This window comes from Colossoma macropomum, unplaced genomic scaffold (genome assembly GCF_904425465.1).
Source record: "Colossoma macropomum unplaced genomic scaffold, Colossoma_macropomum, whole genome shotgun sequence".
Lineage (NCBI taxonomy): Eukaryota > Metazoa > Chordata > Actinopteri > Characiformes > Serrasalmidae > Colossoma > Colossoma macropomum.
This window is the reverse complement of record NW_023495965.1, coordinates 1,675,893-1,747,981: the sequence shown is the minus strand read 5'-3', so window position 1 is coordinate 1,747,981 and position 72,089 is coordinate 1,675,893. Positions and strand designations below refer to the sequence as shown.

General features: G+C 44.1%; 3 protein-coding genes across 3 annotated transcripts in view; 1 reads left to right on the top strand and 2 right to left on the bottom strand.

The window, feature by feature from the left end:
• The first annotated feature begins 29,689 nt into the window (after positions 1-29,689).
• LOC118803802 (UDP-glucuronosyltransferase 1-6-like) lies at positions 29,690-56,901 on the top strand. The gene is given in 6 exon segments (XM_036564306.1): positions 29,690-30,874; positions 49,995-50,126; positions 51,253-51,276; positions 51,278-51,341; positions 55,007-55,226; positions 55,969-56,901. Coding segments are annotated over 6 exon segments (1,767 nt in total). The 5' UTR covers positions 29,690-29,827; the 3' UTR covers positions 56,249-56,901.
• A 1,115-nt stretch (positions 56,902-58,016) lies between these two features.
• On the bottom strand, positions 58,017-68,888 carry cflara (CASP8 and FADD-like apoptosis regulator a). Its single transcript, XM_036564320.1, has 11 exons — positions 68,822-68,888; positions 68,180-68,323; positions 66,587-66,919; positions 65,457-65,562; positions 61,944-62,076; positions 61,809-61,867; positions 61,596-61,659; positions 61,448-61,500; positions 60,444-60,522; positions 59,604-60,114; positions 58,017-59,507 (listed from the first exon to the last, which is right to left on the bottom strand). The coding sequence occupies exons 3-11, from the start codon at positions 66,883-66,885 to the stop codon at positions 59,381-59,383; spliced, it is 1,431 nt and encodes a 476-aa protein (XP_036420213.1). The 5' UTR covers positions 66,886-66,919; positions 68,180-68,323; positions 68,822-68,888; the 3' UTR covers positions 58,017-59,380.
• Positions 68,889-70,134: 1,246 nt separating this feature from the next.
• Positions 70,135-72,089, bottom strand: part of tmem169a (transmembrane protein 169a) — a 3,389-nt gene continuing 1,434 nt past the window's right edge. The window contains exons 2-3 of the mRNA XM_036564309.1: positions 71,903-72,089; positions 70,135-71,142 (exon numbers count right to left, since the gene is read on the bottom strand). The exon at positions 71,903-72,089 is cut by the window's right edge and continues 43 nt beyond it. Of these exons, the coding sequence (XP_036420202.1) occupies positions 70,523-71,142; positions 71,903-72,089 (807 nt within the window). The 3' untranslated portion in view covers positions 70,135-70,522. The remainder of the gene's footprint in view (positions 71,143-71,902) is intronic.

Below are 72,089 nucleotides of genomic sequence, written 5' to 3'. Positions count from 1 at the left end.
TTAAAATCCACCTGCCGCTATCAGCCATATGCAAGTGCCTTCTTTGTAATTGATACGCATTCGAATGCTCTAGGAAGACGTTCCACATGAATCTCGGCCAAATTAAAAGACGTCACCACAAAAAAAATAAAATTAAGCAGATTTTTTGGTGACGTCTTTGAATTTGGCTGAAATTCAGTTAGAACGTCTTCCTTGAGCATTCGAATGTGTAACAATTACAAAGAAGGCACTTAAATATGGCTGATAGCGGCAGGTGGATTTTACTCCGGTTATTTTTCTTGTTTTGTTGAAGTTAAATCGGTTTGAATTTGGCTGAAATTCAGTTGGAACATCGTCGTAGAGCATTTGAGTGCATACAAATAACAAAGAAGGCACTTGCATATGGCGGACAGCCGTAGGTGGATTTTAATTTGCTGAATTATCTAGTTTGTTTGTGGTGACGTCTATGAATTTGGTTGAAATTCACTTGCAACGTCTTCCTAGAGCATTCGAATGCATAACAATAACAAAGAAGGCACCTGAATGTGGCAGATAGCGGCAGATGGATTTGAATACGCTTAATTTTCTTGTTTTTTTGTGGTGAGATCTTTGAATTGGGCTGAAATTCAGTTGGAATATCTTCCTAGAGCATTCGAATGCATAACAATTACAAGGAAGGCACTTGCATATCGCGGTTAGCGGCAGGGGGATTTGAATCCGCTTAATTTTCTTGTATTCTTGGGGTGACGTCTTTGAAATGGGCTGAAATTCACTTACAACGTCTTCCTAGAGCATTCGAATGCGTATATTAAGAAAGAAGGCACTTGCATATGGCTGATAGCGGCAGGTGGGTTTGAATTCGTATGATTATCTTTTTGTGGTGACGTCTTTGAATTTGGCTGAAATTCAATTAGAACGTCGTCCTAGAGCATTCGAATGACGAACAATAACAAAGAAGGCACTTGCTTATGGCTGATAGCGACAGGTGGATTTGAATCCGCTTAATTTTTTTGTTTTTATTTTGTGGTGACGTCTTTATTTTGGCTGAAATTCAGTTGGAACATCTTCCTAGAGCATTTGAATGCATAACAATTACAAAGAAGGCACTTGCATGTGGCTAATAGCGGCAGGGGGATTTTAATTTGCTTAATTATCTTGTTTTTTAGTGGTGACTTCTTTGAATTTGGCTGAAATTCAGTTGGAATGTCTTCCTACTGCATTCGAATGCGTAACAATAATAAAGAAGTCACTTGCATGTGGCGAATAGCGGCAGGGGGATTTGAATCCGCTTAATTTTCTTGTTTTTTTGTGGTGACGTCTTTTAATTTGGCTGAAATTCAGTTGGAAGGTCTTCCTAGAGCATTCGAATGCGTAACAGTAACCAAGATGGCACATACATATGGCGGATAGCGGCAGGTGGAATTTAATCCTTTTAAATTTCTTGTTTTTTGTAGTGATGTCTTTTAATTGCCCTGAAATTCAGTTGGAACGTCTTCCTAGAGCATTCGAATGCGTAACAATTACAAAGAAGGCACGTGTATGTGGCGGATAGAGGCAGTTGAATTTGAATCCGCTTAATTTTCTTGTTTTTTTTGTGGTGACGTCTTTGAATTGGTCTGAAATTCAGTTGGAACGTCTTGCTAGAGCATTCGAATGCTTATCAATAACAAAGAAGGCGCTTGCATTTGGCGGATAGTGGCAGGTGGATTTGAATTGGATTAATTTTCTTGTCTTTTGTGGTGACGTCTTTTAATCTGGCTGAAATTCAGTTGGAACCTCTTCTGAGAGCATTCGAATGCGTAACAATCACAAAAACGGCACTTGCTTGTAGCGGATAGCGGCAGGTGGATTTTAATCCGCTTAATTTTCTTGTTTGTGGTGACGTCTTTTATTTTGGCTGAAATTCAGTTGGAACATCTTCCTGGAGCATTTGAATGCGTATCAATTACAAAGAAGTAACGTGCATGTGGCCGATAGCGGCAGGTGGATTTTAATCCGCTTAATTTTGGGTGTGGTGACGTCTGTTATTTTGGCTGAAATTCAGTTGGAACGTCTTCCTAGAGCATTCGAATGCGTAACAATTACAAAGAAGGCACGTGCATGTGGCGGATAGCGGCATGTGGATTTTAGTCCGCTTATTTTTCTTGTTTTTTTGAGGTGAAATGTTTTTAATTTGGCTGAAATTCAGTTGGAAAATCTTCGTAGAGCATTTGAGTGCATACAAATAACAAAAAAGGCACTTGCATATGGCGGACAGCGGTACGTGGATTTTAATTTGCTTAATTATCTAGTTTGTTTGTGGCGACGTCTTTGAATTTGGCTGAAATTCAGTTGGAACGTCTTCCTAGAGCATTCGAATGAGTAACAATTACAAAAAAGGCATTTGCATATGGCGGTTAGCGGCAGGTGCATTTGAATCCGCTTAGTTTTCTTTTTTTTGTGCTGACTTCTTTGAATTGGGCTGAAATTCAGTTGGAACGTCTGCCTATTAAGAAAGAAGTCACTTTCATATGGCTGATAGCGGCAGGTGGGTTTGAAATCGCATGATTATCTTTTTGTGGTGACGTCTTTGAATTGGGCTGAAATTCAATTGGAACGTCGTTCTAGAGCATTCGAATGAACAAGTAATAAAGAACGCACTTGCATATGGCGGATAGCGGCAGGTGGAGACGCCTATATTTTGGCTGGAATTCAGTTGGAACGTCTTCCTAGAGCATTTGAATGCGTAACAATTACAAAGAAGGCACTTGCATATGGCGGATAGCGACAGGTGGATTTGAATCCGCTTAATTGTCTTGTTTTTTGTGGTGACGTCTTTGAATTTGGCTGAAATTCAGTTGGAACGTCTTCCAGCATGCAGGCACGTGCATGTGGCCGATAGCGGCAGGTGGATTTGAATCCGCTTCATTTTCTTTTTTTTTGTGGTGACATCTTTGAATTTGGCTGAAATTCAGTTGGAACGTCTTCCTAGAGCATTTGAATGCGTAACAATTACAAAGAAGGCACTTGCATATGGCGGATAGCGACAGGTGGATTTGAATCCGCTTAATTGTCTTGTTTTTTGTGGTGACGTCTTTTAATTTGGCTGAAATCTAGTTGGAACGTCTTTGTAGAGCATTCGAATGTGTAACAATAACAAAGAAGGGACTTGCATATGGCGGATAGCGACAGGTGGATTTTAATCCGCTTAATTTTCTTGTTTTTTGTGGTGACGTCTGTTATTTTGGCTGAAATTCAGTTGGAAGGTCGTCTTCCTAGAGCATTCGAATGTGTAACAATTACAAAGAAGGCACGTGCATGTGGCCGATAGCGGCAGGTGGATTTGAATCCGCTTAATTTTCTTTTTTTTTGTGGTGACGTCTTTGAATTTGGCTGAAATTCAGTTGGAACGTCTTCCAGCATGCAGGCACGTGCATGTGGCCGATAGCGGCAGGTGGATTTGAATCCGCTTCATTTTCTTTTTTTTTGTGGTGACATCTTTGAATTGGGCTGAAATTCAGTTGGAACGTCTTCCTAGAGCATTCGAATGCGTTACAATAACAATTATGGCACTTGCATATGGCGGATAGCGGCAGGTGGATTTTAATCCGCTTAATTTTCTTGTTTTCTGTGGTGACGTCTTTGAATTTGGCTGAAATTCAGTTGGAACGTCTTCCTAGAGCATTCGAATGCATAACAGTTACAAAGAAGGCACGTGCATGTGGTGCATAGCGGCATGTGGATTTTAGTCCGCTTATTTTTCTTGTTTTTTGAGGTGAAATCTTCTTAATTTGGCTGAAATTCAGTTGGAACGTCTTCCTAGAGCATTCGAATGCTTAACAATTACAAAGAAGGCACGTGCATGTGGCGGATAGCGGCAGGTGAATTTGAATCCGCTTAATTTTCTTTTTTTTTTGTGGTGACGTCTTTGAATTGGGCTTAAATTCAGTTGGAAGGTCTTCGTAGAGCATTCGAATGCGTCCCATTTACAATAAAGGCATTTGCATATGGCGGATAGCGGCAGTTCTATTTTAATCCGCATAATTTTCTTGTTTTTTTGTGGTGATGTATTTTAATTTGGCTGAAATTCATTTGGAAGGTCTGCCTAGAGCATTCGAATGCGTAACAATAACAAAGAAGGCACTTGCATATCGCGGTTAGTGGCAGGTGGATTTTGAATCCGCTTAATTGTCTTGTTTTTTGTGCTGACGTCTTTGAATTGGGCTGAAATCTAGTTGAAACGCCTTCGTAGAGCCTTCGAAGGTGTAAGAATAACAAAGAAGGGACTTGCACATGGCGGATAGTGGCAGGTGGATTTTAATCCGCTTAATTTTTTTTTTTTGTGGTGACGTCTTTGAATTGGGCTGAAATTCAGTTGGAACGTCTTCGTAGAGCATTCGAATGCATAACAATAACAAAGAAGGCACTTGCATATGGCCGGTTGCGGCAGGTGGATTTTTTTCCGCTTACTCTTTTGTGACTTCTTTTAATTTGGCTGAAATTCAGTTGGAACGTCTTCCCAGAGCATTCGAATGCATAACAATTACAAAGAAGGCATTTGCATATGGCGGATAGCGGCAGGTGGATTTTAATCCGATTCATTTTCTTGTTTTTTTTGTGATGACGTCTGTTAATTTGGCTGAAATTCAGTTGGAACGTCTTCCTAGAGCATTCGAATGCTTAACAATTACAAAGAAGCCACTTATATATGGCGCATTGCGGCAGGTGGATTTTATTCCGCTTAATTTTCTTGCTTTTTTGTCTGAATCTTTTTAATTTGGGCTGAAATTCAGTTCGAACGCATTACAATAAGAATAATGGCACTTGCATTTGGCGGATAGCGGCAGGTGGATTTGAATCCCCTTAATTTCCTTGTTTTTTTTCTGTGGTGACTTCTTTTAATTTGGCTGAAATTCAGTTGGAACATCTTCCTAGAGCATTCGAATGCGTAATAATCACAAAGAAGGCACTTGCATTTGATGGATAGCGACAGGTGGATTTTAATCCGCTTAATTTTTTTGTTTTTGTGGTGACGTCTGTTATTTTGGCTGAAATTCAGTTGGAACGTCTTCCTAGAGCATTCGAATGCGTAACAATTACAAAGAAGGCACGTGCATGTGGCGGATAGCGGCAGGTGGATTTGAATCCGCTTAATTGTCTTGTTTTTTGTGGTGACGTCTTTTAATTTGGCTGAAATCTAGTTGGAACGTCTTCGTAGAGCCTTCGAATGTGTAAGAATAACAAAGAAGGGATTTGCATATGGCGGATAGTGGCAGGTGTATTTGAATCCGCTTAATTTTCTTTTTTTTTTTGGTGATGTCTTTTATTTTGGTTGAAAGTCAGTTGGAACGTCTTCCTAGAGAGCATTCGAATGCGGAACAATTACAAAGAAGGCACTTGCATATGGCCGGTTGCGGCAGGTGGATTTTTTTCCGCTTAATTTTCTTTTTTTTTTGTGATGACGTCTTTGATTTGGCTGAAATTCAGTTGGAAAATCTTCGTAGAGCATTCCAGTGCATACAAATAACAAAGAAGGCACTTGCATATGGCGGACAGCGGTAGGTGGATTTTAATTTCCTCAATTATCTAGTTTGCTTGTGGTGACGTCTTTGAATTGGGCTGAAATTCAGTTGGAACGTCTTCCTGGAGCATTCGAATGCGTAACAATTACAAAAAAAGTCATTTGCATATGGCGGATAGCGGTAGGTGGATCTGAATCCGCTTAATTTTTTTTTTGTGCTGACATCTTTATTTTGGCTGGAATCTAGTTGGAACGTCTGACTAGAGCATTTGAATGCATAACAATTACCAAGACTTCACTTTCATGTGGCGGATAGCGGCAGGTGGATTTTAATTTGCTTAATTATCTTGTTTTTTAGTGGTGACGTCTGTTAATTTGGCTGAAATTCAGTTGGAACGTCTTCGTAGAGCATTTGAATGCATAACAATTACAAAGAAGGCATTTGCATATGGTGGATAGCGGCAGGTGGATTTGAATTAGCTTAATTTTTTTTTTTTGTGATGACGTCTGTTAATTTGGCTGAAATTCAGTTGGAACGTCTTCCTAGAGCATTCGAATGAGTAACAATAACAAAGAAGCCACTTATATATGGCGCATTGCGGCAGGTGGATTTTATTTCGCTTAATTTTCTTGCTTTTTAGTCTGAATCTTTTTTATTTGGGCTGAAATTCAGTTGGAACGTCTTCCTAGAGCATTCGAATGCGTTCCAATAACAATGATGGCACTTGCATATGGCGGATAGCGGCAGGTGGATTTGAATTAGCTTAATTTTCTTTTTTTTTGTGGTGACATCTTTGAATTTGGCTGAAATTCACTTAGAACCTCTGCCTAGAGCATTCGAATGCGTACCAATAACAAAGAATGCACTTGCACATGGCGGCTAGCGGTAGGTGGATTTTAATCCGCTTCTTTTTTCGTGTTTGTCATGGTGACGTTTTTAATTTGGCTTAAATTAAGTTGGAAGGTCTTTGTAGTGCAATCGAAGGCGTCACAATGACAAAAGGCGCTTCCATGTGGCGGATAGCGGCAGGAGCATTTAAATCCGCCTTTTTTCGTGTTCATCGTTGTGACATCTTTAATTTGTCTTAAATTCAGTTGGAAGTTCTTTCTCGTGCAATAGAAAATTATCCAGATGACAAAGAAGGCAGGTGGATTTATGTTTCCTTAATTCTCGTGGATTTCCTGGTAAAGTCATTAAATTAACGTTATTTAAGATCGAACTTCTTTTGATCGCAATCGAAGGCGTCACATTGGCAAAGCAGCCGCTTACATGTAGTGGGTTGCCCCAGCTGCCAGTTCGAACTTGTTTCCACTGCAATCAAAAGCGTCACAATGACAAAAAAGGTGCTTGCATGTGGCGGATAGTGGCAGGACTATTTAATTCCGCTTTTTTCGTTTTTGTCTTGCTGACATCTTTGTTTGGGCTTAAATTCAGTTGGACCTTGTTTCTAATGCAATGGAATGCGTCACAATTACAAAGATGGCCCTCCAATGTGGCGGATCGTGGCAGGTGGATACTTGTCCCCTTGTTTGTCGTGTTTTTCGTGGTAAAATCTTTAATTTAGCCTTATTTTATTTCGAATTTTTTTCTACCGTAATCGAAGGCGTCACAATAACAAAAAAGACGCTTGCATGTGGCGGATAGCGGCAGGTGGATTTTTTACACCGCAGAGTTTTGGTGTTTGTCGTAGTGACGTTTTTAATTGGCTTAAATTCAGTTGGAAGTTCTTTCTAGTTCTTTCAAGGCGCTTGCATGTGGCGGATAGCGGCAGGAGCATTTAAATCCGCTTTTTGTGTGTTTGTCGTGGTCACGTCTTTAATTTGGCAGAAATTCAATTGGAACTTCTTTATACTGCAACAGAATGCGTCACAATTACAAGGAAGGCCCTGCAATGTGGCGCATAGTGGCAGGTGGATATTTGTCCCCTTAATTTTCAACTTTGTCGAGGTGAAATCTTTAATTTAGCCTTATTTTAGTTCGAAATTCTTTCCACTGCAATCGAAGGCGTCACATTGACAAAAAAGACGCTTGCATGTGGCAGATAGTGGCAGGTGGATTTTTTAATCACACACACAAGATTCCCAGGATGTGTTTTGGGTAAAAAGATTCCCAGGATGTGTTTTGGAAAAAAAGATTCCCACGGTGTGTTTTGGGTAAAAAGATTCCCAGGATGTGTTTTGGAAAAAAAGATTCCCAGGATGTGTTTTGGGTAAAAAGATTCCCGGTTGCGGCAGGTGGATTTTTTTCCGCTTACTCTTTTGTGACTTCTTTTAATTTGGCTGAAATTCAGTTGGAACGTCTTCCCAGAGCATTCGAATGCGTAACAATTACAAAGAAGGCATTTGCATATGGCGGATAGCGGCAGGTGGATTTTAATCCGATTCATTTTCTTGTTTTTTTTGTGATGACGTCTGTTAATTTGGCTGAAATTCAGTTGGAACGTCTTCCTAGAGCATTCGAATGCTTAACAATTACAAAGAAGCCACTTATATATGGCGCATTGCGGCAGGTGGATTTTATTCCGCTTAATTTTCTTGCTTTTTTGTCTGAATCTTTTTAATTTGGGCTGAAATTCAGTTCGAACGCATTACAATAAGAATAATGGCACTTGCATTTGGCGGATAGCGGCAGGTGGATTTGAATCCCCTTAATTTCCTTGTTTTTTTTCTGTGGTGACTTCTTTTAATTTGGCTGAAATTCAGTTGGAACGTCTTCCTAGAGCATTCGAATGCGTAATAATCACAAAGAAGGCACTTGCATTTGATGGATAGCGGTTGGTGGATTTTAATCCGCTTAATTTTTTTGTTTTTGTGGTGACGTCTTTTATTTTGGCTGAAATTCAGTTGGAACGTCTTCCTAGAGCATTCGAATGCGTAACAATTACAAAGAAGGCACGTGCATGTGGCGGATAGCGGCAGGTGGATTTGAATCCGCTTAATTGTCTTGTTTTTTGTGGTGACGTCTTTTAATTTGGCTGAAATCTAGTTGGAACGTCTTCGTAATTTAGCCTTATTTTATTTCGAATTTTTTTCTACCGTAATCGAAGGCGTCACAATAACAAAAAATACGCTTGCATGTGGCGGATAGCGGCAGGTGGATTTTTTACACCGCAGAGTTTTGGTGTTTGTCGTAGTGACGTTTTTAATTGGCTTAAATTCAGTTGGAAGTTCTTTCTAGTTCTTTCAAGGCGCTTGCATGTGGCGGATAGCGGCAGGAGCATTTAAATCCGCTTTTTGTGTGTTTGTCGTGGTCACGTCTTTAATTTGGCAGAAATTCAATTGGAACTTCTTTATACTGCAACAGAATGCGTCACAATTACAAGGAAGGCCCTGCAATGTGGCGCATAGTGGCAGGTGGATATTTGTCCCCTTAATTTTCAACTTTGTCGAGGTGAAATCTTTAATTTAGCCTTATTTTAGTTCGAAATTCTTTCCACTGCAATCGAAGGCGTCACATTGACAAAAAAGACGCTTGCATGTGGCAGATAGTGGCAGGTGGATTTTTTAATCCGCAGAGTTTTGGAGGTTTTAGTTCAAATATATTTTCTACCGCAATCGAAGGCGTCACAATGAGAAAAAAAGGTGCTTGCATGTGGCGGATGGCGGCAGGAGCATTTAAATCCGCCTTTTTTCGTGTTTGTCGTGGTGACGTCAGTAGTTATTAACCCCGGTAAATTTCAATGATTTATGAGTTATGCGTGACGTCACGTGTGAAATATGTAGCAAAAATGTGTAAAAATTTAAAGGGTGGGGTGAACAATTAAAACGGGTGGGCGTTAAGCATAAGGATGAAAAAAAAAAGATGCGAGGACTTACCATCGGTGGGGTGGGGTGGTTGTGTCGGGGTATGGTCTGCGTGCGTGCGTGTGTGTGTGTGTGTGTGTGTGTGTGTGTGTGTGTGTGTGTGTGTGTGTGTGAATGCTTTTTGATAACTATCCAAGGTTTGCCTGGTATGATGCGTGGGAATAATATTCAAAAGATTCCCAGGATGTGTTTTGGGTAAAAAGATTCCCAGGATGTGTTTTGGAAAAAAAGATTCCCACGGTGTGTTTTGGGTAAAAAGATTCCCAGGATGTGTTTTGGAAAAAAAGATTCCCAGGATGTGTTTTGGGTAAAAAGATTCCCAGGATGTGTTTTGGGTAAAAAGATTCCCAGGATGTGTTTTGGAAAAACAGATTCCCAGGATGTGTTTTGGAAAAAGATTTCCATGATGTAACCGAATGTAGTTGTTGTTGTGTTTTTGAGTGACAGTAGCAAGTGGGGGGCCTCTGTTCTGCTAAGCGTGACTAATAATTGAACAGGTGTCGTGGTGTTTTTCTCCTCACAATACTATAGAAACTGGCCGAGAGCCATAATATTTGTAAAAAGTTGCTAATTATGGACCAGTTTGTGAGCAATTACAATACCCCTGCTGGGGGTGAAGCTGAGGTGATAAACTTATCGACAGACTCCGAGTACGAGTCTGACACTGAATCTGTGAGAACTTCGATGGTTCTCACAGATTCTGACGAATCATCCATAGCGGAGGATGGTGTTGTTCGCAACACCCCAGAAAAGGACGCGCCAAACTCAGCTGTCGTTCAGGAAAGACCCAGCGTGATCGTGCAGCGATCTTTCAGCGGCACAGGTTCAGACGAATCACTCAGAGCGGCGGTGGGGGCGGCAGCGGTGGGGGATGAAGTTATTTGCATCACCCCTGAAAAAGATATGACAAACTCGGGGTGGTTCAAGAAAGACCCAGTGTAATCGTGTGCAACGTCGCCAACTGTGTCAACTGTATCACCGCCACGGTCCGGTCGCCACCACGAACAGACAGTGTTGTCATTTCAGACGAGGAGGAGGAGGAGGAGGAGGAGGAAGAGATTCCAGGGGTTTGTCAGCCACGACCCAGCGACCGTGTTTGCAACACGCCGAAAGTCGGAACCAACACAGGTGACGGACCGTCGATCGCAGATTACAGCCCGGTCTCCGATTACGAGGAGCAAGTTGATGAGTCGAGAGTTTCTGCTAATTTGACGTCAACGATGAGATGTTTTATTTAACGACAACGCTGTATCTTTCTTTGAAGACAGGACACAGAGTGATGACTATGACCATGTTGCAACAAGTGGAGGTGTGAACTTTCTAAACGTCGAAGATCTGGTCGATTTGTTTGAACTTGAAACTTTAGTGGACAGAACTTTTCGCTGCGACTTCATTCAATAGAATGAGTGTCGCTCAGCGAAATGATACAGGAATATTGACCGAAGCTGAGGATGGATTACCCTCGCAGAACGAATGGGATTTATCGGATTTTACCTCACACGCTGACGATGGAGCGAATCAGGATGTTTTTATGCAGGATATCAACGCATTGACTTTGGGAGGGTTACCACCGCAGAGCGAAGGACACGCGTCACGCGTTAACGATGGAGCAAATGGGAGCGTTATCAACGCTTCGAAGGGGTGTGAACGGAGGTGTCAGGCGGCAGACCCTGAAATTCACGCAGAAGACCGTTCGATCAGCAGGCCCTCCACAAGCGGGGAGGGGGATGGGGTGAGGGAGAGACACAGACCCATGTTTAATCACAGTGAACACAATTATCAAATAAATTTATCGGATCTAGGTACAGGTTTGAATTTAATTCAGTTCACGCAGGCTCTACACAATCGAGTAGACCGTTTGTTACAAAAAGCCAGACAGGTTTCACAAGGGGATGACATTATACAAATAAGTTTGAAAGGTGAAAGCCTGTTCTCGCCCGTGATATTTCAAACTAACGCTGAGGAGCTGAACGCTGAACATTTTCTGAATTACGTAGAATCGGTTGTTCAATCCAATAAAAAACTGTTAAGCGACAAATCACTCACACTGAACGTTCAGATAGTGAGAAACTTTCGAGGCGGAATAGGTTATTCCAGAATGATGAACAGTATTTTGTCATCGGAAATACTTACAAAAAAAAGTAGGCATTTAGTTATATTTTTAAACGCTTACCAAAATTCCTGCTTCGCGTGTAGTTTGACGGGTGTGATGAAACCGGGTTTGACCCAAAGCGAATGTCAAAAGGAAGCTCTATTACTTTTAAATCGGTTAAATATTTCACCGGAACATTTAGTTTCATTTAACGACGTGACTTTAATCGAACAGTTTTTAAACGTCAAAATTGTGATTCTTTACAGAGTAAACAACGGTGGTTCGTTTCAGACTTTCCAAACGCATGAACAGCCGCACGAGAAGACCTATTACCTTCTTTTGCTAAACAATCATTATTATGGTATTTTGAATTTAAAAGGTTTTCTCGGTGTTAAACATGTGTGCAAAGCCTGTCACAAGCCGTATTCGCACAGTAAATACACGCACCGCTGCGATTTTATGTGTAACGTGTGTCAGAGGGTTTGTTTAAAAACCGAGAACGCTTTGAGGTGCGCGGAGTGTCTTAGATTCTGCAGGTCACAGGATTGTTTTTCACACCACAAACGAATGGGTTATCGTGAGAAGGTTAAATGGTGTGAAAACTGTAATCGCTCATACATAGTGACGACCAAACTCCACAAGTGTCCCCGGACCACGTGTAACATTTGCAAGTCGCCTTTAGCCGAGAAAGAGGATCCCTCTAAACACCAATGTTTTATCAGACCCACTTTGCCGAGGCCGCAAACGCAGAAATATATATTTTTTGACATAGAGTCCCGTTTACGGAACAAAACGAGCACGCGGCGATACATATACATGCCGTCACGTACGAAGGTCGACATTGGTGCGCCACGGGTCACGACTGCATAGCAAAGTTTTTTAAACGTTTTAGAAAAAACAGATACAAAAAGTGTACATTTATCGCTCACAACAGCAGCGGTTATGATTCGTATTTTATGCTAAATTACCTAACAAAGAACAAAATAGTACAGCATCTCATTACTCAAGCAAATAAAATCTTACGCATGACCGATATTTTTTCAAACAACGTTACATAGACAGCCTGAGCTTCTTCCAAACGAAACTGGCTGATTTAACCAGAAGTTTTGGTTTTGAAAATGAGAAAAAGGGTTATTTTCCTCATTATTTTCACACAAAAGATAATTTGTGTTATGTTGGACGTTACGGATATTCACAAATGGCTCCTACGGACTGAATTTATAAACTGGTACGATTCTGTAAAAAACGGTGTGTTTAATTTAAAAAAGGAGCTGTACCAATATTGTAAGAATGATGTGGTTATTTTAAGAAAAGCCTGCATGATATTCAGAGAACGAGTGCTGTCCATGGCCAACGTGGACCCGTTTCAACACGTCACCATAGCCAGCACCGCTAAGCCTGTACAGAACAAACTTTTTGCCGAATAGGTGTCTGGCGTTAACGGGGCCGCGTTATTTTATGGAAAAAAATAAAAAACAAAAGTTTTTCAAATTGCAGTATACAGTGGTTAGAGTTTGTCAAGTTCAAGGAGAACGTTTTTATCCAACACGCGCTGAACATGGGCGAAAAGAAAGTCGGATCTATTTTTGTGGACGGGTTTTGCGAACGGACCAACACCGTGTATGAACTTCTGGGCTGCGTGTTTCACGGGTGTCCGAAATGTTCGGACCCTAACGCCGAAAACCCTCTGACCGGTGAGTTACAAGGTGAACTTTATCAACGCACGACGGAACGGTTGGAATATGTGAAATCCTTGGGTTATAACGTTGGGATCATGTGGGAACATACGTGGATTAAGCTGAAAGCGGATAACGGGGAGCTAAAGACTTGTTTGAAAAGCTGTGATTTTCCGGAGAAAATGAACCCGAGAGACGCTCTGTACCGCGGCCGGACCAACGCCACCCGTTTGCTGCACAAAACCGCCCCGGACGAAAAAATCCATTACTTGGACTTTACGAGTTTATATCCTTACTGCAACAAGCATATGGAATACCCCACTGGACATCCGACAGTGATCGTGACTGATTTTAAAGACATCAGAGAGTACTTTGGCATCGCCAGAGTCAAAATCTACCCCCCAAGAAATCTTTTCCACCCCGTGTTGCCTTTTAGATGTGATAAACTAAACAAATTAGTTTTCACCCTTTGTAGAACCTGCGCGGAGGAGGAGGCCGGGACGCGTGTCGACATTCGGAAGAAGAGAGAGCCATAACGGGCGTTTATTGCACGGAGGAGATCAAAAGGAGTTTAAACCACGGCTACACGATCGGGAAAGTGTACGAGGTTTGGCACTTTGAACACAAGTCCCGTGATCTATTCGCAGGATACATCAATTTGCATTTGAAAAACAAAGTGGAAGCCAGCGGCTTCCCTCCGGGCGTGAAAACCGACGCTGAGAAAAATGACTATTTGTTTAAGTTTAAGCGACACGAAGGTGTCGAACTGGATGTCAAAAATCGGATTTAACCCCGCTCAGAGGAGTATTAGCAAACTGTTTCTGAACGCTCTCTGGGGGAAATTTGGACAGAGAACGAATCGGATGAACACGGAATTAATAACGGAGCCTCGTGACTTTTTAGAACTGATGTTTTGCAAACATAAACGCATTTCTTATTTTACTTTTATTAACGACGACGTTGCTTTGGTCCAGTGGCAGTACGAAAAGGATTATTTGCAAAAACCCGTGGTCTCTAACGTATTTGTAGCCGTTTTTACGGCGGCCTACGGACGATTAAAACTGTACGATGTACTAGAAAAATTACAAAAGCGGGTGTTATATTTTGATACGGATTCTGTCATGTTCACGGCGAAACCGGGGGAATACACTCCTCCCACGGGGTTTTATCTCGGTGATCTGTCGAATCAGCTAACGGATTGAGATTATATCAAGGAATTTGTGTCTACAGGACCCAAAAGCTATTGTTTCGTCACAGCCGGCGGGCAAGTTTCTCTGAAGGTCAAAGGGTTTACAGTTAATCCGGAGACTTCTAAAATTCTTCATTTTGATTCCTTTAAACGGCTGGTGGAGCAGCACGTTAGCACGGGGCGATCCGACACTCTGCTGACTGAGACCCGTTTAATTCAAAGAAACAAAAAGCGCTTGGCTCTGCGGAACGTCAGAGCTCTGAAAAAAATTTCATTAATTTATAACAAGAGAATACTGAAATCCGACTTTACCACGGTGCCTTATGGATTTTGACGTCAGATTAAAGTTGCCGTTTACATGTATTTTGGCCGGACCGAGCCGTTCGGGGAAGGCGTGCTTTGTGCAAAGACTTTTGGAATGTTCTTTTAAAACTCTCAACGGAAAACCTGGCAAAATCATGTGGTTTTATGAAAACTGGCAAAAAAGTTACGACGAACTACTGGAGCTTATGCCTGATGTGGTTTTCGTTCAAGGAGCACCGAGCAGCCTGCACGACGCTGAACTAGAATAGTTCGGACGACGACGAGGAGAAGGAGGAGGAGGAGGGGGAGGGGGTCCTCTGATCGTTCTGGACGATATGATGGACGTTATGAGTCAGTCGGTAGAATTAGAAAGGGCTTTCACGAGATATTCTCACCACAATAATCTTAGCGTGATATATTTGACGCAGAATCTATTTTATAAAGGAAAGAATTCTCGCACCCTTAGTTTAAACGCCTCGTACCTGGTATTTTTTAAAAATCCTAGAGACAAGTTACACATTTTAATTTTGGCTAAACAAATGTATCCCGGACAATCGAAATATTTCCTGGAATCGTTCCAGGACGCTACGAGTAAACCTTTCGGTTATTTAATTGTGGATCTTAAAGCCGAAACGCCAGAAAGATTTAGGTTGCGGAGCGGGCTGTTACCCGGACAAGAATCTGTGGTGTACGTACGTAAAACATAGATTTTTTTTTTTTAAAAATGACGTCAGCCCGTTTAAGAAAAGCTCTCCCTTTTCTAAGCGCTTGAATAAACACCAAGAGAAAAAAAAAGCCGACAAAAAAAATTACCCAAATACGTGATTTTGGCCATATGCGAAATCGTTTTAAATGTTTTAAAAGGCAACGTCCCGCTGACTGACTCTCAGTATAAACAGTTTAAGAAAAGGCGACGCTGTTTAAGACATCTGGCTGACAAAAGTTATCCGTTTGGGCGCAAGCGTAAACTCATTCAGAAGGGGGGTTTTATCGCTCCGTTAATCGCCGCGGCCCTGCCTTTTGTGTTGCAAATGCTGACCCCCGGGACAGCAATGAACCACGCGCGAAAACTGTACCTAGTCTCTGCCGACCAATTGCAAAAACTCACACCCTCCTCTAAAGGAGACATTCGGGAAAACAGCGAGAATGAACTGCACAGGGAAATAAAATCCCTGTTGGGGAGAGGGGATTTATCCGCGGACACCAAACTGGATTTGTATTCTCAACTTTTGCGGAAATATCTGACTCTGGTCAAACAAAAATCTTTGGAAAAAAAAGAACTGACTTTAAGTTTACCTCCTCCTAAAGAAGAAGAAGAAAAACGAGAAGGTAAAACACCTGACGGTTTCTCCATAAAGGTTTTGGAACACTTGCCCGGTCGTTCGAGAAACAAAGCCCGAATGATTATGGACGCGCTGGAAAACGCGTGGACGGCTCGCGGCGAATTCGTGTACAGAGGGGATGTCGTGGAAGGGAGTCATATATTTGATTTGTTAAAAACGGCAACCTCTTATCAGAAGCTGAATTACAAACCCGTCGGGTGGAGCAGTTTCCTTCGCAGCTTGGCGGACGCCAACGTTCCTTCGTGGGCCTTGGGTAATTTCTTCTGTAAGGCGAGAGTTGGAAAAGTACAAACACACGTCCGTTGATGATGCTTTAACGTTTAGCACGCCTGCGAGTAGCCCTCGCGGGTTAAAAAAAAGAAATAGAAAAACACACTTTGAACCTCCAGGGTGGATGACGTATTAAAAAATGTTTTCATTCGTATGCTTAAATAACCACATCATTTATATTTGAACCAAAGTACATTTTCACATGTTTTTTATAATCGTGTCATTTTTTTTAAACCAATGGGTAATGTGGATGTTTGAATCTTTTTTACATTTTTATTAAAACCAAAATGTTTTCATTTATATTTGAATCAAAGTACATTTTATGCTTTTTATAATCGTGTCATTTTTTTTAAACCAATGGGTAATGTGGATGTTTGAATCTTTTTTTACATTTTTATTAAAACCAAAATGTTTTCATTCGTATGCTTAAATAACCACATAATTTATATCTGAATCAAAGTACATTTTATGCTTTTTATAATCGTGTCATGTTTTTTAAACCAACGGATAATTTGAATGTGTCACGCATCGGGAAGATTCGGACTTCATTTCCCAGCATGCATGTGGAGATCACATGTCAAAATAACTTCCCTCGGACTCGGAAACCGAAACAGACTCCATTGCCCACAATCCTTCAGGAGATCACATGACATCAGACAATCGCACACGCACCTATCAGCGTTCCCGATCGCCTGAATACTAATGTTGTGCACCTGTGTATCTTGTCATATGACTGTATTAGTTCAGTATATAAGCCCGGGCTTTAGATGTAGACATTGCGAGGTATTGTTTATTCCAAGAACTTACCAAGCGTTATATTTCTGATTGTCTTTGCCTGTTATGACCTGTGCTTTGTTTCCCTGACCTTGTTTTTTGCCTAACCCCTTGGTGTTTGTGTTGCCTGCTGTTTGTGGATCTGTGTTTTTGACGTTTTGGCTTGTTCTTTGACCACGATTTTTGCTTTATCCCTTTGATCTTGACTGCCTGGTATTATTATCACAATTGTGATCTGGCTGGCTTTTTTGGATTTGACCCACGCCTGTTTTCTGACTACGGCTTTGCCTGACGATAATAAAACAACTGTTGCTCCTTTTATCCGTGAGCGTCTGAATTCTGTTGAATCGTCACAGAATACCTCGCCTGACATGCAGACAGCGGACCCGGAAGCCTTTCAAAAGGCTCTTACTGAACAAGGGCAACTTCTTGGACGACACCAGCAGGTCCTGTCAGGAGTGACTCAGTCCCTGGAGTCCATCGCTCACCAACAGGCAGAACAGCAGGCACAGTTGGCCCAACTGGTCGCCAGTGTGCGAGGATTAACGGGCCAACTACAGAGTATGAGTCTCACTGAAGCTGCAGCCAGTCCAGGGCATCATACCACGACAGCGGAACCACCCCTCGCAGTCTTTCCGGTCAGTAAACCCGAGAAATTTGACGGAGACCCAGTGAAATGTCATGGATTCCTGCTTCAGTGCTCAGTGTATTTTGACAATTCACCTGCTAGCTCAGACCAGGCTAAGATTGCTTTCATAGTCTCTAGATTAGCTGGGAAAGCTTTAGAATGGGCTACCGCTAGCTGGACTCAGATACACCGTCTCACTTATGAACTTTTTATCAAGGACTTTAAGATGGTGTTTGATCATTCATACGAGGGTAAGGTTAGCGGGGAATTATTAATGAAGCTCCATCAGGGGAATCGCTCTGTGGTGGACTATTCATTAGAATTTCGAACCCCGTGAATGCTGCGCCTGACCACAAAAAAGCACAGCGCCGACCCCTGGACAGCACGTGGAGTTCACTCCACGTGCTAATGTGGTGAGTGTGCCCACAAAGGGATTGGTGTCTAAATCTGTAATGTTGCCAGTGATTATCTACTGTCATCCAAACTCTCTTATCGTTTCAGCCTTGATCGATTCCGGTGCGGAGGGGAACTTCATCCATGCCAGACTGGTGGAAGAACTACAAGTTCCCGTGAAGACCCTCCAAACCAAGCTTAAAGTGGCTGCTTTGGATGGAGGACCAGTAGGAGTTGGCACCATCTCCCAAGTCACGAGTCCATTAGAACTAGAAACAAGTGCCCTACACAAAGAAAAACATAATCCCATTATCTCCTGGTCCGAACACACTATCACTAGATGGTCTGAATATTGCCTTTAGTCATGCCTGATTACTCCTTCCTTATCCCTATGTTCTACCTTGGTGGAAAGTCCAAACGCTGAGTCCGTTTTTGAAATCCTCCCTGAATACCTTGATTTGAAAGAAGTGTTCAACAAACAGAACGCCACCAAACTGCCACCTCACAGACCCTATGATTGCGCTATAGAGCTCATAGAAAACCCTGTTTTCCCCAAAGCCAGGATTTATCCTCTGACCCAAGATGAGCAGAAGGCTCTCGACGTCTACATCCAAGAAGCCCTCAGTCAAGGATTCATTAGACCATCCACATCCCCCATAGCCTCCGGTTTTTTTTTTTATAAAGAAAAAAGATAGCGGCCTCCGTCCTTGCATTGATTATAGAGCCCTCAATCAAATTTCCAAGGTCTACCCATATCCTCTTCCATTGGTGCCGGTCGCCTTGGAACAACTTCAGGGGGCCAAGTATTTCACCAAGTTAGACTTACGTAGCGCATATAATCTTATTAGGGTGAAGGAGGGTGATGAGTGGAAGACTGCCTTTTTGACCACCAGGGGGCACTACGAATATCAGGTAATGCCATTTGGGCTCTCTATCACCCCCTCTGTATTTCAAGCATTTATTAATGATGTTCTCAGAGACATGTTAGGACACTATGTCATCGCATACCTGGACGATATCCTTGTCTATTCACCCAACTTAGAGGTACATTTACAACACGTTTGATCGGTTCTACGTAGACTCTTGCAGAATAATCTGTTTTTAAAAGGGGAAAAATGTGAGTTCCATTTACAGTCCGTGTCGTTCCTAGGGTACATCATTAGTCAGCAACACGTCACTATGGACGATCACAAAGTGGATGCCGTGGTTCAGTGGCCAACCCCCAAGTCTGTCAAAGATGTGCAGCGATTTCTGGGTTTTGCTAACTTTTATCGTAGGTTTATTTGTAATTTTAGTAGTATCGCTGCCCCTCTCACATCTTTGTTAAAGGGAAACCTCAAGAGAATCACATGGAATGCACAAACAGAGAAAGCCTTCCAGCGACTCAAAGAGGCGTTCACCTCCACTCCTATTCTTAAACACCCTGACCCTGCCCAACCATTTGTGGTAGAGGTGGATGCCTCGGAAACCGGCGTGGGCGCAGTTTTATCCCAACGGACTGGCTCTCCTCAGAAACTACACCCCATCGCTTTTTACTCACATAAGTTATCCCCCGCTGAGAAAAATTACGGGATAGGGGATTGAGAGTTGCTGGCGGTCAAGCTGGCCCTGGAGGAATGGAAACATTGGCTGGAGGGAGCCCATCACCCTTTTTCAGTAATCACGGACCATAAGAACTTGGAATATCTCCGTAATGCGAAAAGGCTAAATCCTTGTCAAGCCAGGTGGTCTCTGTTCTTTGCTAGGTTTCAGTTTAGCATCACATATAGACCTGGCTCTCACAACATTAAGGCAGATGCCTTGTCCCGCCTTCATCAGGGGGAAAAGACCACACCAGGCCCGGAGAACCCAGAACGCATTCTGCCCCCTGAAGTCACCATATCTTCTATTCGATGGGAGATAGATGAGGCAATAGAAAGAACCAATCGTGGTCTAGACTTACCCAGCCAATGCCCCCCAGATAAGTTCTATGTACCAGAAGCTTTCCGCACACAGCTTGTTACATGGGCTCATTCATCTTTGACGTCAGGACATCCAGGGGAAACCCGCACACACAAACTCCTAGCACAACGCTATTGGTGGGAATCCATGACCAGAGACATACATTCATTGGTCTCTTCCTGCTCCATTTGTTCTCAGTGCAAGACACCCAAGACGTTACCTGCAGGAAAGCTAATGCCACTACCCGTACCTCACAGACCGTGGTCCCACCTCGCTGTAGACTTTGTAACTGACCTGCCAGAATCACAAGGGTTTACCACCATTCTTACTGTGGTGGACCGATTCTCCAGAGGGGTATGGTTCGTACCTTTCCCAGCTATTCCCAGTGCCTTTCAGACAGCTTTAACCTTGTTTCAACAGGTTTTTCATAATTTTGGAATTCCTGAAGACATAGTTTCTGACAGGGGGCCTCAGTTCACCTCTCAGGTATGGGCAGCATTCTTCGAACAGATTGGGGTGTCAATTAGTCTCACTTCAGGGTATCACCCACAAGCTAACGGACAGTGTGAGAGGGTGAATCAAGAACTGGGAAAGTTTTTATGATTGTTCTGTCATGACAATCCCTCTGACTGGGCTAGATATTTGGTATGGGCAGAAATGGGCCAAAACTCTTTAACCAGTTCTGTCACGCGGATGACCCCTTTTTAGTGCTTCCTAGGCTACCAGCCACCCTTAGCTCCATGGACTGGCGTGCAGACGGACGTTCCGGCAGTAGACGAATGGATGAAACGAAGTGAGCAGGTATGGGAGGACACCCATCAACGCACTTCAGAGAAACAAGGAACAAGCCGACCATCATCGAGGACCGACGCCGCTATACCAGCCAGGGGATCGAGTGTGGCTGTCCACGAAGGATTTCCGTAACCCAGAGGGAAGTAGTAAAAAACTGCAGCCCAAGTACATTGGGCCTTTCAAGATAGTTAAACGCATTAATGAGGTGACATATAGATTAGACATACCCCCTCGCTTTCGAGTCTCCAGATCCTTTCATGTATCTCTTCTTAAACCTGTTGTTACAGGGCCCTTGGACGAGGCCATGCCAGACATCGCACCACCCCTGCCAGAGGTGATAAATGGGGCTCCGGTATACACAGTCCGTAGGTTGCTGGACTCCAGGAGATGTAGCGGGCAGCTGCAGTATCTGGTGGATTGGGAGGGGTATGGCCCAGAGGAACAATGCTGGGTGTCTGCTAAAGACATACTGGATCCGGCTCTGGTTGCTGACTTTCACAGCCGACACCCACAGAGGCCGGCTCCTCGCCCCAGAGGTCGCCCGCGTAAGCAGCTGCCCTGCTCTCGTCCTACCCGTCTACGAACCTCTCAGGGAGAGGATCCGTTGGTCCAGCACCTCGGCGGTGCGATTCACGCCCCTGTTCGGAGATCTGGTGGTGCACGTGGTGGTCGTCCTGGTCGGCCTCGCTCCGAGGCCCACCCGGACTCTTTGGGGGAGGGTACTGTCACGCATCGGGAAGATTCGGACTTCATTTCCCAGCATGCATGTGGAGATCACATGTCAAAACAACTTCCCTCGGACTCGGAAACCGAAACAGACTCCATTGCCCACAATCCTTCAGGAGATCACATGACATCAGACAATAGCACACGCACCTATCAGCGTTCCCGATCGCCTGAATACTAATGTTGTGCACCTGTGTATCTTGTCATATGACTGTATTAGTTCAGTATATAAGCCCGGGCTTTAGATGTAGACATTGCGAGGTATTGTTTATTCCAAGAACTTACCAAGCGTTATATTTCTGATTGTCTTTGCCTGTTATGACCTGTGCTTTGTTTCCCTGACCTTGTTTTTTGCCTAACCCCTTGGTACTTCTGCCTGCTGTTTGTGGATCTGTGTTTTTGGCTTGTTCTTTGACCATGATTTTTGCTTTATCCCTTTGATCTTGACTGCCTGGTATTATTATCACAATTGTGATCTGGCTGGCTTTTTTGGATTTGACCCACGCCTGTTTTCTGACTACGGCTTTGCCTGACGATAATAAAACAACTGTTGCTCCTTTTATCCGCGAGCGTCTGAATTCTGTTGAATCGTCACAGAATGTTTGAATCTTTTTTTCACATTTTTATTAAAACCAAAATGTTTTCATTTATATTTGAATCCAAGTACATTTTCATGTTTTTTTTTCATTAAAACATAGTCTCATATTTTTCAACTCTTTTAATATGTTTTTTCTTGTGTGTGTGTTTGAATAAAGTAAACATTTTTTAAAGCGTAGCGATTTTATTGAAATATATAATCACACAGACGTTAAAAGATCATTTTGTAATCATTTATTGATAAAATCACAACGGTAAACACAACTTTGCACGCCGTGTACAATATGACAGTAAGAATCTGTCCGCAGCAAACTTTTTACATATTTTTTAACAGAGCGATCATTTTCTCGTAAATCGGTGGAATAAGAATTTAGAACCTGAGAAAACGTAAGACCCTTCATATGCTGTTTTAGAAAATACACGCAGTGATGACCGCAGCCGTCGGACGTATAGTCTTGTACTTGCCTAGCGTTGCACAAAACTCGTCGTGAATTATTTTTTAGAAAAAGCATGATGTAACTGGGGAAAAATTCAGAGTCCGGCGGAAACCTGTAGGAATCAAAAAATTCTGCATTTCCATCTGACAGTATTAAAACAGCCAACCAATGTTCTCCAGGCCGGGTGTGAGGATGTGTATTGACAACAAAACAGGACGGAGGTGTGTGGTTTAACACCCGAGGCAGTTGATCGCAGGGGAATACGCCTCTGAAACCGAGGGTGCATCGCATGGCTTTAGCGATCTGTCTGGTGTCCATTTTTTTTTTTTTTCAAAAATAGTCCATCAGCACTTCATGTTTGTGATTAATTTCTAACACGTTGTCAAAAACCGCAAACACGATGATGTTTATGGTGTTGGGCAAAGGCACTCGAAACCGGAGGTCTAGTCTGACGTGCCCCGACTGTATTAAGGAAACGTGTTCGCCCAAGCTTTCGTCGGGGGTCAAGTTGAACGCGAATAAACAGTAGCCCTGAGAAAAATCTTCACGAGAGATGGCCAAAGGCTGGTCCCTCAACCCTCTGTCCGTAGCTTCGACCAGGCTGAAGTATTCTCGCAGGCAGCGCTGCCTGGGAAAAAGGGGTCGAAAAGGCATGGATGGGTAGGACACACCGTCCACGCTGAGATTTAAAGATTCCACGTCGTAATGATGAAAATTGAAAGGATTTCGCGCGTAAGATCCGCTAAAAGCTTCATTATGAACAAAACCTATAGCGATGAATTTTGGCACTTGGCCCAAAAATAGATTATCCTGGTTTGACACGCGACCCCCCCGCCGGCACGCTTAACACTTTCACGTTAACTCTCTCTAACGGGTACTTAGCGTTAGACTGGAGCAAAGCTGACGCGTGCCCCAGTTTCACACTGGGTGACACGTGTATTCTTTTCACGTACAAAAGGGCCGATAAAATGTGAAGTTTATAGCCCGGGTTCGGATCCGATGACATTAAAACAAACTTGTTTTTATTACGAACTAACTTGATTCTCACGTCGACGGAATTTAAAAGAAGCTTTTCCTGAAATCCAAAGTCGTTATGCAAATGTCCCATTAATTCGAACGTTCGGCTCCTTTCGCAATAAGCGCTTCGCCACGTTAACCCCTCATTGTCTCTGTTCGGGTCAGCTTCGTCCATGCGCCCCGCCGTGTCCTTGCGAAACAGCCCCGCTGCGAATTGCGAATTCAGAGTAGGTTCGGAATAGTTAAGCAAACACTCCAGAACGGCCCTGTAGGCGTACGTGGAACCGCTTTGAGAAATGAGCTTATCGCCGAGGGACAGGTCGACTTGGCTAAAAAGAGTGGCCGCGGGGTAATTGATCAAACCTACGGCCGCGCCGGCCGCCAGATCGGTTCCGTCCGCGTTGGTAACTTTGCACGTGAGGTACAAAAGCGAACGGTTCAGATCGACGTAGGTGTCCCCCGACCCCGCTATAAAAAATTCGAGGGGGCCATATCGGTGATGGCCGTGATCGGTGGCGTTTCTACATATTTGTAGGATTCTATACTGTGTTGCGTTATAGGGATCGTAAATAGGTCCAGCTCAGACTTCATGCATTCCGCCGAGGCGCTGTGTATGAGAGACATTTTTTTTTTTAATATGTCGGGCCGCACCGGTTTTCCGCTCGCTCGATCTTCTTATTCCTTAAACGAGAGGCGCGGACGAGCGCACCCGCCAGCTTCCTGTTCAGACTGAGACCTTTTGAAAAAACGCTTTTATTTTTAAAAGGTATGGCACCGCGACGCCCCGGCGGGCGCATGTGCCAATTCGCGCAGCTCAAAACCACCAGGCCTTCACCCTCCTGCCGCCTTTCCGACGCGTTTCCCAGTAATTTCCCCGCCGCTGCGGAAACCACGTCTTTTGCGATAATTTTAGCAGCGGTCTTGAGGTCAAGTCAAGTCAAGTCAAATTTATTTGTATAGCGCTTTTTACAACTGATGTTGTCACAAAGCAGCTTCACAGAAATCCATTAAAGACAAAGTTTTAACAAGAAATGTAAATCCTCCAGGTGAGCAAGCCAGGAAAAACTCCCTCAGAGCTGGGGAAGAAACCTTGGGAGGAACCAAGGCTCACATGGGGGGACCCATCCTCCTCTGGTCAAACTACCAACAAAATTATTATAATACTAATATTAATAGTAATAGTAGTAATAATAGTTAGGAGTCCATGAAAACTTCAGTGTAGAGTGGGCAGCTAGTCCAAGTCAAGTGGCGGCGACTGGGGCGTGGGCAACTGGTCTGAAGCGGATAGCAGGAGAGCTCCGCAGACAATCATCCATCAGTGTCCGTCCGGCAGGTGGGCAGTCGTTTACTCGGAAAAAGGTAGGGAGATGGAATTAGTTTTGTTCTGTTTGAGTGTATTTAAAACAGAGAATGTGAACATTTCCAGAGTGTGGCTAACGACTCCGGCAGATCTGACTATAACAGCTTAACTAAAAGGAGAGAACCAAAAGGGCACACAGACACGGGAGCACCCTGAAACAATTTGGCATCCCTCCGCTCCACCGTCCACAAACCTGAGTGATGGCGTGCGAGCGGCGGGACGACAGCACCAGTGTCTCAGTTTACTATAATTCCCTGTGTCCATGGACCCCTGGATCTGCTGCCTTTATCTAAGGGGGAACATTAACTACCAAAAGCTAAACTAAACAAGTGAGTTTTCAGCCTAGATTTGAAGATTGCGACTGAGTCTGAGTCCCGAACATTTTCTGGAAGATCATTCCAGAGTTTGGGGGCTTTATAAGAAAAGGCTCTTCCCCCAGATGAAGCCTTCTGAATTCTGGGAACTATTAAAAAGCCAGCACTCTGTGATCTGAGTAATCGTGGTGGCTCATAATGGGAAATAAGGTCTTGCAGGTACTCAGGAGCCCATGTAGGGCTTTATACGTCAATAAAAGAATTTTGTAATCGATACGGAATTTAACAGGCAGCCAATGGAGTGATGATAGAACTGGACTGATATGATCAAATGTTCTGGTTTTAGTGAGAACCCTGGCTGCAGCATTTTGAACTAGTTGAAGTTTACTTAAATTCCTGCTGGTGCATCCTGACAGTAATGCGTTACAGTAATCTAGCCTTGAGGTAATAAAGGCATGTACTAATGTTTCTGCATCGTGCAGTGATAAGGCATTTCTTATTTTGGCGATGTTGCGAAGATGTAAAAAGCTGTCCTAGTGATGCTGCCTATGTGTTGATCAAATGATAAATCTGGATCAATTATGATGCCAAGATTTTTTGCTGCTGAACCAGGTATAACTGGAAAGTCAGCAAGATTTTAAATTAAATCTGGTAATTTATTTCTTGCCACTTTTGGACCCAGAAGGAGAACCTCTGTTTTGTTACTGTTTAGAAGGAGGAAGTTACGTAACATCCAGCCTTTCACATCTTTTACACAGATCTCTATTTTCTTTAGCCTGTATTTGTCATCAGGCTTGGCTGATATGTATAATTGCGTATCGTCTGCGTAACAGTGAAAGTTAATGCCATGGCTACTTATAACTGTGCCTAACGGTAACATGCATAATGTAAATAATAATGGTCCTAAAATAGAGCCTTGCGGAATTCCAAATCTTACTTGTGAATAATTGGAAGATGAATCATTTACCTTTACAAACTGATAACGTTCCGTTAAGTAAGGTTTGAACCACGATAGGGCGGTCCCTGTGATTCCAACCATGTTTTCTAACCTTTCTAGGAGAATATTGTGGTCTATCGTATCGAAAGCTGTGCTGAGGTCAAGTGATCAGAGGCAAGAAGAAGATCATTTGTTATCTTAACTAGAGCTGTCTCAGTGCTGTGATGTGGCCTGAATCCAGATTGGAATTTTTCATATATGTGGTTCTTATGTAGATATGAACTAAGTTGTGAGGCTACAGCTTTTTCTAAGATCTTAGATATGAATAGTAGGTTAGAAATAGGCCTGTAATTAGACAATACGCAGCATCAAGGTTTGGTTTCTTGATCAGAGGCTTAATAACTGCTAGTTTAAAAGCTCTGGGTACATGGCCCAGGCTAAGGGACGAGTTAACTATGGTTAAAAGAGGATTAATGATAACTGGTAGTACTTCTTTGAGTAATTTTGAGGGGATTGCATCAAGTGTGCAGGTTGTACAATTTGCAGAGTAGATAATCTTCTCTAGTTCTAACTGTGGTAGTGGGTAGAAAGTTTCCAGCCTTTCCTCTGCAACTACGTTATGTTTTATATCAGCCACATCAGATGACAGCCAAGTTGGATTTAATACTGTGGGTTGAATTTGTTGTCTAATATTTTCAATTTTATTATTAAAAAAGTCCATAAAAACATCACTGGTGAGGGTCCCGGAATCTGTGGTTCAGTGCCTGCCTGATTTTTTTGTAATTCTGGAAATCACACTAAACAGTACTCTAGGATTATATTCATTATTCTCGATCAGCGAGGCCAGATATGCTGAGCGAGCCATATTGAGAGCATTTCTATACTCTATAAGGCTGTCCTTCCAGGCCAAGTGGAACACTTCCAGCTTGGTTGATCGCCATTTCCACTCTAGTTTCCGTACTGTTTGTTTTAAGGTATGGGTTTTATCATCGTACCACAGGGCGAGCTTTTTCTGTCTTATCCTTTTGATTTTAAGTGACGCCACATTTTCTAAAGTAGATCGAAATGTGTTTTCTAAATAGTCGGTTAGTACATCTAGCTCCACTGGGTCTGATGGAGTGGAGACTAGGGTTGTTAGTTCTGGGAGGTTTTCTATGAATTGCAGAGCGGTAAATGGTTTTATTGAGCGCTTTGTAGAATAGCGAGGGGACGTACATGTATTATGGCTAAGACGTAGCTCATAAGAAATTAAGTAATGGTCAGAGATTACTGAGGTTTGCGGTAGGATACTAAGCCTGTCTATGTCAAGTCCAAGTGTCAGAACTAGATCTAAAGTGTGACTACAGTAGTGCGTAGGCCCTGTTACATTTTGGGTAATACCAACAGAGTCTAGGATTGAAGTAAACGCCTTTTTTAGTGGGTCATCTGCCTTCTCAAAATGGATATTAAAATCTCCTACAATTATTACTTTATCATTGCACACAGCTAGGTTTGCAGCGAAATCACTAAATTCTTTCAAAAATTCTGTGTAGGGTCCTGGTGGTCTGTAAATGTTAAATAATGAAAATGCCTTCTTTTTTTGTGGCCGGATTTGTAATATTGATGGAAAGAACCTCAAAAGAAGTGAAAGTGTCACATTGTTTCTGACTGATATCTAGGCTATTCTGGTAGATTACACATAATCCACCTCCTTTGCCTGATAATCGTGGGCTGTGTACATAATAATAGCCCATAGGGGTGGCTTCATTTAGTGCTGAATATTCATCCTGTCTAACCCATGTTTCAGTGAGACAGAAAACGTCAAATTTATGATCACTTATTATTTCATTTACGATGACTGCTTTTGAGTTTAGTGATCTTATATTGAATAACCCAAATTTTAGAACTGAGGTGTTGCTGCTATCATCTAAATATGATTTAATATTGATTAGGTTATTGAAACGGGCTGATTGAGTTTTTCTATATTTAGATTTTGATTTAATTCGGGGCAAAGACACAGTCTCAATATAGTGGATCCTAGGTGACGCCTCAAGGCGGTTCGCAGACGGTTGGTTTAGCCTGTCTGTCTGCGGCCTGGTCCCGGCTCTGGATTGTCAGCAGGTGTTTACACTACTCTGCTGACTAACTAAAAGGCTATGTGCTATGCTGCAAGAAAGTAAGGCAGCACCCTCCCGCGTGGGGTGGACACCATCCCTACCTATAAGACCAGGCTTGCCCTCGAAATGTAACCAATTATCTATAAAGCCCACTTTATTTTCCGAACACCACTTGGACATCCAGCAGTTTAACGCTGAGAGTCTGCTGTAGGCTTCAGCGCCGTGCCGCATTGGGATGGGACCAGAGCAGATTACGGCATCGGACATCGTCTGGGCCAGTTTAATCACCTCTCTAATGTTACCCTTAGTTACCTCAGACTGCCGCAGACGAATATCATTGGCCCCTACACGGATGACTATTCTCGAATATCTCTTATTAGCTAACAGTCTAAGGTTGCCGCTAATGTCCGGCGCTCTGGCTCCCGGTAAACAGCTAACTGTTACTGCTGGTGCCCCTAAAGGAGTAGCTAATTTCACGTGTCGAACGATCAAGTCTCCTATAACCAGAGCACTTTTAACAGGCTCCTCAGCGGGTGTTTCGCCGAGTGGGCAAACCTGTTTGACATGTGAATTGGAGGAACGTGGTGTTCTGGTGGGCTAGCTTTGGCCTCAGCGTTAGCATTAGCCTTAGCTTTCCGGCTATGTCGCCGAGACGTCACCCATTCACCCCGCTGTGAGGGCTCTAACACCGGAGTCGAGGGGGTGCTGACTCTCCCTAAGGCACCCAGGGCTGCTAGCGGTGAATCTCACTGTCTGTCCCTTAATAAATCCCGGATGCGCACCTCTAGCTGGTCCACCTTTTCCACCAGGGAGCTAACTAGCTGGCACTTAGCACAAACACAGCCACTATCATTATCGCTAGAGGTGGAAAAGGGGATTAAACTAAACATGCCACACAAGAAACCAGCAGTAGCCATGGTATTGCAGGAACTTACCGTTTCTGGTTGATTTAGGAACTTAGCAGAAAGATAGCGCTGGAGCAGTGGGTCAGCAGTCTGTGCGTCTGTGCGTCACACAGAAGCACATGAAAGCCAAGACATTTACATTGCACTCTCATGCCTAAATTAATCTGTAAATATTATTTTTTTAGATGCGAAGCAATCGATGGCTGTTGAAAATAGCTGGAACTAAAGCATAAAAACATGAAAGTAAAGACATGTACATCGCACTATCACGCCTAAATTAATCTGTGCCAACTGGAGCCATTCTGGCCAACAATCTATCTCTGCCTGCAGTCTACATGCTCCGGGGTCTACCCTGCAGAATGGACACCACAGCCACGGCCTGCCCTGACCCTCCCTCCTACGTCTGTCTCTCTCTCTCTGTCTGTGTGTGTCTCTCTCTTGCTCTCTCTCTCTCTGTCTGTGTGTCTCTCTCTTGCTCTGTCTCTCTCTCTCTCTCTCTGCTCTCTCTCTCTCTCTCTCTCTCTCTCTCTCTCTCACACACACACACACTCTTTCTCCTCCCCCTGTTCCCCCTCCTCCCCCGACTAGGTCAGTCTGTGCACTTTGGTCACTCACGTTTCCACTGCCGGAAAAAAATCATCAGCCCTAACAACTTCCTGACCCTTGACTGAAGTCCGGACACTCAGTGAGAAACAGAGAGACATAATTTGAACAGAGAGACATAATTTGTGTAGTGAGCAACAATCTTGGAAAAATGACCTGGAAGTATGCAGTATTTTTGGGACTTGGGATGTTCCTGTGGTCTGCTCTGGGGGACCAGATTGGAGCTAGTTGGACTGAGGGAACTAGTCAAACAGAGGGGCCTATGGAACCTTGGGGAGCTGGGGGCACTAAAGGAACTAGAACTGACGGGACTGAAGACACTGGGGGCGCTGGAAGAACTGGAGGAGCTGGACAAATTGGCGGAGCTGAGGGAGCTGGAGAAGCTGGGGGAACTGGAGGAACTGGTTTGACTGGCAGGCTGTTGGTGGTGCCGATGGATGGTAGTCACTGGACTGGGCTGAAGGCCGTGGCAGAGGACCTGGGCCGCAGGGGCCACACGGTGGTGGTAGTGATGCCAGAGATCAGTATTCGTTTGGACTCTGGTAAACACTACATTACCAAAACGTTCCCTGTACCGTATGGACGAAAAGCACTTGAGGAGCTGCAGACCCGTAATGTTGAGGTCATGCAGAGCACACCACTGCCCCTACTGGAGAGAATCAGCACTCGAATCAGCAACCTAAAAAAGTTTGTAGCCTACCAGCGGGACACCAGTGAGGCACTGCTGTTCAACCAGGACCTGATGGACTTTCTGAGGGAGCAGAAATTCGATGCTGTGCTAACCAGTCCAGCCGTGCCAACTGGAGCCATTCTGGCCTACAATCTGTCTCTGCCTGCAGTCTACATGCTCCGGGGTTTACCCTGCGGAATGGACGCCACAGCCACGGCCTGCCCTGACCCTCCCTCCTACGTCCCGCGCTTCTTCACCAAGAACTCTGACCACATGTGCTGGAGCGAGCGGGTGCTGAACGTGTTGGTGAACATGGTGGAGCCAGTGCTGTGTAAGGTGTTGTACTGGTTATTTGAGGATCTGGCGTCACGCCTGATGCACAGGTCCGTCAGCTTGGTGGAGATCCTGAATTCCGGAGCGCTGTGGCTGCTGAGGTACGACTTCACTTTGGAGTTCCCCAAACCGCTCATGCCCAACATGGTGCTGATTGGTGGACTGAACTGTGCCATCATGAGACCCCTCAGCCCGGTGAGTCCTGCAGACAAACACCCAGTCAGTCGGAACCTTTACTTCAAATTAATAAAGCTCGTTTATGTCTCGTATATTTAATCTCTGCACTCAAAGTCCATATTTTATTTGGAGATTCTGTGAAGATTTTAACACCAGGCTGTTTTAGAACACGTCGTAATCTCTGCAGATATAATGTTCTCAATAGTTACTAAAGAATTTGGACACTGCAAATCATTGCAATTCATCTGATCATGTTTAATAAACATGTTTATACAATATAACATTAAATAAAGAAACCAGTGGACTGCCTCGAATTTGATCCTTATATTTTAATTTTCTTTACTGATTTTCACCAAAAAACGTTTTTCACAAACTACCCAGCTACCCCCCCACCGTCCACCCACAATGTACTAACCCTACAAACATGTGGCAGTGACTATAAATAAATAAATACATACATACATACATACATACAATCAGTGTAAACTATGTCACTAAACCAGATAGCCCATCAGGTTTCACTGTCCTATTCAAGCAAAACACTGTAGTCATTAATGAATTCCAGAACAGGCTCCCAGGATCTGATCTCGTATCAGCTTTTCAAACTTAATACTAGCTAAAATTTCCCAGATCCACCTATCCTGTTTTGGAGAGGAGGCACACTTAAGGACAATAGCCCATTTTGCTAGCAAGGCAGTAAAGGCAATAACCTTTTGCATCAAGTTTGATTTTTAATTAACCAAATAGTGTTTTACTCACACAGAAAGCAAACTATCAGTTTGTTTAAAGTCATAAAGTCTTACAATAGCAGAGTCCATCTTTCAAAACAAGTCCATAAAGAGTTCAAGGGTGTTCTCACACTAGGCGATCTGTACTGTGCTGTGTGTACGTTACTAATCACCTTCACAGCTTTCGAAACAAACGCGTTCAAACACAGTTAAATAAAGGGGATGTATTTATAGCTGCTGTTCACCCTTTTGTCCACAAGGTGTCATTGATGTAAAAGGGTTTTAAAAGATTAAAGCTTCGCTGCTTCAGAAAGATTCATTTACCCATCACTGCTAAAAACGGCCAAACAAAGCAGTTTAAGAAAAACGCTGATCTCGCCCAGCTGCTTCTCTTCATCCAAGAAAAAGTGAGATCTTCTTCTGAAGCTCCAAGATAATCCATGTATTCCAAAAACATGATGAAAAAATGAGAGAGAAAAAGGAGAAATTCCATTCTTTTTGGGCTGATATCAAGCTTCCAGACAAACCTTCCTCCAGTCTTTCTTCTCCACCTCCACTTCCTTTTCCAGGTAGAATCTGTATTCAATGTCCTGTTTAAACAGGAACTGGCAGAATAAATAGATCAAAACAAACGAGAGGACGTTGAATAAAGTGGGACAGCTGCGCTTTATGAAGCTGCAGCCGTCTAATAACTCGTGTCCATGTGTAAAGCTCAGATATTAATGTATCAGTGACGCAGAATCTCATAAAATACCCTCACAGCTGTCCACTTTACCCCAAACGCCCGAGAGTCGGTCAGTGTTGAGCAGATTCTGACTGTGATTACAGTGTTGCTCTAAATGAATGTTTACGCTGTTTATTATTGTGCAGTTTCTGTAAAATCAGAGAAACAGAACTGAATTTAAACTCTGCACCTCTGAGTTATTAAAGGAGGAGTACACCGGTTAGAGCTCACTGGTCAGCACTACGGCTACTCTGAGCGCTGATTGGTCGGCACTACTGCTATTGAGTGCTGATTGGTCAGCACTACTGCTACTGAGCGCTGATTGGTCAGAATTACTGCTACTGAGAGCTGATTGGTCAGCACTACTGCTATTGAGCGCTGATTGGTCAGCACTACTGCTACTGAGAGCTGATTGGTCAGCACTACTGCTATTGAGCACTGATTGGTCAGCACTACTGCTACTGAGAGCTGACTGGTCGGCATTACTGCTACAGAGCGCTGATTGGCCGGCATTACTGCTACTGAGCGCTGATTGGTCGGCATTACTGCTACTGAGAGCTGATTGGTTGGCATTACTGCTATTGAGTGCTGATTGGTCAGCACTACTGCTACTGAGCGCTGATTGGTCAGAATTACTGCTACTGAGAGCTGATTGGTCAGCACTACTGCTATTGAGCGCTGATTGGTCAGCACTACTGCTACTGAGAGCTGATTGGTCAGCACTACTGCTATTGAGCACTGATTGGTCAGCACTACTGCTACTGAGAGCTGACTGGTCAGCACTACTGCTACTGAGAGCTGATTGGTCGGCATTACTGCTACAGAGCGCTGATTGGCCGGCATTACTGCTACTGAGCGCTGATTGGTCGGCATTACTGCTACTGAGAGCTGATTGGTCGGCATTACTGCTGCTGAGCACTGATTGGTCGGCATTACTGCTGCTGAGCGCTGATTGGTCGGCATTACTGCTACTGAGCGCTGATTGGTCGGCATTACTGCTACTGAGCACTGATTGGTTGGCGAGCACAGAGGCTTATTGGCGGTTTGCGCTCAATGACGTCATGAACATACATGAGGCACCATTTTAACCTTCTATAACTCGAGTTTAAAAGCTCTTAAAAATAAAGCAGCAGTGTTAAAGTGTTTTATGCTGCTCTGTGTTCAGGAAATGAATGAATTCTTTTACATTAAAAGTTTAAATATTTATGAACTATGATTTTGCTCAATTGCTCCATATAACCAGTGTAATTCCAGAGAACTTGTAGAGAGGAGAATTATCACTGTAATGTCTTGGGGTTTCTCTAACTCTAGAGGGCGCTCCCGAGTGAGTCGAAATGAATGGGTTAAGATGGAGCATTTGAGTAAAATCATAGTTTATAAATATTAACTCTGTTTAGAGATGCTCCATTATGAATGTCATTCATGCACATTAAATGCCTGCTTTAATAATGTTCAATTACAGTTATTATTCTAAGACTTTACAGTCAGTGTTTAATAAACGCCTGATCCAAATCTATAAGTTACATCATAACTTATTATAACTATATTTCATCCTTATGTACAGTGTCCATTACTGAGTGTCTCTCAGAATGTGTTTCACAACATCTGCAGAGCACATTTAATCTGAGGGGGATATTTACCCTAAAAACTGGATCAATAACAACAGATCCAGTAATAATGTGTCTGAGTTGATCAATAAAGCAATCATTTTATGATTTTAAACGTAATCGTTTTAATTACAGTAATAAAGCTATTGTGTTACTTTTTTATTTATTTATTTTGTTTTGTTTTTATATTATTTTTAATTCGAGTAAACGTAAACAATCCTACTGATAAATACTGCATGCTCTGCTCGTCGCTGATTGGGTGAAAACCCGCGGCCGTTCCGCCTTTTTTGAACCCTTTCTTTCCGTAGTTCCAGCGCTGTTTGGCGTTGTTTTCGGTCAGCGGACCGCGAGTTTGAGGAAGAACTGAGCTGAACAGCTGAACGTGGTCGAGGCTCTTTCACACCTGCTGTTTTGGTTCAGACCAAACAAGGTAGGCGTGACGGCCCCTCAGCTCTTTAGACCACTTTAGTAGAAGTTCTATGTTGCGGCATTTGTGTATATATATATGTAGTTGGGTTTTACAGTGTGTGTGTATATATATATATATATATATATATTATATATATATATATATATATATACACTGTAAAACTGCACATCTTAAAGAAAGAATTAAGTTAACACAACTTAAATACTACAGAAAGTTGGAGTAACTTAATCTGAAAAATTCAAACTAACTCAAAAGTGAATTGTTGAGATGGTAACTCAGTCATTTTAAGTAAGATCGTTTTTTTTAGCATATTTGTGAGTTAAGATAACTTAATTTAAATGTGTTATGTTCACTATTTTTATTTAAGTTGACAATAAATGCAAACAGTCTAATAATATGTTGTTTTTAAAGACTTAATAATTTAGTGTTGTTTTCCCTTTTCTGACTATATATGCACATTTATGATGATTGACTGTTTACTCCATGTACTAGTCCTGGGTATAGTCTATTCAGAATTAGCTAAAAGTGAAAAAAAGTGTTAAAAGTGTTAAAAGTGATGGACGCCAGGCACATGAAATAGTCCTGATGTCGCACAAGCGCAATGTGTTCTAAAATTTTGTAGCTAAAACATCAGTTGATTCAGTGTTTGAGTGTTGAACGGCAGTCAATTCAGTTTACAATTACTTAGTTGTATTGAGTTAGTACAACTATAAAAGTCCAAAATACTCATTTTAAAATCAACTAAATGAATGGAGTTCAATTAACTCAATTTACATATGTTTATATAACAAGAGACAAGAGATGTTTTGTTCATACTCAGTTTAGAGAGTTATTTAACTTTAAACGTTATTTAACCATTTAAGGCAATCGGTTGCCTCAAACCATTTGAGGTTGACTTAACTCATCAACTCATCAGGTTTTACAGTATGTATATATATATATATATATATATATATATATATATATATATACATACATACACACACACATTATGTTGTAGTTAATCTCTCTGACTTTTCATCAAATACTCTACACCCAGCATATTTAACATGTCTTGAAACACATGAAGTGCACTTCACCCTAATTAACCTTCCTCCTGTAAAGCAGCCAACAACCATCAGAGGTGAAGTCTTGACTGAACAAACACTTCAGCAGTGACTGAAATCCTTGCACCACTGCGCCCAGAGAGAGAGAGACAGCTGAGGAGCTGAGGAACAATGAGGAGATCCGTGGTGTGTTTGGGGCTCAGTGTGCTGCTGTGTTCCGCTCTGGGGGAAATAAAGACCTCAGGTGGAACTGAAAGAGCCGTAGAACCTGATGGAACTGGAGGGACTGAAGGAAGTGGTGGAAATGGGAGGATTGGAGAAACTAGGGAAACTGGTTGGACTGGCAGGCTGTTGGTGGTGCCAGTGGATGGCAGCCACTGGACTGGGCTGAAGGCTGTGGCTGAGGATTTGGGCCGCAGGGGCCACACGGTGGTGGTAGTGATGCCAGAGGTCAGTATGCGTTTGGACTCCGGTAAACACTACATTACCAAAACGTTCCCTGTACCGTATGGACGAAAAGCACTTGAGGAGCTGCAGACCCGTAATGTTGAGGTCATGCAGAGCACACCACTGCCCCTACTGGAGAGAATCAGCACTCGAATCAGCAACCTAAAAAAGTTTGTAGCCTACCAGCGGGACACCAGTGAGGCACTGCTGTTCAACCAGGACCTGATGGACTTTCTGAGGGAGCAGAAATTCGATGCTGTGCTAACCAGTCCAGCCGTGCCAACTGGAGCCATTCTGGCCTACAATCTGTCTCTGCCTGCAGTCTACATGCTCCGGGGTCTACCCTGCGGAATGGACGCCACAGCCACGGCCTGCCCTGACCCTCCCTCCTACGTCCCGCGCTTCTTCACCAAGAACTCTGACCACATGTGCTGGAGCGAGCGGGTGCTGAACGTGTTGGTGAACATGGTGGAGCCAGTGCTGTGTAAGGTGTTGTACTGGTTATTTGAGGATCTGGCGTCACGCCTGATGCACAGGTCCGTCAGCTTGGTGGAGATCCTGAATTCCGGAGCGCTGTGGCTGCTGAGGTACGACTTCACTTTGGAGTTCCCCAAACCGCTCATGCCCAACATGGTGCTGATTGGTGGACTGAACTGTGCCATCACGAGACCCCTCAGCCCGGTGAGTCCTGCAGACAAACACCCAGTCAGTCGGAACCTTTACTTCAAATTAATAAAGCTCGTTTATGTCTCGTATATTTAATCTCTGCGCTCAAAGTCCGTATTTTATTTGGAGATTCTGTGAAGATTTTAACACCATTTTAATCTCTGCATACAGTTTTGGAATGGAGGCGTTGGTCTGTCATCACACTAAAATTGCATCAGCATGAAATGTTCTCAATAGTTACTGACAAATCTGGACACTGCAAATTAGTGCAATTCGTTCAATCATGTTTATTTAATAAACATGTTAATATAATATTTAGTAAGGAAAACAGTGAACTGCCTCAAATTTGATTCCTCATTAACAAAATAGCACCTGCTGTATTTCACTGTCCGACTGCGGTGGAGATCTTTAGGTCAGATTAGCCAGATTATCTGTGTCTCATAGCATTTCATAATATTCTTATTATTCATTCGTCTCTGTAGGATGTGTTCAGTGTCTTTGTAGGATGTCCTACCATCTCAGTCTCAGCAGCGTTCCGCAGTTTTCTGATCTGTAGTGTGGTTTTGGTTCTATGTAAAGGTGTGAGAACACTGAAGCAGGACAGCATCAAGAGTCTGCGCGGTTCTACTTTTCATTACAGTTCAGGATATTAATCAGTGCAGTTAATGAGACTGACCTCCACGCTGGTTTTAGGCCTCACAGACGAGTTTATTAACAGAACATGATCAACTCAAATCTCATAACTGAGTGAATATTATGATGAGGCGTTACAGATGAAGTAAACAAGCTGAATTCCACACTGAGAGCATTACCTAAGATCACCGGGGAGATATACAGACACGGGGAGAGAGAGAGAGAGGGAGAGAGAGAGGTGTTAGGAGGAGAGAGACAGAGAGAGAGAGAGATGGGGTAGAGAGAGAGAGAGAGGTAGGAGTAGAGAGAGAGAGACTGGACTGGTAGGAAAGACAGAGAGAGAGAGGTGTGGGGGTAGAGACAGAGAGAGACTGGTGAGAGAGAGAGAGAGGTGTGGGGGTAGAGAGAGAGAGAGGGAGAGAGAGACTGGACTGGTAGGAAAGACAGAGAGAGAGGTGTGGGGGTAGAGAGAGAGAGGTGTGAGGGTAGAGAGAGAGAGAGGTGTGAGGGTAGAGAGAGAGAGGTGTGAGGGTAGAGAGAGAGAGAGGTGTGAGGGTAGAGAGAGAGAGGTGTTAGGGTAGAGAGAGAGAGAGGTGTTAGGGGAGAGAGAGAGAGGTGTGAGGGTAGAGAGAGAGAGAGGTGTGAGGATAGAGAGAGAGAGGTGTGAGGGTAGAGAGAGAGAAGTGTTAGGGGAGAGAGAGAGAAAGGTGTTAGGCGAGAGAGAGAGAAAGGTGTTAGGGGAGAGAGAGAGAAAGGTGTTAGGGGAGAGAGAGAGGTGTGAGGGTAGAGAGAGAGAGAGGTGTGAGGGTAGAGAGAGAGGTGTGAGGGTAGAGAGAGAGAGAGGTGTGAGGATAGAGAGAGAGAGAGGTGTAAGAGTAGAGAGAGAGAGAGAGGTGTTAGGGGAGAGAGAGAGAAAGGTGTTAGGGGAGAGAGAGAGAGGTGTGTGAGGGTAGAGAGAGAGAGGTGTGAGGGTAGAGAGAGAAAGAGAGGTGTGAGGGTAGAGAGAGAGAGAGGTGTGAGGATAGAGAGAGAGAGGTGTGAGGGTAGAGAGAGAGAGAGAGAGGTGTGAGGATAGAGAGAGAGAGGTGTAAGGGGAGAGAGAGAAAGGTGTTAGAGGAGAGAGAGAAAGGTGTGAGGGTAGAGAGAGAGGTGTGAGGGTAGAGAGAGAGAGAGAGAGGTGTAAGGGTAGAGAGAGAGAGGTGTTAGGGGAGAGAGAGAAAGGTGTTAGGGGAGAGAGAGAGAGAGGTGTGAGGGTAGAGAGAGAGAGAGGTGTGATGGTAGAGAGAGAGAGGTGTTAGGGTAGAGAGAGAGAGAGAGGTGTAAGGGTAGAGAGAGAGAGAGGTGTGATGGTAGAGAGAGAGAGGTGTAAGGGTAGAGAGAGAGAGGTGTGAGGGTAGAGAGAGATAGAGGTGTGAGGGTAGAGAGAGAGATGTGAGGGTAGAGAGAGAGAGAGAGGTGTTAGGGTAGAGAGAGAGAAGTGTGAGGGTAGAGAGAGAGAGGTGTAAGGGTAGAGAGAGAGAGAGGTGTTAGGGTAGAGAGAGAGGTGTAAGGGTAGAGAGAGAGAGAGGTGTTAGGGTAGAGAGAGAGGTGTAAGGGTAGAGAGAGAGAGAGAGATGTGAGGGTAGAAAGAGAGAGAGGTGTGAGGGTAGAGAGAGAGAGAGATGTGAGGGTAGAGAGAGAGAGAGAGGTGTTAGGGTAGAGAGAGAGAGAGAGATGTGAGGGTAGAAAGAGAGAGAGGTGTGAGGGTAGAGAGAGAGAGAGATGTGAGGGTAGAGAGAGAGAGAGAGGTGTTAGGGTAGAGAGAGAGAGAGGTGTAAGGGTAGAGAGAGAGAGGTGTGAGGGTAGAGAGAGAGAGGTGTAAGGGTAGAGAGAGAGAGAGGTGTAAGGGTAGAGAGAGAGAGAGGTGTGAGGGTAGAGAGAGAGGTGTAAGGGTAGAGAGAGAGAGAGGTGTGATGGTAGAGAGAGAGAGGTGTGAGGGTAGAGAGAGAGAGAGAGAGAGAGAGAGAGGTGTGATGGTAGAGAGAGAGAGGTGTGAGGGTAGAGAGAGAGAGAGAGAGAGAGAGAGAGAGAGAGGTGTGATGGTAGAGAGAGAGAGGTGTGAGGGTAGAGAGAGAGAGAGAGAGAGAGAGAGAGAGAGAGAGAGAGGTGTGATGGTAGAGAGAGAGAGGTGTGAGGGTATAGAGAGAGAGAGAGAGAGAGAGAGAGAGATGTGAGGGTAGGAAGAGATAGAGGTGTGAGGGTAGAGAGAGAGATGTGAGGGTAGAGAGAGAGAGGTGTTAGGGTAGAGAGAGAGAGTGAGGTGTAAGGGTAGAGAGAGAGAGAGGTGTTAGGGTAGAGAGAGAGAGAGAGGTGTAAGGGTAGAGAGAGAGAGAGGTGTGAGGGTAGAGAGAGAGAGGTGTAAGGGTAGAGAGAGAGAGAGGTGTTAGGGTAGAGAGAGAGAGGTGTAAGGGTAGAGAGAGAGAGAGGTGTTAGGGTAGAGAGAGAGAGAGAGAGGTGTTAGGGTAGAGAGAGAAAGGTGTTAGGGGAGAGAGAGAGGTATTAGGGGGGAGAGAGAGAGGTGTTAGAGGACAGAGAGAAAGAGGTGTGAGGGTAGAGAGAGAGAGAGAGGTGTGAGGGGAGAGAGAGAGGTGGGGGTAGAGAGAGAGAGAGGTGGGGGTAGAGAGAGAGAGACTTCCTGTCTGTTATAAAACTACACACAACATTCAATGTGTTTTGTTTTATTCATTCATATACGTTTATATTATTAATTGATATTAACATTTTCTTCTTTAATTATCCAATATTTAATCTTGATTTAATTTTTTGATTTATTATTCTTTTATTTATATATATATTATATATATATATATCATAATATATATAATATATATACAATATATATTTATAATTAATTTTGATATAAGATCATTTTTGTTATGCTTTGACAATACAAATGTACATTTGAACTTGACTGGACTGGTAGGAAAGACAGAGAGAGAGGTGTGGGGGTAGAGAGAGAGAGAGAGAGAGAGAGAGAGAGAGAGACTTTTGACTTTTAAACCCTTTTAATCAACCATTGTCCACATACTAAGAGGGGTCACAAACAGCTCAGAATAAAATCACAAACAGAACAAAGAAAGAAAAGCAAATAAAGCAAAACCCAGCTCAGCTGAGCTGCAGAGATCAGTTCACACATTCAACACAAACATCGGGTCATCGGGTCCACAAAGCAACCCCCCTCCCCCCGTTCAGCAAAGAAATAATTCACATTGTCAATAAGAGTGTAGTAGGTAAATTCAACAAGGAGTCGCTTCATGATCAATCCCCTGACCATCAGAACCGGGTCAGTACCCCCACGGTTCTCTATTCTGTTCCTCCTAGTACACCAGATAGCTAACTTAGCAGCACCATACAAAAAATTCAAAAGAACTACCGTGTGTCTTTTTGAAACGGTGTACTTTGGACCATAAATAAATGAAACCTGATCAAAAGAGCCTAAAAACTTCAAACCCCATTCCTTAATTAAACCCATAATGGGGCCCAAGCGTGCACAGTGAGGAGAGCTTCTCCTGACCCTCCTGCCAGTTTTGCATCTCCGGATCTCTCAATCCTGTCACCAGTTCAGGAAACACAGGCTCTTCACTCTGGCACTGGTCTACAGGGGTCATGTCCAGGTAGTCCCGCACAGGAGAAGACAGGTCGGACTTCAGCCTATTCAGCATCTGTAGCGCCAGTCGCACTGACCTGAAGCCACCCATCTCCGCCAGCTGTGCTCCTGACACCCAGTCCACACCTCTCCGTAAGTGGCGGACTTTGGAGATGCCACTTTCCAGCAGGGCCACTCTCAGAGCCCCTGAAACCTGGCTCAGCGCTAGAAACACCGGGTTAAAAAACAGAGGCTCTTCAAAAATCCACATAGACGGTGTAGCACCACTGTCCCTAGAAAATGAGAAGAGCTGCCATGCCTCCACAGCAGCTGAGTAAAAGGCAGTCAGTCCACCTAAATCCACTGCTCTCAAAGAAAGGGAGAACAGGTGTCTGTCCAGGCCCCGTCTTCCAGCAGCCCTCAGGAGAGCACAGGCAACATCCATCCAGCTGTGACGGCCATGATACAGCAACCGCTGCACCGCCTGCAGACGCAGAACAGCCACTCTGGACCGAATGTCTATTAGTCCCTGTCCTCCCTCCTGCACAGGAAGATACAGGACTGCAGCTCTCAGCCAGTGCTGTCCATTCCAGAAAAAGCTCACCAGTGCCTTCTGGACATCGTGGGTCAGTTGTCCTGGTGGATTAAGGACAGTGAACTTGTGCCACAAAGCAGATGCAATGAGGTTGTTTGCGACCAGGACTCGACCCCTATAGGATAGCCGGGGTAGCATCCAAGACCATTTTGACAACCTGGTACGGACTTTCTCCACTAGCCCTTCCCAGTTCCTAGCCTTTGCTTCATCAGTGCCCAACCATACCCCTAAAAACTTTGCCCTGTCCTACTCCACTGAACCCCACCTGGAAGTGAAGGTAATGTAAAATTCCTACTACTAGCACCACATCAAAGAGTCATGTCGTATTATCACAGTAATGTCATCTGCATATGCAGAGACCTTAATTAGACTGTTGTTATCAGTCTGTAGACCTGCCAGTCTTTTCCGAAATAAACTGAGTAAGGGCTCAACTGCGACTGAGTACAGCTGTCCAGACAATGGGCAGCCCTGCCTAATCCCCCTGCGCACTAGAACAGGGACACTCAAACCCCCTCTCACCTTAATTAGACAAGAGGCGCCTGTGTACAACAACCTGACCCAAGACATAAAAACATTCCCAAACTCGAAAGCCGTCAGAGTATCAAACAGATAGTTATGATCTACATGATCAAAAGCCTTCTCTAGATCAAGGGAGACTAAACCAACTCCAATTCAAACATTTTACCATAATCAAATAAATCTCTGATTAAAAACAGATTATCATAAATAGATCTTTCTGGTCTGATCTTCATTTACCAGCATTCCCAGAACTCTTTTCAGTCTATTTGCAATACAGCGTGACAGAATCTTATGATCTGAGCATAGAAGTGACACTGGTCTCCAATTCTTCAGGAGACAGAGGTCTCCCTCCTTTGGTATGAGAGATAAAACGGCACGCTGACAGCTTTTCGGAAGCATTAAAACTAGCCAGCAGAACTTCAAACAAGTCCCTCCCGATGATCCCCCAGAACGCCTTATAAAAGTCGACTGGCAAACCATCCACACCAGGCGCTCGCCCGGAATTGAGCTGAGAAACAGCCTTGGTGACTTCATCAAAGGTCAATGGACTGTCCATTTCCTGCTTGTGTTGTTCATTCAGCTGAGGCAGGTCTTCAAGCAGGACCCGGGAACACCGCTGATCCAGGGCACTGGCCGCAAGCAGTTCAGAGTAAAACCTTACAGCCAGCCTCCTCACCTCAACTGGGTCTGTTGTGACTGTACCGTCATCTCTACGAACTGACAGCAATGTCTTAATGTGGGTGGAAGACTTTTCCAAGTTAAAAAAGAAAGCCGTGGGAGCGTCCATATCCTTCACAGACAGGAACCTGGATCTGACCAAAGCTCCCTTTGCCTTCTCATACAAAATGTCACTCAGCTCCTGTAACTTCATTGTGAGCTCTGTCCGCAAATCAGAAACATTTTGATTTATCATTTCATTGTGTATCCGTGTAATGTCTCAGTCCAAAGCACCAACTGCATTTCTCAGTTTGGAAGTGGAATAAGATGTAAAATCTTGACAGAATAACTTAATCTGAGCCTTCCCCACTTCCCACCATTGCATTAGACTCTCAAACTCTTGTTTTTTTTCAACCCACTCCCCCAAAAAGTTTAAAATTTTCACAAAACCCTTTATCTTGTAAAAGTCTCAGGAGTGAGAAATGTAAAAGAAAATTCCACGGTACACAAGTGGTGATCCGAGAAAGAAGTGGGCTGAATACTGGACTGATTTACCATTTTCCGCGCACCCTTCGAGACATAAAATCTATCCAAGCGTGCTGCATAAACTCCCCCTTCAACAATTTTAACCCAAGAATACTGTTTCACAGAAGGGTATTTTTCCCGCCATACATCTATTAAATCAAAATGGGACACAGTGTTGGCCAGAGTAAGAGCAGATTGAGGGTGTGGCTCTTCTCCATTTCTGTCTTTAACAAAGTCTAACTTGCAGTTCCAATCCCCTCCCAACACCACAGTGTCCTCTGGGGGGAGTGACTGCAACAACTGGTTCAGTCTAATAAACAGCTCATTTCTATCTGGTCCCCTGTTTGGGGCATACACATTTATAAAAACAAAGACATGGTCATAGACCTTTGCCTTCAGCATTAGTAAGCGTCCCGCTACAACCTCCTTAACAGACAGTACATTAACCATAGCTGATTGTGAGAACAGGATGGCAACACCAGCACTGACATTTGACCCGTGACTCAGAAAAAACTCCCCCTCCCACCATAAACCCCATTCAGAAGCTGTATTATCATCACTGTGAGTTTCTTGTAAGAAACACACATTTAACTTTTTTAGACTACAAAGTTCAGAAAAGAGGGCCTGTTTACGTCTGTCCCTGAACCCATTAACATTTAAGGAGCCTACCCTTAAAACCCCCATATAGACAGGGAAAAGTGAGCGAAAGCGGTAAAGCAGAAAACAGGCTGAGAAAGCAGGAAAAACCTTCCCCCTACGTGCACTGTGCTCATACATTGTCCTGGTCCAAAACGGGTTGCACGCCCATCTTTACACATTTTGCCTTTCTGATTGCGGTTATATGCTTTTTTAAACGGAACCGCTTCTGCTTTGGGAGAATGTCATAACCAACACTCTTCTGCACCTTCAATGCCGAACACACAAATCTATCCAAGTCGGGGAAAAAGTCTCTTACATCTACAGACTTACCTTTGGTTTCATCTAAGAAAGAGTTAATCTGATCAACAGAGTATAATATCTCACTGCTGTACTGACTTCCTCCCACATCAGACACCTCAGACATCCTGTCCTCCTCCATACCCTCCTCCTGAGACACAGGTAAACCTGACTGAGCATCACTCACTAGCTCAGATTCCTGCTCTTCAGCACTGCTCCCCCCTATCTTCAGTCCAGCCTGCACCTGATCACCAGCCTCACCAGTTACCAGAGCACCCACCTGACCCCTCACCCCATCATCAACCACTCTTTCACCATGGTCAGCCTGCTGCTGAACACCCACATCATCTGAAAACTTGTTCATCAAGCGCTCACTCACCTCCTGTCCACGCTCTGTTCCTGACGCTGCAGTAGTGGATGAACCCTCACCTGGCTCCTCAGGAGCGTTACTCTCAGTACCCCCCTCCGGGGCCCCTCGTTTCTGCTGCAGTGGAGGCCCGGTTCTCCTGCACGCTCCTCCGCTCATTTAACGGACACTCAAACCGTTTATGCTTAACGCTCCCGCACTTAAAGCACTTCAGATCGTCTGAGCTGGCGTACACCATATATGACCCGTCACCATGAGACACACGGAACACGGCCTCGGGTGTTTTATCCGCGCTATTTAGGAACATAAACACCTGCCTCCTGAAGGACAGGACATGCTTCAGTGCCGCGTTCTTACAGCCCAGCGGAATCGACCTAATCTCACTCGCTAACTTTCCAAAGTGATTCAGCTCCTTGGCGATCAGTTCATTTGAGATGAAAGGAGGAATATTGGAGACGGTGACCTTCGTTGCCGGCGTCACTAACGGAGACACCGGCACAAAAGTCTCCAACACCCAGATTCCCCCTTCCACCAGTTCATTCACTAAACGCGCCTCCTTCACAAACACCACTACTGCTTTATTCATTCTAGATGCAGAGCAGATTTGGTCGTAACCAACTTTCTCCCCCACCGCGAGCAGCACGTCCTTGACTGCTGCTTCAGCCGGCGGGACACACCAGAACCCGTTCGAGCGGGAGAGAGACGGCGTCCCCCCCGAAAGGCGAGACGCCATGACTCACCCACTCGCCGCCCTTGGCGGTTAAAACGGCCTACAGTGAAGAGTGACCAGTCAGAAATATAGAAAACCCCCAAAACCAGGGAAAAACTAGGAAAAAGAAAAGACACACTCTCCTTCACACACACCACCGCTCACTCACACACACTCGCCAACGCTCCGCCCACTCCCAGCATGCAGCAGAGAGAGAGAGATTGGACTGGTAGGAAAGACAGAGAGAGAGAGAGGTGTGGGAGTAGAGAGAGAAACTGGTGAGAGAGAGAGAGACAGACTGGACTGGTAGGAAAGACAGAGAGAGAGAGGTGTGGGGGTAGAGAGAGAGAGACTGGACTGGTAGGAAAGACAGAGAGAGAGGTGTGGGGGTAGAGAGAGAGAGACTGGACTGGTAGGAAAGACAGAGAGAGAGAGGTGTGGGGGTAGAGAGAGAGAGAGAGGTGTGAGGGGAGAGAGAGAGGTGTGAGGGTAGAGAGAGAGGTGTGAGGGTAGAGAGAGAGAGGTGTGAGGGTAGAGAGAGAGGTGTGAGGGGAGAGAGAGAGGTGTGAGGGTAGAGAGAGAGAGGTGTGAGGGTAGAGAGAGAGAGAGAGGTGTGAGGGTAGAGAGAGAGACAGAGAGGTGTTAGGGGAGAGAGAGAGGTGTGAGGGTAGAGAGAGAGGTGTGAGGGTAGAGAGAGAGAGGTGTGAGGGTAGAGAGAGAGAGAGAGAGAGAGAGTGCTCTGCAGTGACTCTGAGAAACTGCCGTACGTGTTGGGAGAGAAGAGCGAGCTGACCACACACGCAGCGAGATACATGACCGCCTGTCACAACCTGAAGGATTATTATATATTTATGAAATTTGTCTTGACTCTTATTTTCCCTTTTTTTTTTTTTTTGCTTACTAATAACCCTGTAAATAACATATTTTCTAGTGTTCTATTATGATCTAGTATATCATCTTTTTCTTATTTTTATGTGTTTCTTATTAACTGCTTTGGCAACAGTGTATTTCATTACATTCATGCCAATAAAGCACTATCGAACTTGAACTTGAACATGAACTTGAGAGAGAGAGGTGTTAGAGGAGAGAGAGAGAGAGAGAGAGAGAGAGAATGAATCCTCTCTGCTGTCCTGAAGTGCATGGAGCAGCTATGGAGAATTCAATAAAGAGTCATCAGAATTGTGACGTCCATCAGCCCGGTCATCCTTTACACGACCGCCGTCCTCCCAATAAGGGACAGAGAACCGGGCGTCTCCTGCTGTCACTTGTGCACGCAAGAACTAAGAAACTGAGAAACTCCGCTGTTCCATCAGGCGGTTTAGTTCACTGCAGTGTGAATATGGATCTGTGTATATGTTCATATATATTTATTATTTTAAATGTTTTGTAGTGTTTATTATGTGTTCTGCAAAACTGGATCATTGGATTGTGAGTCAGAGTGTTTTAAATAAACTAAACTAACTTTCTGAAACACCAGTAAACGTTGGAAATTTGCTGACAGACTGATTGAACATGGTTAAACAGGCTGATCTGCTGTTACTCTTCAAAATACACAGTGAGCTTTTCGGCTGAGGGGAATTCCAGCTTCACATTTCACTGCAGAGCCTGAAACCGTGAAGCTGGAGTCGCTCAGAGTCTCTCAGATCACATACCAGCCTGTGTGTGTGTGTGTGTGTGTGTGTGTGTGTGTGTGTGTGTTTGGGGGTGGGTGGGTGTATGAACAGGAAGCAGGGGCACTCTCTTTCTCACGCGAGCACGGTGGAGGAGCTGCAAGAGGTCAGTGGAGTGCAGAGGGGGGCGGGGTTTGGGTGAGCTGGGGGAGGAGCTTTTTTACTTTGCCTGTTTGAAGGCCAGTGAGCTGAGACACCTGCAAACACAGCAGCTAATCATGATAATAATAATGGCGTCTGTGTGTTTTTCTCCTGGCTGTATTTGATCTAAGTGGACCATTTGACTGTCTGTACTGTAACAGCCCCGAGACCGTCTCCAGAGACTTCAGCAGCTTTGACCACCCAGCACCTGATCACCTGATCACCCTTGTTTCCTCTCTCTGTTACTCTTTCCTTTCCTCTCTCTCTCATCTCTCTTCATCACTCTTTTCTTTCCTCTCCTTTCTTTCCCTGTCTCTCCCGTCCTTTCTTTCTCTTCTTTCTCTCTGTCTCTCCTTCCCTCTCCCTGTCTCTAGATCTCTTCTCTCTGTTATTTCCTCTCTTTCCTCTCTATATTCTCTGTCTCTCTCACAGACACTTTGAGACTCCCTCCTCCTTGCTCCTCCCTCACTCTCTCCCCCTCCCTCCCTCTCTCTCTGAGCTGCTCTCTCTGCATTCTGGCTCAGTTAGTGTTAGCTGAGTTATGGGGTGGCCGGTTTGCCGGTGGGTCCGGGGGCTCTTGCTGTGGGCGTGTGTGTGTGTGTCCAGCGCTGGCGGGCCGGGTGCTGGTGGTGCCGGTGGAGGGGAGCCACTGGCTGAGTATGAAGGTACTGGTGTCAGAGCTGGCCCGGCGGGGGCACCAAGTCCTGCTGCTGGTCCCAGAAACCAGCGTTCTGCTGGAGGGGTCCGAGCTGATCCGCACGCAGACCTTCCCCGTCCCCTACGGCCACGAGGAGCTCTCCTCCAGTATGAAGGGGATGCAGCAGGGCTCCTTCCAGCGCTCCCCGCCGCTGATGGACCTCATGCTGAATGTTCAGACGCTGCTGCTCTTCACGCGGACGCAGGTCAGAGGCTGCGAGGCTCTGCTGTACAACCAGACTCTGATGGAGAAACTGAAGCAGGAAGGTTTTGATCTGGTGCTGACTGACCCCTTCCTGCCCTGTGGCACCATCCTAGCCACCGTCTTGCGCCTCCCGTCCGTCTTCTTCCTGCGAGGGTTGCCCTGTGGACTAGACGCTCTGGCTGCTCAGTGCCCCGCCCCTCCCTCCTATGTACCCAGATTTGGCATGACCGTCACTGCTCATCTGACCTTTCCCCAGCGCCTGCAGAACTACCTGCAGAGCATCGTGGAGCTGCTGCTCTGTCGGATCATGTACAGCAGCTTCGATGAGCTGGCCGCGCGCTACCTGGACAAAGACGTGACGTATCGGGAGCTGCTGGGCAACGGCGCCATCTTTCTGCTCCGATACGACTTTACGTTTGAGTTCCCCAAACCTGGCATGCCGAACATGGTCTACATCGGAGGGATCAACTGCAAAGAAAGTTCACCCCTTACTGCTGTAAGTGAATCGTTAGTGCTGCAGGATAGTTACGCAGGACAGTGACAGGACAGCTCTGCTGGACAGGATAGTTACGCAGGACAGCTCTGCAGGACAGGACAGTTATGCAGGACAGTGACACAGGACAGGACAGTTATGCAGGACAGTGACACAGGACAGCTCTGCTGGACAGGACAGTGACACAGGACAGCTCTGCAGAACAGGACAGTGACACAGGACAGGGCAGTTACGCAGGACAGGACAGTTATGCAGGACAGTGACACAGGACAGCTCTGCTGGACAGGACAGTGACACAGGACAGCTCCGCAGGACAGGACAGTTATGCAGGACAGTGACACAGGACAGCTCTGCAGAACAGGACAGTGACACAGGACAGCTCTGCAGAACAGGACAGTTGCGCAGGACAGTGACACAGGACAGGACAGTTATGCAGGACAGTGACACAGGACAGGACAGTTATGCAGGACAGTGACACAGGACAGCTCTGCTGGACAGGACAGTGACACAGGACAGCTCCGCAGGACAGGACAGTTATGTAGGACAGTAACACAGGACCGCTCTGCAGGACAGGATAGTTATGCAGGATATTAACACCAGATGGTTATGCAGAATTTTGATGCAGGACAGTTACACAGGACAGTCAAGCAGGACTGTAATACAGGATAGTTATACCACATAGTTATGCTGGACAGTCGTGCAGGACAGTTATGCAAGACAGGACAGTTATGCAGGACAGTGACACAGGACAGTGACACAGGACAGCTCTGCTGGACAGGACAGCTCCGCAGGACAGAACAATTATGCAGGACAGTGACACAGGACAGGATAGTTATGCAGGATATTAACACCAGATGGTTATGCAGAATTTTGATGCAGGACAGTTACACAGGACAGTCAAGCAGGACTGTAATACAGGACAGTTATACCACATAGTTATACTGGACAGTCATGCAGGACAGTTATGCTGGACAGTCATGCAGGACGATTATACAGGATAGTTATGCTGGATACAGGTTACATAGGAAGGTATGTAAACACCATCGGGTGAATAACTCACTCCCAGGACAGTGTGTGGATCTGTGCGCTGTGGAGCTGCAGTGTGTTTTCTGAGCACAGCTGATTTTGGTTTGTGTGGTTAAAAGTGTTTCTTTCTAATTCAGAAACACTAAAAGGAGGCGAGTTCCTCATTCGCGCCTCACAGCAGGCGGCGTGTTCTTTTGGCCTGATAGTTGAACTGCAGCCAAAACAGCCCATAGTAATCTGACTCCTCAATGTAGGGCGGTTGTTGTGGTAACTGTGTGTGTGTGTGTGTGAGTGTGTGTGTGTTTCCTGCTCTTCCACTTTTGGGGTGAAAACTGAGGAACTCCAGCAGGTTTTCCGGTGTTTGTGCTGCAGACAGTCCTGTTGTTTCTGAATCAGCAGTTTTGTGATCTAGTTTCTGAGAACAGAGAACCGTCTATACGGTTCTTTATGCACATTTTACCTCCTCAAAGGCTGAAGTTTTCAGCTTCTGCATCTCTGTTTCTGTTTTGTCTGATGCTTTTTCTCCTGAGGAATTTTAGGAGAATCATCTTTAAGCCATCCAAGATCAACTGTCCATCAAAAAACTGACCTCAGGGTCACATGACTGTGAAAGCCTCTTCATCTCTGTGCTGATAGTTTGCGCTGAAGTGTGTGTCTGTTGTTTAAAAAGCTGATGGTCTTTCCTCGTTGCAGGAGGTGGAGGAGTTTGTGGAAGGGTCTGGAGAACACGGCCTCGTGGTGTTTACGCTCGGCTCACTGGTGCCTTCGATGCCGACAGAAAAAGCCTCCATCTTCTTCCAGGCCTTCAGCCGGATCCCTCAGAGAGTAAGAGCACCGTTCCATCAGTGCATGTAGACAAAACACCAGATAAAAACACAGCTTAGAGCTTTAACTGCAGGAGGAACCGCCTGAATGTTCTGCTGAACGACGTTAACGCTGGTAAAACTGGGATCAGGGCAGGAACAGATTAGATTAAATTAAATGTGATTTCTCACTGATGATTTCGCCTGATCCTGATCCTGGTCCTGGTCCTGACTCTGCTGAACACAGGAAATGTTAAACAGATGTGAAGCGGACGTTGGGCTTAGGACTTCCTGGACACACATAACGAAGCGCTGCAGTCTGTTTCACTGCGAGCTGAGATCCTCTCGCTGGTGACGTACAGTCGCACGCAAAGGGTTAAACAGCTCTGATCAAATTCTGTCTTGTTAACTTTCTAAGTAAAAATGTTATCTTTACACATTTATATGGAACTATGAACACTCAAAGAACCATTTGCATGATTAAAGGGTTCTCTGCATGATAAAATGGTTCTTCAGACTGATGGAGAATGTGTTGTATATGGTTCTGTATAGCATCAAGCTTGTAATACTATCAGAACCCTATATGATGCTCTATAGAACCGTATACAACACATTTTCTATTAAGCCAAAGAATCTTTTCACCATGCAGAGAAACATTGAAGCATGGAATGGTTCTATATAGAACTAGGAGTAGCCTTTACTGTGAATCCCTGAAGAACCATCTTTTTTAAGAGTGTAGAAAACAAACTTAAATATGCCATTTTTCTGCAAAATATTAACTCGTTAGTTTGTAACATATTGGAAAAAATCAGATACAGCAGGTGCCTTAACTTTTTCACAGGCCACATTTTATGATGAACTAAATTAAATATAAACAGTAATTGTGTATTAAAGGTGCAGCAGTGAGTCTCTGCAGACGACGCGTTCGCTTACATACTCTCAGAAGATCAGCAAAAATATGGAACTTGACCAAAACGTTTGTGTACGATTGTAAGTTCTTTCTTAATAAGAATAATGTGTGGCCACTACTTACTAAAGCTTGGACTGAATTCATTATCTCATTCCCACACATTGTCACAGGCGACGTTTCTTAGGCAGGAACCGGGGAGCGTCTGGAGATCTCATGTGTTTATTGATCTGCTCCTCAGGTTTTGTGGAGATACACAGGGAGACGTTCCTGATCAGGTTCCTGATAACGTGAAGCTGATGGAGTGGCTTCCTCAGAACGACCTCCTGGGTGAGTCTCTCACATTAAGGTCACCCCAGTGTCCAGCTGCCCCAGCTGTGCGTAAGTTAAGACGTAGGCTAAGTGTTTACTAAGATCAGGTTTATCATCTCTAAATCAGAACGAGCTGCACCACAAACTAGTTTAACACCGAGTTTAATAGTTACTAAATATTTACACCCACCAAGCCGGTGTGAGTTTTGGGGAAACCGTCAGAAACACAAACAGACCAAAAACATGACTTTTTAAACTTTTTAAACTAAGCTAAAACTCTAAACTCTGTATCTGTAGCTCTAATCGTCAGCCTGGTTTAGACTCATGAAGCTGAAGGCCCACAGCTCCAGCTCAGAGACTCAGCAGCCCAGTCGGCTACACTGAGGCTGCTGTTGTGTCGGTTATCCAGAACCGGCGTTTAAAAAGCCGCGTATTTGGTTTCTCAGTGAAATATTAAAGAATAGACGGTCAGCAGCTGTAGATCATCAGTCTATTCAGGTTAACCTGGACACATCGTTCTCTTCTAGACTGGATATTCAGTCAGAGCAGCTGCCGCTGTGTTTCCATGGCAGCAGGTTTACTGATCGGTTCTGATCATGTTATCGTCGTATTTAAGCGACTCACTAGTGTAACTAACTAGTTAGGATGTTTGTGTGATGCTGTTTTCTTATCTGGAGTTCATGATGAGATTATGAAGTTAGGAACTGTTATTCTGGAATAGCTCCTGTCCGAAATTCAGTCTGTACTGAAGTCGTCATGGAGACCAAACAGATCAGATTTCAGAAGTTTCTGTCATACGGCTCCAGGTTTCTGTTCTCCTTCACTAAATCTCTGCGATCAGTAATCTTCTTCTATCACTGCTACGCTGATGACTTCGTCCACCTGCAGAATCTCAGCGGAGCTCTCTGACTGTCTAATATCTCTTCATGGATGAAGACCTAAAACTCCTAAAACACCTGAAACACCTAAAACAGGGCTAAAAACCTCATGGACAACCAGCATCACATAACATCTACCACCAGATCCTTCAGCATCCTACATCACAGGTAACAGAGTCAGGAGGCTCCCTGAGATGTCGGCGCCCCTCCACTCCACCGTCAGCAAACCTGAGTGAGTGCGTGAGCAGCGGGACGACGGCACCAACACTCCCAGTTTACCATAACACTCCATGACCATGAACCCCAGATCTGCACCTTTTATCTAACAGGGAAAACTAATTACCAAAGGCTCCACTAAACAAGTGGGTTTTAGCCTAGACTTAAACACTGAGGCTGAGTCTGAGTCCCGAACACTGACTGGAAGATTATTCCAAAGCTGGGGGGCTTTGTATGAGAAGCTCCGCCCCCTGATGTAGCTTTATTAATTCTAGGTACTAATAGTGAGCAGCACCTTGTGATCTAAGTAGGCGTGATGGTTCATAGTGAGAGAGAAGGTCACTCAGGTACTGAGGGGCGAGTCCGTTTAGGGCTTTATAGGTCAGTAAGAGAATTTTATAATCAGTGCGAAATTTAACTGGTAACCAGTGTAAGGTTGATAAAACTGGGCTGATGTGGTTGAACTTTCTGGTTCTTGTAAGAACTCTGGCTGCAGCGTTCTGGACTGGCTGAAGCTCGTTAAGGCTTTTGCTGGGACATCCAGCCAGCAGGGCATTACAGTAATCTAGCCTTGAAGTAATAAATGCATGAACTAACTTTTCTGCATCCTGTAGATGCATTTATTAATTTAGCAATATTGCGGAGATGCAGGAAGGCTGTTCTAGTAATATTAGTTATATGTGCGTCGAAGGACAGATCAGGGTCTATAATGACACCAAGATTTTTACAGATAAACCTGATACAACTGAGAAGCTATTACGTTTAAGTGTTAAATTAGACAGTTTGTTTTTAGCTGCTTTTGGACCAAGAAGCAGAACCTCCGTTTTATCTGAGTTAAGAAGGGAGAAAGTTACTCGACATCCAGTCCTTTATGTCTTTTATACAGTCCTCAATCTTGCTAAGTTGAAGTTTATCATCTGGTTTGGCTGATTTATATAACTGTGGAAATCTATACCGTGTTTACTGATAATGGTGCCCAGTGGTAGCATATATAATGTGAATAATACAGGTCCTAAAACAGAGCTTTGTGGAACACCATACTTTACTTTTGCAAGAACAGACAATTCACTGTTTACATTTACAAACTGACAGCGATTAGTCAACAACAATTAACCTGAACCCAGAACAGCCCCATCACAGCTTAATCATCATATCAGTTTATTACATTTAGATTTTCTCCAGTCCAGTTGAATTGACTTGGCTTATAGATGAAAAGCTTTTAGTGTAGACGTTACCATGACAACATCCATGCTGTTTTCATCCATGTTTTTTTCATGATATACGCTGGGAGTGTTTTTTTAAACACTGAAGAAATATCAGTGCTGTATTATGATTATTATCTTTATTAGAGAAATATAAATTAACATTATACATCAGCTGTTATTCTTTTAAAACTATGTCTGAAACTGTTACAAATGGATGCCGTCGCTGTTCAAAGAAAAACACACATCTCTGGAATTCTAACTTTACAGCAGGTGGCAAAAACGGTCTTAACTTTCAGTTTATTGTAACAAGATTTGATTGTTTATTTTGGAGCATTTCTATTGGTCCATTCATCACAACAGCTTCACAGAATGTGAAGGACAACTGGCGTTTTGAGTTTGGAATGAAACTCATCTGCATCAATAAAACAGCCCCGTATCCGAAAAACAGGTGGAGCTCTGTCTCTGCACCTCCAGCGTGGATTCAGCGTGAATGTGTTTCTGTTTATTTGTGGAGTTGTAGCAGAACGTCAGCCAGAAGAACGAGTGAACATTATTATTGAACCACGATGGAACGCAGTGTTCAAACACATTCACAGCGGTCAGGGCGGTTGAGCTGCTCGCGGCGTATGCAAATCAGTAAAAACTACACAGAGCGGAAGGAGATCACAGCTGCTCCACACACCCTCCATGAAGCTAATGAATGAACTAATGAAGCTCTGGAGGACATTTTTACATCATCACTGCTCACGCTGTACTGGAGGGTTTGGAACACCTGCACTCTGTAAACACTCTGTAAACACATGTGAAGTCAGTAAATGAGAAAGACAGAATTCTTCATGATGATCCAGCGCAGAAATCCAGTTCAGACTCTTCCTGAATCTGTAGAGTCGCCCTTTCCATTCCATCTTATCACGAGATCAAACGAGACTCACATCCGGAGTTATGAGCCTATGAAGAGGGGCTGAGATACACGTCATCTGCCTCTCACCATGTGGAGCTGGTGGATTCGTGTACATTCTGTGTGAAACTGACCAATGGACACTCAGGAAATCACTAAGGACTGACCATCACGCCGGAAACCCTTCATTCTTCATTCAGTCCACATCGGAGACTCGTGTGAAACGGCGTTCAGAGAGTTTACAGCTGCTCAACCTGCTGCAGCGGTTTTGGAAAGTAGTGATGAAGATAACGGAGCATTTAGATATGAAACATATGAGGGTCATGATATATGAAGAGCCTTTATAGGAGAGTTTAAGATCACGAGAATGAGCTCAGACCACAGAGGGTTAAGTAACCTGATAGACTAATTATTCACCGTCTGACTAAACCTTGAAATCATTACCGTGACGTTTATGTTTGAACGTTGATTATTGTTTGATCTAAGGTCACCCCAAAACCCGAGCCTTCATCACCCATGGTGGAACTCATGGCATCTACGAGGGCATCTGCCACGGCGTTCCCATGGTGATGGTGCCACTCTTCGGTGACCAGGGGGACAACGCCCACCGGGTGGCGAGTCGAGGAGTGGGCGTGGTCCTAGACATACGTGAGATCACGGCAGAGATGCTGATCGACGCCCTCAACACCGTCATCAACGACACCAGGCAAGTTAATCAGTAACAAACACAAATATTCAGCAGATAGAAAGAAGAGCGTGAATGAAACGGCGCAAGTTACAGACAGAAAGAGTGATTCAGAGTGGTTCAGATGTCTTTACAGTGGTGGTGATAGGAACCAGGGGTCGCCATGACTACAACACAAATATAGACATTTTATTTACTATCCAGAACCACCAGTGAACCTACACGAGTCTTCTGAGTTTATATGGAATGTTGATGATGAAAATAGTGGAAAATCTGAAATAATAAGTTTTCTTTGGGGACTATTTTGCCTCACAGCGCCCTGCATGTATCCCTCCACCATGAATGGAGTTTAAGTTCTCTAAACTATCATAAAACAGCGTCTCAGTCATCAGGCAGTGAATTCATAACCATTTCATGTAGGAACTTTCTGTGAGGGAGCTTTTAGAGGTGGACGTCTGGTTCCTATCACCACCACTGTGAACAGCTCTGACTCAGTAAGTTTATCTAGAACAGAGAACCACTCTGAACCACTCTGATTACATCTCAACTATTTATTATGCATAAAAAACATGATTTAAAAAACTTATTCTTAAATATCATGTGCTGTTAACTGTTTGTTGTCTAATGCTCTCCTCTGTTGCTTTTTGTCTTTGTAATCATCATCGTCATATTTCTCCTCATCTGTCTCTCTCTCTCTCACTCACTCTCTCTTCTTATTTTCGGTCTCTCTGTCTCCCTCTCTCTCCCTCTCTCTCCCCTGTAGGTATAAGGAGAAGATGACAAAGCTCTCTGCTGTCCATAAAGACCGGCCCATAGAGCCTCTGGACCTGGCAGTCTATTGGACAGAGTTTGTAATGAGACACAAAGGGGCGGAGCATCTGCGGCCTGCGGCTCATGACCTTAACTGGTTCCAGTATCACAGCCTGGATGTTATAGGCTTCCTGCTGGTTGTCGTGGTGATTGTAGTCGTAGCGCTGATGAAATGCTGCTTGTTGTGTTTCCGAAGATGCAGCAGGAAATCAGAGAAGAGGAAGAACGACTGACCGAACACCTCAATAAATCCTATCCCCCCAACCCTAAACCCCTAATCACTCACCCCTATCCCCTCAACCCTATCCCCATCCCCTACCCCTAACCCTTAAACCCTATCCCCTCAACCCTAACCCCTACTCCTAACCCCCTAACCACTCAGTTTTGAGTACACTTACTGTCTGCTGAATAAGACGATGAATAACGTGATGTTTTATAAGATTAATGTTTAATTCATTCAAAAAATACTGAGTGTCTTACTTTTGTGATTATTCAATGTAAACTGTGTGAATATTATTAATTTGACAGAGACTTACGGGTAAATGCAGCTATGAGAAATCATGTTACAGTCTGAGTCGGTTTTAATTACCTCATTGTTCCTGTTTTTCCATCAGTTCTGCTCATGAATAACATTTCTGACGTTATTGTGTTGCTGAAGTTTAGGGCTGCAAATATTTCCATGTGTTTTTTATTTTAACCTTGAAGAAACGAAGGATAAATGACACGGTCACAATCACACTGAAATCAGTAAAGCTAATGCTAAAGCTAACAACTCACTGAACTACTTTCCACACGTCCTCAACCTGAACTGCTTTACAGGCGCATCAGAGAAAAAGCTCCATCTAAAGCTGTTTAACCTGCACTGTTTACATTAATAAACATGAAAAGAACAAACTGCTCCGTTCCTTTACAGTGGTGGTGATAGGAACCAGGGGTCGCCATGACTACAACACAAATATAGACATTTTATTTACTATCCAGAACCACCAGTGAACCTACACGAGTCTTCTGAGTTTATATGGAATGTTGATGATGGAAAATAGTGGAAAATCTGAAATAATAAGTTTTCTTTGGGGACTATTTTGCCTCACAGCGCCCTGCATGTATCCCTCCACCATGAATGGAGTTTAGGTTCTCTAAACTATCATAAAACAGTGTCTCAGTGTAAAGAATAAACTGCTCTGTCCCCCTTGGTTTCCTCCACACACCACCCCACCCATATAACATCACACAGCGAGATAACAGTAATCAATTAATCAATTAATTAACAAACCAACATCTGGAATCACACAACATCAAACACACTCAACTGAACATTGCGGTGTGTGTGTGAGTGAGTGAGTGTGTGTATGTGTGTATTTGTGTGTGTATATGTGTGTATTTGTGTGTGTGTGAGCATGTATTTGAGTGTGAGTGTATGACTGTGTGTTTATATTTGTGTGTATGAGTGTTTGTGTGTTTGTGTATGTGTGTGTATATTTGTGTGTGTGTGTATGTTTGTGTGTGTACATGTGTGTTTGTGTGTGTATGTGTGTGTTTGTGTGTGTGTACATGTGTGTGTGTGTATGTGTGTGTTTGTGTGTGTGTACATGTGTGTGTGTGTATGAGTGTTTGTGTGTGTGTTTATGTGTGTGTGTGTATGTGTTTCTGTGTGTGTATGTTTCTGTGTGTGTGTATGAGTGTGTTTGTGTGTGTGTTTATGTGTGTGTGTATGTGTTTCTGTGTGTGTGTGTGTATGTTTCTGTGTGTGTGTGTGTGTTTGTGTGTGTATGTGTGTACATGTGTGTGTGTGTGTGTGTGTGTGTGTGAGTGTGTGTTTGTGTGTGTGTATATATGTGTGTGTATATAAGTGTGTGTGTGTGTATATATGTGTTTCTGTGTGTGTGTGTGTGTGTGAGTGTGTGTGTGTGTGAGTGTGTGTGTGTGTGTGAGAGTGTGTGTGTGTGAGTGTGTGTGTGAGTGTGTGTCTGAGTGTATAAATGAATGACTCCAGTATTTTGATGATTAACAGTGTGTTTATTCGTATGTACACTCATATTTATGGTCCACAGTCAGAAAATCTCACTTCAGTGGTTCTCAGGACTCTTTAATCTGGATGGATTAAACACTTTAACCTCACCAGATTCTCACAACCAAGACCAATAAATCATAAACTATAAATTCAATTATAGATTGTTTTGATCTGTTTTGATGGTTAGTGATGTAAAAGGTCACATGACCAGAGCTTTTAACTACCAGCATACACCTGTTTCATGTTTATGAATTTTTCACACGCAAGTAAACAAAAAACTGTATAATTTATTATATAAAAAAATGAACAAAATATTAAATATCATAAGTCGCTGCGTAAATGTTTAATAACTGAACTGAAGCCTTTATCAAAGCAGATGCAACTATTCAATAATTATTAATATACTCATTAATAAACTTCATGTAAGTGCAGATATTGATTATGATGCTGATTTTAGGGTCTGACATTGATACTTTTATTATAAACCAAAAGAAGTAAAGCTTTACAGCAGTTTCTCTTCACTGTCCTTATCAATCATGTAGAGAAATAACTGCGTCTGATCGATTAACTGATTAACTGATTGATCAACTAATCTGTACTTTCTCAACTTCATCAACAGTAAGTGCTGCTGTAAGAACAGTGTGTGTTTGAGGAGGAAACCTGCTGTGTTAACAGGTGTTAAAGGGTTAATCAGGTGTGTTCTTTAATTCTCCTTCACTTCTTTACAGAAATGTTCCTTTTTTTGCACCGAAAACTGGAAAAATTCTGATTTTATTCATCTTCATTTCAGACTTTGTGGCTACAAGAGGTCACATTTCTGAAAGTGTGTGTTCACTTAAAGAAACAAGTAACACTTCAAATCTATTTAACAATCCAGATTCTGATCTGAACTACAATTATTTTCTGTAAATTGAGCTCCAGACTGAAGAGCAACACAGCCACATTTTCCTTGAGTCCTGAACGCTTAACGTAGCGCGGCAGACGGCCAGTTAGTTGCAACCTTCATTTTCCATAAAAAGAACTTAAACTTTGCGTGTGTATATATATATAAAATACAAAACAGCTGCTCTGTATATATTATTCTTCTTTAGCTAATTATCAAAGTATCTGTTTATTATTAGCTGCCTAATAAAGAAATAACCAAACACACTAAATGCTCTTCACAGTAACGACACTGTCCTTTCTGCCTGACCGCATTCAGTTGGTTTCAAAACGAGTCCGTCAGCGTGAGCACTTAAACACCAAATAAATAAGTGTGTAAAATAATGGCAGTGTTAAACGCTATGCAGCATTAAAGTAGCTTATTTAAGGTCTAATGGAGCTGAATTCGGTTCTGCGGTTCTGTGGTTCTGCGTTACAAGCAGAGACTCTTGCGTAGTGTGTGGCTGAGTTTGAGGTGGTACAGGTTATCTGGATTTTGCCGATTGTGCTCATAAACGTCTCTGTTCACCTCGATAAGAGCGTCCAGCACATGAAGCTTCCTAAAAAACACAGAAGGTCAAATAAAAAATCCATTAACTTTTATAATTTTGCACAGATGTTTTATTAAAATAGTCAGAACGATTGTTCTCCTTTACCTCTCGTGTGCTCGGAGGAGGGCGGAGCTTAGCGCCTGCAGGTAAACTGAGTGGTGGTCCCGCCTCTCCAGCTGCCAGGCTGACGTTGTGCACACACTCCACAGGACGTCTGCAGCGGCCGGTAGCGTTTCTCTGGCCGAAGCGTGGGTGGGAACGGCGCAGTACGGCACTCCGTCCGTCTCCAGGCACGGGTCTTCCTGCTCCAGAGTGGGCGGAGCCTCCACATAGCTCTGGGTGAAGAATAGTTTGGGTTTTCCCGCCAGGAGGGGGCAGCGCGTGGGGCAGAAAATCTGCCGCAGGTCAGTCAGAGCGAATCCAGGACCCTCAGCGTCCGTGGCCAGCAGGTGCGTCTCCGAGCCGCGGCTCAGCAGGCAGCAGCAGAAGGTCGCGGCCCGCTGTAGCGCCCTCTGCTCGCTCACTGACCTCAACACTGAACTCAGCTCCCTCGCGGTCAGCAGCGTGTGCAGGTGCACTCGGAAACCGAGTCGCTCAAATGTGTCCTTCAACAGATCTGAGAAACCAGACAGTATAACACACACAAACAGGCAGTGATCGAGAGCTGGACCTTCACAGTAAAGGAGCTCAGCTTTCATTCATCTGTAATTTACACACACACACTCACTCACTCCCACACACACACACACACACACACTCACACACACACACACACTCACTCACTCACTCCCACACACACACACACACACACACACTCACACACACACACTCACTCACTCACTCCCACACACACACACACACATCTCTCTACACAGTTGAAAATCAGCTCCATTGGGTTCTCAAGCCTTCACTGTATCAAACAGTTCTCCATTCTCTCAGCCTCACCTCCATCAAAGCCAACGCAGTCGATGATCACACACACACCTCCGCACTCAGAGTCAGTGTAGCGCTGATCCACAGGAACCTAGAGAACACAAAGAACGAGCGTCAGAGAACATCCAGTAACATCTCTTCACTCCACCATAAACCAGTGTCAGACAACAGCATCTAACATCTAATCACATCTAATCACAGCTTCAAGGAAGAGCCTTGGAGTTAAAGAGAAAGAGAAGGAGTTATAGAGTTAGAGTAAAGGAGGAGGAGTTATAGAGTTAAGAGTACAGGAGGAGGAGGTATAGAGTTAAGAGTAAAGGAGGAGGAGGTATAGAGTTAGAGTAAAGGAGGAGGAGTTATAAAGTTAGAGTAAAAGAGGAGGAGGTATATAGTGAAGAGTAAAAGAGGAGGGGAAGGAGGAGGAGGAGCTATGGAGTCAGAGGAGGGGTTATGGAATCAGAGGAGGAGTTATGGAGTCAGAAGAGGAGTTAGAATAAAGGAAGAGGAGTTATGGAATCAGAAGAGGAGTTATGGAGTCAGAGGAGGAGTTATGGAGTAAAGGAAGAGGAGTTATGGAGTCAGAGGAGGAGTTATAGAGTAAAGGATGAGTTATGGAGTCAGAAGAAGAGTTTTGGAGTCAGAAGAGGAGTTATGGAGTCAGAAGAGGAGTTATAGAGTAAAGGAGGAGGAGTTATGGAGTCAGAGGAGGAGTTATGGAGTAAAGGAGGAGGAGTTATGGAGTCAGAGGAGGAGTTATGGAGTCAGAGGAGGAGTTATGGAGTAAAGGAAGAGGAGTTATGGAGTCAGAGGAGGAGTTATGTAGTAAAGGAGGAGGAGTTATGGAGTCAGAGGAGGAGTTATGGAGTAAAGGAGGAGGGGTTATGGAGTCAGAGGAGGAGTTATGGAGTCAGAGGAGGAGTTATGTAGTAAAGGAAGAGGAGTTATGGAGTCAGAGGAGGAGTTATGGAGTAAAGGAGGAGGAGCTATGGAGTCAGAGGAGGAGTTATGTAGTAAACCTCTGAGCGCTGCACTCCACTTTCAGGCACTGAGAGCTTCAGAGTCTTAAATTCTGCAGAAAGAATCGAGAGTCGAGAGTTCAGATCAGACTCAGATCAGATCAGACGGTCAGTGTAATCTGTCAATGATCTTCATTAGTCTTTATACCTTCAGGCAGCGGCTGCTGTTTCCTCACTGGAGCTCGATGATTGTGACTGTGACCAAGACCAACCTGGACGAACAGAGACCAAACCCAGACTCACCATCTTCATCATCACCACCATCATCACCATCACAGATAGACTCCAGTTCTGCACTAATACATCACTACTTTCACTCTTTCAGCAGTACAGAAATATCAGAGCACGTTCTCGGTGTTACCTGTGTTCCGTTACGCGCTGCTGGACTTTGAGAAACTTCTCGTTGAGTTCTGTGCTGATCTAAATCAAACAAAACACACCATTATCAGCCGCAGCCTCACCACTGTACTGTGACCTGAGTGACGTCCAGTTTTACCTCTCTGGTATGACTGTATCCTGTTGGCCAGGTCCACTCTCCTGATGTTCCTCAGATACTGCTCTAACTGGTCCAGCTTCTCACATGAAACCTTATCCATCTTCTCCAGCTCTGCCACAACGTCCAAGAAACTCTGCAGACAATAAAAACTTTATAAAATTTATATTCAGAAACTCCCGCTGGGGAAACCCCTCCGTTCCCCGCTGACTTGCACAGACTGGGTTTCCCCAAAAACCCAGTGATCTAAAGGCACAGTCAGATAAATTATCTGGAACATCACAAAGTTTCCCAAAGCTCACACACTCCCGTCACACTGGAAAAGTCAAAGAGATGTCATCTCTGAGCTTCTCCTACCAATAAACAGACCATCGGCTCTCTGGCTAGTGGCCAAACAGCGGCCCACCACCGGCAGCTGAATCCCAGCTACTAGAGATCCTTACGTCCTTCAAGAAGTTCTTGGTCATTCCATTTGCTGAAACACAGAGTCTTGGTGTAATTCTGGATGACCGGTTCTTGTTCTCTGCTCATTTTGCAAACCACACTCCCAGTGGAGTGGATCCTTTCACTCCAGGAAGGTCACTCAGGTGCTCATTCAGTCTCTTGTAATTTCCATGCTTGACTGCTGCAGCTTGGTTCCGGCCCATCAGGCTCTTCAGCTGATCCAGAATGCAACTTTCCTTCACTCATGACACTCCACTGCTGCGCTGCCTTCACTGGATTCCTGAAGCTGCATCAGATTTAAAACCCTGATGCCTCAAAGTCAAACGTGGACCAGCCCCTCCGTCCCTGACGGTCAAAGCCCAATCTGTACCTCGAGCCCTTCAAGCTTCAAATACACCGTGACTCGACCCGCCATCCTTCAGGACGCATGGAAGACAAGCATCAGGGCTCTTCTCTGTCGTGGAGCCCAGGTGGTGGAACGAACTTCCCTCGTCACCTTCAAACACTGACTGTCTCTTCACACAGGAACACGGATCTAACTCCTATTCACATGTTTTTTAATTATACCTATGTGCAGCATCTGGGTTCAGGGGTAGTTTGGACTAATTCTGCAAGATCGGACACACAGGTGGACATCAAAACACTTCTGTAGGTGTTTTGGGCAGAGACCGAACACCAAAAGTCATAATCAGCTTAACCCACAAATGCACATATTAAGTATATAGGACATGTAAAGTACAACCCTATTTCCAAAAAAGTTGGGACGATGTGCAAAATGTAAATAAAAACAAAATGCAATGAAGTGCAAGTCATTTAAACCCTATATTTCATTGAAAATAGCAAAAAGACAACATATCAAATGTTGAAACTGAGAAATGTATTGAGTTTTAAAAAATATTTGCCCATTTTGAATTTGATGCCAGCAACACGTTCCAAAAAAGTTGCGACAGGGGCAACAAAAAAAATGGTAAATTTGTGTAATGCTAAAAAAACACCTGGTGACTCATTGGCAACAGGTCAGTAACATGATTGTGTATAAAGAGCATCTCAGAGAGGCGGAGTCTTTCAGAAGTAAAGATGAGGAGGGGCTCACCACTCTGTGAAAGACTGCACCATCAAATAGTGCAACAATTTAAGAATAACGTTTCCTAACGTAAAACAGCAAAGAACTTCTGCTTTCCATCATCTACGGTACATAATATCATTAAAAGACTCTGGAGAAATCTCTGTATGTAAGGGACGAGGCCAAAAACCAGTATTTGCTGGCCGTGATCTTTGGGTCCTCAGGCAGCACTGCATTAAAAACAGACATGATTCTGTAGTGGAAATCACTGCATGGGCTCAGAAACACTCTGAAAACCACTGTCTGTGAAAACAGTTCATCACTGCATCCACAAATACAAGTTAAAACTCTAAAACGCAAAGAAGAAACCAAATATAAACAGGATTCAGAAATGCTGCCACCTTCTCTGGGCCTGAGCTCATTTAAAATGGACAGAGGGGAAGTGGAAAAGTGTCCTGTGGTTCGACGAATCAACATTTAAAATTCTTTTTGGAAATCATGGACACTGTGTTCTCTGGGCTAAAGACCACTCAGCTTGTTATCAGTGCACAGTTCAAAAGCCAGTATTCATGATGGTATAGGGGGCATTAGTGCACATGGTATGGGTGACGTGCACATCTGTGAAGACACCATTAATGCTGAACGATACATACATGTTGCAACATATGTTGCCATCCAGACGACGTCTTTTTCAGGGAAGGCCTTAATTATTTCAGTAAGACAATGTCAAACCACATTCTGCATGTATTACAGCAGCATTTCTCCGTATTAAAAGAGTCTGGGTGCTAAACTGACCTGCCTGCAGTCCAGACCGGTCACCACTGATAACATTTGGCACATTATGAAATGAAAAATACGATAAAGGAGACCCCTAACTGAGGAGCAGCTGAAATCCTGTATCAAACAAGAACAGGAAAACATTTCACTTTCTAAACTACAGCAATGTCTCCTCAGTTCCCAAACGCTTACAGAGTGTAGTTAAAGAAGAGGTGATGAAACTCAGTGGTAAACAGGCCCCCGTCCCAACTTTTTTTGGAACGTGTTGTTGGCATCAAATTCAAAATGGGCATTAATTTTTCAAAAAACAATAAAATTTCTCAGTTTCAACATTTGATACGTTGTCGTATTTTCCTTTAAAAATATGGTTTACATGATTTGCATATCATTGCATCCTATTTCTATTTACATTCTGCAAAGCGTTCCAACTTTTTTGGAAATGGGGTTGTATAAAAGAATATAGCGTACATAAGAGTTTAGAATATATAGGACATATAAAGTATACATGTATGTATATAACGGTGTAGAACACATAATGTAGTTATATTATAACTGAAGTTTGGGGGGAGGAACATGCCTGAAACCCTCCTTCTTCCAATCTAACTCCCTATAAATTCACATCCTCACCTTCCGTTCCTGTGACAAATCCCCACCGCCCCCCCCCCATCTCCCTCCATTCTCGCTCCATCTTACATCGGTCCTACTATAGCTACGAGGGTCTGGCCTTCTAGCCACAGACAGAAGCTGCCCAGAACTCCAGCCCAAGTTCTCAGAGTTCTCCCCCCTCCCTCAATCCATCTTCCCTCATACTACCACCGCCATGTTGAAGGCATGGTCTGAACTCACAAAGAGCATTTAAGGTATAAAGGTATGTAAAGTATTTAGGAGTATTGGATATATAAGGTATATAAGGTATAAAGGTATATTCAGAATTCAGAATTTTAAAATATATGGCAGCACAGGATAAATAAAGTATAAGAATATATAAATATAGAATGAAGCATATAAGTATAGGAAAAACAAGGCATTTAAGGTATAAAGATATGTACAGTATATAGCCTGTGCAGGACATATGTATAAAGACATATAGGGTATAAAGGGTATACAGGGCATATAGGTAGGATATACACAGTATAAAGCGTGTAGTTTGTAGTGTATATAGGATGTAAAAGGTATAAAGTGTTTGTAAGTTATATAAAATATAAAGAGTGTAAAGGTGTAAGGAGGTTTACCGTAGCTCGCTCCAGCGGGCCTCTGGGTACAGAGCTGCTCAGCAGGAAGGTGAGGGACTGTAATTCAGCTGTGTCCAAACTCTCACTTAGCTCCATCATCAGAACCCTACACACACACACACACACACACACACACACACACACACACACACACACACAGCTGCATTTACCAGCTAAGCTCCACCAGGCGTTCCTTGTTATTTCACACTGATTAGAACAGGATTTGGTCCAGATCCAAAACACTCTCTCACTGATACGCATGATTTCCTGCCTGTGGGTCTGGACGGATCATAGCTAGACTACAGGTCACCTCCAACAACAACAAACAGCCAAGCTCGATAACGTCCTCCTCACGCAGGACCACCTAACATCTCTCACACCGATTTACAGGACAAATACTAATAACTGACCCACTTAAACACATTACAGGTCCAATAACACTGAGGTGGACCTGGTACCAGGAGTGACTCTGCCTACTGCCCGGTGCCCCAGCGTTTAAAAGTTTGATGCCTTTAATATCAAAACAACTGCTTTCGCCCTCCTGCGTGAGATCCAGAGCCTGTTTGGAACCTGGTCAGTCAGAAGGGATCAGAAATCAAACTCAGATTTGCTTCTGGTTTGTTTGTCAGAAAGGAGGAAAACACATAACTGCATATTTCGGCAGATTTCTAAGTCAAATCCACCAGGGGGCGCGCAGTAGAAATTATCAAGTGCTACTAAAACCTCAGTGTATAACCCCTTAAAATGTCTGCCTGACCTGGAGCTCCTTCAGTTGCACTATGAACATTTTTCTTCAAGAATTCAAAACAAGTCTGGCATTATCTACACTCTTAAAAAGATGGTTCAAGGGTTCTTTAGTAAGGAAAATGGTTCTATACCCTTTGAAGGCTTCTTTGAGTGTTCACGGTTCTATACAGGCAAAGAACCATTTAATCAGGCAAAGAACCCTTTATTCATACAAAGGGTCCTTTGAGTGTGCATGGTTCTATGTAGAGCCATGTTCTTTACTAAAGAACCCTTGAAGAACCATCAGAGTGCACTCTTGATCTGATATAAGCCCACATCACTAATCTGAAGATGAATTATGCGTAATCTGATTAGGAACCGGCCGTAACGTTACAGTGAGTTACCTGTAATCTGAGAGAACACGCCCCCTCGCCTTCAGCATCTCCTCCACATCCATCCTGGTGGTTCCCAGAAGCCTTCTCAGGAGGTCGAAGCGGTTTAGTCGGAACAGGACCTCCTTCAGGACAGTGTCTCTGGGCCGTGAGTGGGCAGTCTGAGTCATGAGGGTGATCAGAGCTCCTCTGCAGTCCTCAGCGCAGTTGGCCGAGAGCAGGTCTGAGCACAGGTACCGCAGGGTTCTACACTCCTCCTGACTCAGAGCCTCCACCACACTGTTCACCAGCAGACACAGCCCATCAGCCATCGCTTCCACCTGGACCAGCTCAGACTGTTTAGACCTGCAGAGACAGGAAACACAGCAGTGACCACTAACACCAACACTAACACCAACCAGCTCAGACTGCTTAGACCTGCAGAGACAGGAAACACAGCAGTGACCACTAACACCAACACTAACACCAACCAGGACCGGCTTCTTACTGGAACTGCCCGCTCCACCTTAGATGGTGTAACAAAATACAATTAAGCTGTGGTCAAGGCTTAATTATCTTATTTCCACACCTTACTAAGTTGTGGCCACACATTAGGATTTCATGGCCACAACTTAGTAAGGCATAGGAATGAGATAATTAAGCCTTGACCACAGCTTAATAAGCCATGATCTCCATCCCACGCCTTACTAAGTCATGGCCACACATTACACTGTGCACAGTTATTAGCTGTATTTTTGAGGATTAATTTTATTATTGAACAACTACAGAACAAACATCAAAGCTGAATGTTTAAGAAAGTAGAAGGGAGGGTTTGGCTTTCTTAGGAGAATATCTGTGTGTTATTTTCATCTGTTAATGTGAGAATAATAAACAAACAACTCAATTTACAAATAAACATTTCTGACATATCAAAAAAAAATAAAAAATCAGTGACCAATAGAGCCGCCCTTCTTTTCAATAACACTCATAAGCCTTCCATTCACACAGTCCGTCAGTTTCTTAATCTGCGGTTCTGGAATATGACAGCACTGGAGGATAATGAGTTCCAGGTCGCTTCACGTTTGATTCTTCTCAAATCTTTGGCAGTTAATTTGCGTCTTTTTTTCTCAACATGTTTCTTGTGACCCTGTTGACTAATTGCAACAAAGCGTTTGATGGTCCTGTGATCACGTCCCGATATCTTAGCCGTGTCAAGAGTGCTGCATCCCTCTGCAAGACTTTTTACAGTTTTTGAGTCAGTTAAATCTTTTGGCCCATTTTGCCTGAGGAAAAGAAGCTGCCTAATAACTGTGCACACCTTGATAAGGGGTGTTGATCTCCTTAGGCCACACCCCCCTCATTACACAGATACACATCACCGGATATGCTTAAATCCAACAAGCATTCAAGTTTTTACAGCTTGGAGTTGGAAAATATGCACAGAAACGATGATATGGTCAAAAAAACTCACTCGCCTAATCACTGTGCACACATTGTGTGTAGGATCTCGTTCCCACGCGTTAATATGGCGTGGGCACAGGTGTTATTTTTATTTAGACATGATGTCACCAGCAGAGCTCCGTAAGAAACACTGTTCTGTGTTTTTATTCAGCGGGTTAAACTCACCTTCCGACTGAGCTGAAGGGCCTCTCCGGAGGTCCATCTCCAACAGCCCCGCCCGGGCGGGACGGACATTCTCAGGCTGAAAGGCGAGACGCTGAGCTCAGCTTTTAAACGAGCCTCCAAAGCGCCTCCCTTCCAGAAGAGCAGCTACAAGAAACAGAAAGCTCCGGTAAGCTGGGGGAAAACCGAGCTGCTCTTCATCACCACTTTCACTTTCCCCAGTCATCATCATCATCATCATCACCGAGTTTGGCAGGAAAAACAGTGAAATTCTGCTCAAACTGCGGATTTAATGTCTGTTTTTTTCCATTAACAAACCAACAGACTCAGCAGGTTTAGCCCAGTTAACTCAGTTACCAGCGGCGCAGATTCGACTATCTGAACTTTTCTTATTATTCGGTTATTAATAATTAATTAATCCGCTGGATTATTGGAGAATTGATCTTATTCACTATGAAAACCACCGCGGAGCTGAAAGTCAGATAATCTGATACTGAATTCTGTTTTGTTTACACCGACCGACTCATTCAACGTCGAATCTCGCGAGAATCGCGTTTCCCGCCTGTTCCTGCTTTGTTTACTCCACGGTTCTTACACCAAAACAAGAAAATGTCGAATAAAGAGTGAAAAAGAATAAAACCTCACCGAGCTCAGCTCACAGCGCCGCTTCTGCGCTCTTTTCAAACCGAAAGTGGAACAGAGGACACTGTCCACTCTGGTCCAGCAGGGGGCGCTCAGCGTTCACATTAAACACGAGCGAAAAATAAGAAGAAAACTGGGGATTATAATAATATAATAAAACACGTGGAGTTACAATAGATTAGATTAGATTAGATTAGATTATAAGGATTATTTTGTTTTATTCTTCATTGGTCCTCGTTCTCAAACCGTTCTTAAGAAGAAAGTTCCCACTTACGCAGCTCTGACGAAGACTCTGACTCTCCACTGTTCTCTAATGTGGGGTTTGTTCTTAGGTAAGAACAGAATCTACACACACTCAAGAGAACAAAGGTAGAACAGTTCTGCGCTTTAAGAACACGACATGAATCTGACTGAGACTTTTTCTTAGAACCTTTATCAAGAACACACTTAAGAACAGACTCAGTAAGATACTGGAGAACGAGGCCCAGTGTTTATTTTTGTAGATATGGGGGGCTCCATCAGTGGAGACCCTGCATTAATCAGGACACGATTCACTGTGAGTGCGTGTGTGTGTGTGTGTGTGTGTGTGTGTGTGTGTGTGTGTGTGTGTGTGAGAGAGAGAGTAGTGCTATACTTGTGAGGACCCCATGTCCTCACAATGATAGGACATTTTGTTGGTCCTCAGTTGAGCTTGTGTTTTCACCACAGTTGCTTTTTTATTTGAAAACTTAAAGAGCAGAAAAACTGCCTTTTGGATACTGAGGTTAAGGTTAGGTTTAGGTTTAGGTGTAGTATTATTTAGCTACAGTAACACAAAAATCAGTAGAAATCTATGGACGTCCTCATATGTATAGCAAGACAAACGTGTGTGTGTGAATGTTACTGTGAACTGATCTGTAATTTGTGTATAACAGACTGAAATCTGATATATGAAGTTCATGTGTGACTTACGTGATCAAACATGATCCGAAATTATCCGGGGAAAAAAAAAAAAACTTGCACTCAAACTTTTATCCCACAGTGATGATACATAAATATACACATATGAAAAATAATTAACTTTAAACAGACGTAACAGAGTGGAATGTAACAATTTACTCTGCATTATTTTGTATTTTGGTCCATTTGTTATGAAATTTTGACACAATGTCAACAGCAGCTGGTGTTTCATGTTACATTATGTCCAAAAATAAAGAAAACTACCAAATGAAGATACGAGGTTTTGTTTTGAGAGTGAATACATGCATGTGTACATTTATATATATATATATATATATATATATCTATCTCATGAATAAAAACAGCTCCTAATCAGATTCAGACAAACTGCTCTTTATTGAAGTTCATCAATAACTCGATCAGTTGTGCTGAGCTGACAGACACACTCGTGTAAAATGCCGTAAAGTATAAAAAAAAGCACCATAAGACAGAGTGATCACCGCAAACAACACGTTTTCATAACCAGGAGAGCCGTTATACAGGACCAGTGCAGCCGATTACTGACCAACACTGACCACAGCGTAGTCTTTATAACACAGTATCAAAAGCAGCAAAAGAATAAATAAATACATAAATATTTAACATAAATATGTAAAGAGTGAGTGACATCGTTTAAAATGACTTGTAGCACCTTAAGAGAAAACAAGAGCCCAGCAGTGCAGAGCTGAGAGGAGCATTGTGGGTAAAGTGTCTCCTGGAGGTTTTTCACACGGTGGACGTCTCCTCCCGCCGACTCTGCAGCGTTCCGGACAGCGTGTCCGAGTCCAGCAGCTCCACCACGTTGTAGGGGGCGCAGTCCTCCAGTCCCAGTTTCCCGCAGGCCCACCCGCACACGCCTTTCTCCAGGTCGCCCACCGCCTGCCACCACGCGCCGATGCTCCAGGACAGCTGAGCGGCCGCCGCGTACGCTGCCACGCCCACACACAGCAGGACCATGAGCAGCGGGTAGCTCAGCACCAGCAGGGGGCAGACTAGGACCTTGTGCAGGAACGTGCGTTCCTCGTTGAACACCAGGAAGATGTTGTACCAGGTCAGGGTGCCGTAGTAGAACGAGGTGATGAAGGCCAGCAGGAAGACGAAGGGCGAGCAGGACAGGCTCCAGAGCAGCACGTGCGGACCCCGTCCCGCCTCCAGCCTGCAAACGGCACGCTGGGGTCCCGGACCGTCGCATTCCTCGTCCAGACGCTCTTTAGAGCGAGCCATGTCCCTCAGCTCCCGCTCGGTAAGGGTCAGCCGAATCTCCACCAGCTCGCCCTTCCTCTTCCCCCGAGTGATCGTCCCCGTAAGAGTCACGAAACGGCCGTCTGCAGGAGCGTCCCACACAGCTGTGGACAACATCAACATCTGCTCAGTACAAACATAAACAAACCCCACTAACACCAACAAACGCCAACAAACATGACCCATGCAGCTGTGGACAACATCAACATTAGCTCAATACAAACATAAACAAACACCACCAACAAACACAACCTGTACAGCTGTGGACAACATCTGCTCAGTACAGACATAAACAAACACTAACAAACATGACCCATGCAGCTGTGGACAACATCAACATCAGCTCAATACAAACATAAACCGACAATCATCACCAACATCCAAAACACAACAAACACCAACACAAAAAATATTAAGACTCGAAACCAGCAACGAACACCAACAGCTACCCAATACAAACAAAACAAAAACACCCAGAAACAAACTAACCCTAAAACAATAAACACCCAGAAACAACAAACACCCAGAAACAAGAAACACCCAAAAACAAAACACCTAAAAACAACAAACACCATAAAACAACAAACACCATAAAACAACAAACATCCAGAAACAACAAACACCCTAAAACAACAAACACCCTAAAACAACAAACACCATAAAACAACAAACATCCAGAAACAACAAACACCCAGAAACAACAAACACCCTAAAACAACTCTTTGACCTCTTGTTTTTGTTCTCTGAATGTGAGGAAGCTTTTATCCTGAAACTGTTGAGATATTTTCCACCAACATCAGAGAACCCTGGAACCCCTGGAACCCCTGGAACCCCAGGAACCCCAAGCGTCTGTTTCTCTCTCACCTTCTCCCGCCGGAGAGCTGAGGGCTCCGTCCATTCCCTCTGACCCTTCGCCCTCAGCCGTGACCGCCGAGCCCTCGGCCTCATCCTGGTCCTCCGCCTCTGAGCGGTAGATGATCTCCTTTTTCTTCTTCTTCTTTCTCCGTGTTCTGGTGGTCCCCTCCACCTCCTCCGGCCTGCGCAGCGCCGG

Coding starts and splice junctions, on each gene's coding strand:
- cflara (XM_036564320.1), bottom strand. CDS start 66,885: ATGGCTGATGGGCTGTGTCTGCTGGTGAACAGTGTGGTGGAGGCTCTG. Junction 61,868..61,943: donor GATACAGTCATACCAGAGAG/GTAAAACTGGAC, acceptor TGTTTGATTTAG/ATCAGCACAGAACTCAACGA. Junction 61,660..61,808: donor CAGCGCGTAACGGAACACAG/GTAACACCGAGA, acceptor CTGTTCGTCCAG/GTTGGTCTTGGTCACAGTCA.